This window comes from Cricetulus griseus, chromosome 2 (assembly GCF_003668045.3).
Source record: "Cricetulus griseus strain 17A/GY chromosome 2, alternate assembly CriGri-PICRH-1.0, whole genome shotgun sequence".
Classification (NCBI taxonomy): Eukaryota; Metazoa; Chordata; class Mammalia; order Rodentia; family Cricetidae; genus Cricetulus; species Cricetulus griseus.
Genome location: NC_048595.1, coordinates 405,337,454 through 405,409,542, shown reverse-complemented (window position 1 = coordinate 405,409,542; position 72,089 = coordinate 405,337,454). Strand labels below are relative to the sequence as shown.

Below are 72,089 nucleotides of genomic sequence, written 5' to 3'. Positions count from 1 at the left end.
ACATTGATTATCAAAGCCATATCCAAACTTGAGTTTCTTATACTAAATCTTTACTTGTTTTAAAATACACACTCATAAGTTATTATAATAAACTTGTTTTCATGGAATTTTTCAATACAATCATAAGCAAAGTTTAACAATGTAAAGTCTGTATAAAAGAGGTAGTCTGGTATGTTTGTACACTAGGTAAAGATGTATTTATGTAATTGGTGTAATATAAAACTGAACTGTCAATAGCTAGGCAGGAAGTATAAGTGGGTCTTCCAGATAGAAAGACAGACTCTGAGAAGAAGAAAGATAGGGTCTCCAGCCAGAGACAGAAAGGAAACAGGAAATTCAGGATGAAGAAAGGTGGCAAAACATAGATTAATATAAATGGTTTAATTTGAGCTATAAGAGCTATTTGAGGACAAGCCTAAGCTAAAGGGAATACTTTCATATATAATAAGTCTCTGTGTCATTATTTATGGGCTGCTCATCCCAACAAGAAAAAAACCTACTACCAGGTGCTTTTCCAAGCATAATGCATGACTCATTCTCTGTGTCTTAACATTATAACTTGAACCATAATAAGATGAGAGATGTTATTATAGTAGCAGAAAATTAAAGATGTTTACACATTAACAATTATTGATTTAATATTCAAATACCACACTTTTGTCTCATGCTGGGAAAAAGTCACATAAAATATGAATATTACACAGTAGATAAGGATATTTATATGAGATGAAATAAATGATCAATTATTCTCAAAGATCTTCGAAATGGGATAGTTAAAATTTGAATGAGGAACATGTATCACTTTCAAATGCTCTTTGTAGAGAGAATAATCTAGTCTTATCCCACTTTCATTTGGCTAGACATTTAAAAAGGAATATATGAAATGCTAAATAATAAAATATTCATTTTTCAGACGTGCCCTCTGCATAAGAGCTTAACAAAGAATGAATAATTTGTACTTGAGGCACAATGTAGGACAGAAATCAGAATCCAGCAGAGGTCATCTAGATCTGAAACGAGGGAGGGAGGGATGGATATATTTTGATATTAACTAGATATGAAACTAGGGAGTGGGGAATATTTTGATATTAACTAGAACAATAGAAAATAAGCAAAAGCTCTTGAAATGCTTTAAGGAAATTTTTATAATACACAAGGATGGAAATCTTTAATATGTAATTAATGGTTTAAGAATTTTATATAATATATTTGAATCATATTCATTTCTCTCCCAAACTCACCCATGATCTGTTCCCCACATTCATCCAGATTGATGCTGGCATTTTTCCTTAAACTTATAGAGTTTTATTTGTGTTAATAAAATACTCTTGGCTTGGAGGCATGTTCTCGACTGTGCTTGGCACACTAGGCATCAGGCCCTTTAAGAAAACTGACTCCCCATCTTCCACCATCTACCAAATACCTCGGTCACCTACCCTGCCTCATGATGAGATTTTATGTTTCCTGCATCTGCCGCAATCACTATGAGTTCATAGGTGAAACTTCCCCATGTGTGCTGTAAACATTTTCAGTGTATTCATCCATCATCTCTGACTCTAACAGTCTTTCTGTCCCCTCTTCTGCAATGAATCTTAAGCTTTGGATGGAGTGAGTAATAGATGTCTCATTTATAGCCAGGTGATCAGTGTGGGTCTCACTATTAATGTCTATTAACTGTTAACTTCTATTTGTTGTAAAGTGAAGCTTCTTTGAAAAGTATTGCCTGATATACTAACCTATGAGTCTAGCAATCAATTATTTAAAGTAAATTTAATACTGTTTCCCTTTACAAGAGTAATAGTAGTAATTTTCTCCTCTACAACCAATGATTTGCATGCATAGTTACAAATTATTGGTACATAAGATGTGGCTTTCCATGTTCAGATAGGACCTTAAGTAACACCAGAAAAACTCATAAGATTTGTGACTCCTTTACACCAATAGGTATATCTTTCCAGAAAAAGAATTAATGTCAACATTCAGAGTTCATAGTTAAGTAAGATTGGTGGTTTCTTTTATCTTCTGATCATGTGAATAACACTCAGAGCACTCTGAAAGTTAATTAGTAGGGATGAAGCTATCACATGAGCACTAGCTTGATTTCTCCCTCTTCTGGGATTCTAGTTTACACACAAACAACTAACTTTTGATAAAAATGGCAGAAATACATACTAGAGAAAAGACATCATCCTCAACAAATGGTGCTGGTCAAACTGGATAGCTACATGTATAAGAATGAAACTAGGAAACAAGAAGGACTCTGAGGGAAAATGCATGAACCCTTGAGAATGGGAAGGGGCAGGATCTCCTGAGCTAATTGGGAGCATGAGGGTAGGGGAAAGGGAGCTGCCAGTATGAGAGAAGGGGAAGAGGAGAGGAGAAAATGGAGGAGCAGAAATATTGAGTTGAGGGGAACAATAGAGGAGAGCAGAATGATAGATACCATATTCAAGGGAGCCATTATTGGTCCAAGGAGAGATCTGGCACTATGGAGATTTCCAGAGACCTACAAGGATGACACAACTGACAATGGTGGAGAGGATAACCTAAATTCCCTTCTATAATGAGACTGATGACTAGTTTTTATGCCACCCTACAGCCCTCATCCAGTGGCTGATGGAAGCAGAGGCAGACACCCACAGATATACACTGAACTGAACTCTGGTACTTAGTGTCAGAGAGGGAGGAATGAAAGGGTCGGTACCAGGCAGGTGAAACCCACAGAAACAGCTGGCCTGTACAAAGGGGAGCATATGGACCCTAGACTTCTGTCTGGGAGGCCAGTACAGGACTGACTCAGACCCCTGAACATGGATGTTAATGAGGAGGCCTCTGCATTCTAGGGGGCCCCTGGAAGTGGATTAGTATTTTCCCTGGTGTAAGAAGGGACTTTGAGAGCCCATCCATTGTGAAGGGATGCACTCTCGTTCTGGACACATGGGGAGGGCCTAGGCCCGGCCCAGGATGATATGATGGACTTTGCGAAGCCCCTGTCGAGGGTCCTACCCTGCCTGGGGAGTGGAGGATGGATGGGGTGGGGGGCAGGTGGGGAGTGAGGGGATCAAGAGGGAGAAGGGATTGACATGTGAAGCAAGCTTGTTTCTAATTTGAACTAATAATAAAAATTACAAAAAGAAAGAAACTAGATTTTTACTTCTCATAATCACACAAAACTCATATCTAAATTCAAGGACAGCAATACAAGAACAGGTACACGGGATCTTGTAGAGGATAATGTAGAGAATACACAACAACATGTAACATAGAAAATGTCTTTCTGAAAAGGATGACAGAAGGTCTACCAGCATGAAGACCAACAATTAACAAAGGAGATTTTGTGAAACTAAAAAATCTTTATGACGAAGAAAACCATATTATTAATCAAGTGTTAATTAGCAAAATGGAAAAGAGTTTTTACCCGATAGCTATACAGCTGACAAAGGTTTAGTGTCTAGAATACACAGGAACTGAAAAACTCAATATTAAGAAACTAAAGAGTTAATCAAAGTTGAGATGTGACCATAAACAAAGCTTTTTCAAAAGAAGAAAAAGCGATGGGAAATAATTTTAAAGCATATCTTTAGCCATCAAGGAATTGCAAATTAAAAGTACCTTGAGAGGCAGTTCATCGTATACTAGTTAGAAGAGATAAACAACAACAAAATGACAACAAAGTCTCAGATATATTTTGGGAATGTGAATTAGTTAGGAGTTATCAAAAAGCTCAAAATAGTACTACCTTGTGATCCAGTTGTCCAATTCGAGGCAGGATATTAATCCAAAGAATTCTATATCTTTTTACAGTGATAGTTGCTCATTCATTTTCATTGCTGTGTTGTTTACAATAGCAAGGAAACAGAAATGGCCTAGATGCCCATCGATTGAACAATTGATACTCGAATATAACTCAACTACAAAGAAAAGTGATATTATGAATGTTTCATGAAAATGGGGAAATCAGAAAGTCAAAATTCTGACTGAGACAACCAAGACTTGAAAAGTAAATGCCACATATTATATCTTATACCAACATATAATATCCATGTTATTTTTGACATCTTTTATTTAAATTTAACTACATATAGAGGCCAAGAAAATGGTAGGAATCCATGGGCAGATTTCGGGGCAGAGAACATGGGTTAAGTACAATGGAAAACAGAAATGGGGGTTATCAAAACCAGTATTATTGACTGAAGAGATGGGAGATGAAAGGGTAGGGTAGAGGAGAGAGTATGGGGATGATGACTAACACTAAGGATCTTCAAAAATGTCATGTTGGAACCTAATATTATAGAAACTCCCTTAAATGTAAGCATATACATATTTAAAAAGAATTAAAATTGATTTACCATATAATGGAGAACAGCATCCTTTCTACTTACCACAGGTATCAGAAAAGCTCCAACAATAACAAAACAGTATGTCAAATGGGATAACAATTTTGAGTTTTTGTTGTGGGGGTTTAGTGTACCCACAATCACTACATGTGAGCATTGTCACTGTTGGTTGCCTGTCAAAACTCAATAAGCAATTGTATTGCTGAAGAAACAACATATTTGAGTTAGGGGACATGGAGAACCCAAGCTGTCAACAACCTGGAAGTGTCACCCCTAGTTGCTGGCATTCACACTTCTTCAAGATGATATGCATGCTTCCAGTGTCCACACCGGTCAACAAGGAGACTAAGATGATATATAGTTCGTATCCATAAATGGAACATTTATATCATACTCTGTCCTCCTAAGCTTAAGGCTTCACTGAAGAAGAGAGGAAGGGAAATTGTAATTACTAGAGAAGTAGGTGACTGAAGAAATTGTTTACAAACCACAGCAGTACAGGTTCACATTGGAACTCACAGATCTGAGAGATTCAGAAGATCTGGACAAGCTATAGCTAGATAAAATTGCAGTATGAGGAGGAAGTTGTCATGAAGACCAACCACGTGCTGAGGAGTTAATGACAATTGCTGGTATGAATGCAGCATCTGGGACACTACTTATAAAAATCCTACATTTCTACATATATTGGCAGCATAGACTAAACTTAGTTGACAAAAAAAAACAAAAACAGTCACAAAAATTCATAAAATTGGGAAGGAATATTGCTGGTAGCATTTAGGGAAAATTGGGATGAAGTTAATGTGGAGGGGGATTGTTTGAAGCATACGTGCACATAAATCTCCAAATGTTATTAAAAGAAAGATAGAAAGGAGTTGAAAAAGAGAGACAAATAGAACATGGAGGAAGGAGATACAGAAAATAAAAAGTCTTTGTTTAAAAGGAAGTGGTGTCATTGATCATAGAAACATATGTCAAAGAGAATGTAAAAATCCAAATAAAAGTAATTGGTAACTATTCACCAGGAGTGGTGACTACTTCCATTGTATGACACTTTCAATTACTCTAAGAAATCGCTGGGTACAGTAGAGGCAATATTGTGTGTTTTTTACTGCCAGCAATGGTTCCAATTCTAGTGAGGCTTTGTGGTGATATTTTGTTTGTGCTTGAACAAATAAAGCTTGCCTGAAGATCAGTGTGGAGCTAGCCACTATTTATACATAGAGGCCAGGCAGTGGTGGCACACATATTTAATACAAGCATTTGGGAGGCAGAACCAGAAGGATCTCTGTAAGTTCAAGGCCATACTGGGCTACAAGAGATTGGTTCCATCTGAAAGAGAAACAGAGCTCACACCCTTCATCCCAGAACTTGAGATCACAAGACTTTAATCCCAGCACTAGGGAGGTGGAAACAGGAGTGACATGGCTAGGCAGAGAGGAATATAAGGTAGGAGATCAGAGTTCAGGGAATTCAGTCTGAGGATTCAAAGCAACAGGTTTTCCCCTTTAGTCTGGGGATTCAGTAGAGGTAAGTGGCTGGATCCACTGTTTCTCTGATTTTTCAGCATTAACCCCTATATCTGATTCAGGGTTTTTATTATTAAGACCAATTAGACTTTGCACTACAAAGCTTGTCCCACACATCCCTCTACCATCTCTAGAGGCACCCAGACAATGCTATGCACCAGAACTCACATGTGGTAAATTTCCTATGTGTGCAAATGTTCATTAATCATCATTATATTGAAACATGGAAAGCTGTACTGGCCTCATAATTTTTCCCAGGGAGTAAAGATATTATCTATATTACATGATTACTTACTAGCATATAATAATTTTTTCCTTCTCATAAAAAGAAACAATTAAATTGGTTTTATCAGTCTGATAATATTGAAGAGTAAGCAAAACAGATTTAATTAAAGAAACTCAAATCAAGGCAAATAAGTATTTGGATAAAGGGATGTCTCCAGTCCTGTATGGAATCCCCAAATATCTAACTCAACCATTGCTTTGGGGTTCACTTGGAAGATACAAAATGAGAATTTTGTATTAGAAATAAATATGTGTGTGTGTTTTGCAAACATTTCTCCTTATGTGGTCATTTACATTCCGAAGCCTATTATTCAGGTTCTCTTCAATGTCAGCATAGGTTTTCTTTTCTTTTCTATTTTTTTATTAGTTCAAATTAGGAACAAGCTTGTTTCATATGCCGATCCCTTCTCCCTCCCCCTCTCCTCACCCCCATCCCTCCTCCCCACCCCCAACCTACCCACCACCCCATCCACCCTCCACTCCCCAGGCAGAGAAGTGCCCACAACCAGGCCTCCACAAAGTCCACCACATCATCCTGGGCTGGGCCTGGGCACTTCCACGTGTGTCCAGGGCAAGAGTGCATCCCTTCACCTGGGATGGGCTCTCAACACCAGGGAAAAATACTAATCCACTAACAGGGGCCCCCTGGAGTGCAGAGGCCTCCTCATGGGCATCTATGTTCAGGGGACTGGATCAGTCCTGTACTGATCTCCCCTACAACATCTGGGGTCGATGTGCTCCCCCTTGTACAGGCCAACTGTTTCTGTGGGTTTCTCCAACCTGGTACCGACCCCTTCGATCTTCATTCATCCCTCTCTTCAACTAAGTACCAGAGTTCAGTTCAGTGTGTATCTGTGGATGTCTGCCCCTGCTTCCATCAGCCACTGGATGAGGGCTGTAGGATGGCATAAAAAGTAGTCATCAATCTCATTTTAGGGGAAGGGCGTTTAGGTTATCCTCTCCACCATTGCCTGGATTGTCAGTTCATGTCATCCTTGTAGGTCTCTGAAAATATCCCTAGTGCCAGATCTCTCCTCAGACCTATAATGGCTCCCTCTAATATGGTATCTCTCATGCTGCTCTCTCTCCTCTATTCATCACCCAACTCAATATTTATGCTCCTCCATTTCCTCTCCGGCACTCCTCTTCTCCTGCTCTCAATCTGGCAGCTACGTCTCCCCCACCCTCATGCTCCCAATTAGGTCAGGAGTTAATGCCTCTTCCCACTCCTGGGGTCAATTCCTTTATCCCTTACAGTCCTTCATGTTTCCTAGTTTCTTTGGTGAAGAGGATTATAGGCTGATAATCCATTTCTCTAAGTCTAAAATTCATATATGAGTGAGTACATACCATGTTTGTCTTTTTGTGACTGGGTTACCTCACTCAGGATGGTTTCTTCTAGTTCCATCCATTTGCCTGTGAATTTCAAGATTCCATTGCTTTTTTCTGCTGAGTAGTACTCCATTGTATAAATGTACCACATTTTCTCTATCCATTCTTCAGTTGAGGGGCATCTAGGTTGCTTCCAGGTTCTGGCTATTACAAACAATGCTGCTATGAACATGGTTGAACATATGTCCTTGTTGTATGAACGTGCATTATTTGGGTATATGCCCAAGAGAGGAATGGCTGGATCTTGAGGTAGACTGATTCCCATTTTTCTGAGCAACCGCCATACTGATTTCCAAAGTGGTCTTACAAGTTCACACTCCCACCAGCAATGGAGGAGTGTTCCTTTTTCTCCACATCCTCTCCAGCATAGATTGTCATTGGTATTTTTGATTTTAGCCATTCTGACAGGTGTGAGGTGGTATCTCAGAGTTGTTTTGAGTGGCATTTCTCTGATGGCCAAGGATTTTGAGCAATTTCTTAAGTGTCTTTCAGCCATTTCATATTCCTCTGTTGAGAATTTTCTATTTAGTTCTGCACCCCACTTTTTAATTTCATTGTTTGCAGTTTTGGTGGCTAGCTTCTTGAGATCCTTGTATATTTTGGAAATCAGCCCTCTTTCAGATGTGGGGTCAGTGAAGATCTTTTCCTATTCTGTGGTCTGTCCTTTTGTCTTACTGACTGTGTCCTTTGCCTTTCCCAAGCATCTCAGTTTCAGGAGGTCCCATTTATTAATTGCATGTCTGGGCTACTGGCATAATGTTCAGGAATCATTCTCCTGTGCCAATTTGTTCAAGGGAATCTCCCACTTTCTCTTCTAGAAGATTCAGTGTGGCTGGATTTATTTTGAGATCTTTGATCCATTTGCACTTAAGTTTTGTTCATCGTGATGGGTATGGATCTATCTGAAATCTTCTGCATGTCCAAATCCAGTTGTGCCAGCACCATTTGTTGAAGATGCTATATTTTTTCCATTGTATAGATTTAGCATCTTTGTCAAAAATAAGGTGTTCGTAGATGTGTGGGTTAATATAAGTGTTTTCAATTCAATTCCATTGGTCTATCTGTCTATTTTTATGCCAATACCAAGCTGTTTTCAGAACTATGACTCTATAATAGAGCTTGAAGTCAGGTGTAGGGAGACACTCTAGCCCTGCCCCAGGTAACCCAGAGAGGTGTGCCTGAACAAGCCCATGAGGGTAGGGTGAGGGGAAGTTTGAGGTGATGTAGGATAGGGTTCTTAAGGGACCTCGGACACGTAGACGTTCTCTTCTCCTCTCCTTCTGCTGGCCCTCGTCCCGGCTCCCTCCTCCTTGCTTTGGCTTGTGCTTGGCTGGTGTATCTGAATAAAGAAAACTTTAGCCTGATTGCCTGTTGAGTGGTCACCCAACACATGGCACCCAACGTGGGGCATGAACCAATGACCCTGATATTATGGTGATGCCTCCATAAGTTACTTTATTTTACAGGGTTGTTTTGGCTATCTTGGGTCTTTTGTCTCTCCATGTAACATTGAGAATTGTTCTTCCAAGGTCTGTGAAGAATTGTGTTGGGATTTTGACAGGGATTGCATTGAATCTGTAGATTGATTTTGGCCAAATCTAACATCCCTTCATGATAAAGATCTTGGACAGAACAGGAATAAAAGGAACATATCTAAACATGATAAACGCAATATACACCAAATCAATAGCCAACAGCATACTAAATGGAGAGAAACTCTAAGTGTTTCCTCTAAAATCAACAACAAGACAAGGCTTTCCACTCCCTCCATAGCTCTTCAATATTGTACTTCAAATTCTAGCTAGAGCAATAAGACAAGAAAAGTGGATCAAGGTTTACAAATTGGAAAGGAAATCAAACTTCTCATTAAAATCTAGGAAGTCTTTAATTTTTTTTTAAATTTCTTCCCCAACCCAGGAATGGTGCAATTAGGTGTTATTCAGTTTCCACGAATATGTAGGTTTTCTGAAATTTGTATTTCTGTTGAATTCTAGCTTTAAAGCATGATGATCTGATAAAATACAGGGGGTTATTTCAATTCTTTTGTAACTATGGAGGTTTGCTTTCCTGCTAACTATGTGGTCAATTTTAGACAAGGTTCCATGTGACACTGAGAAGAAGGTATATTCTTTTGTGTTTGGATGGAATGTTCTATAGATATGTTAAACCCAGTTAGGTCATAACTTCTGTCAGATCCTTTGTTTCTTAGTTAAGTTTCTGTCTGGTGGTCCTGTCTAGTGGTGTAAGGGGGGTGTTGAAGTCTCCTACTATAAGTGTGTGTGGTTTTATTTGTGGTTTGAGCTTTAGTAATGTTTCTTTTACAAATGTGGTGCCTTCGTATTTGGGGCATAGATGTTCAGGATTGAGACTTCATCTTGATGGACTTATCCTGTGATGAGTATGAAATGTCCTTCTTCATCTCTTTTGATTGATTTTAGTTTAAAGTCTAATTTGTTAGATATTAGGATTGCTACACCAGCTTGTTTCTGGGCTCATTTGATTGGAAAATCTTTTCCCAACCTTTTACTCTGAGAAAACGCCTGTCTTTGAAGTTGAGGTGTGTTTCTTGTAAACAGCAGAAGGTTGGATTCTGTCATGGTATCCATTCTGTTAGACTATATCTTTTTATGGAAAAGTTAAGACCATTGACATTTAGGTATATTAATGACCATTGGTTGTTGGTTCTTGTTTGTTTTGGATTTATTGTTTGTGGTGTCATTGTGTGTGGATTTTGCCTCCTGATTCTTTTCGTGTTTGGTAAAATTGGATTATCTATTTCCTATGTTTTTGTGAGTGTAGTTTTGTTCATTGGGTTGGAGTTTTCCTTCTAGAACCTTCTATATTGCTGGATTTCTGGATATGTATTGTTTAAATCTGGTTTTGTCATGGAATATCTTGCTTTCTCCATCTATAGTGATTGGAAGTTTTGCTGGTTACAGTAGTCTGGGTTGACATCCATGCTCCCTTAGTGCTTATAGGATATCTATCCAAGACCTTCTGGCTTTCAGAATTTTCATTGAGAAGTCGGGTGTGATTCTGATAAGTCTGTCTTTATATGTTACTTGGCCTTTTTCCTATGCTGCTCTTAATATTTTCTCTTTATTCTGTGGATTTGATGTTTTGATTATTATGTGTCAGTGGGGGAAGAGGGGGGGACTTCTTTTTGTGGTCCAGTATGTTTGGTGTTCTGTAAGCTTCCTGTACATTCATAGGCATGTCCTTCTGTAGGTTGGGGAAGTTTTCTTCTATGATTTTGTTGAATATGTTTTTTGTACCTTTGGGCAGTGTTTCTTCACCTTCTTCTATACCTATTATTCTTAGGTTTGGTCTTTTTTGCAGTGTCCCATATTTCCTGGATATTTTGTGTTAGGGATTTGTTGGACTTGAGGTTTTCTTTGGTCGATGAATGTATATCCTCTAGGGAGTCTTCAATAATTGAGATTCTCTCTTCCATCTCTTGAATTCTATTAGTTATACTCACATCTTTAGTTCCTGATCATTTATTCAGCCTTTCCATTTCCAGCATTGCCTCATCCTGTGTTTTCTTTATTGTGTCTATTTCAGCTTTCATGCCTTGAACTGTTTCAAGTGCTTCCTTCATTTGTTTGGTTGTTTTTTCTTGGGTTTCTTTAGATTCTTTAAGAGATTTACTTCTTGAATTTTTTGGTTTGTCTTTTCCTCTATTTCATGTAATTTTTGCTTGCTTTTTCTTCTATTTCTTTAAGGGATTTTCTTGTTTCCACTTTAAAGGACTCTATCATCTTCCCAAGATAATTTTTGAGGTCCATCTCCTCTTCATCTTTTGTGTCAATCTTTTCAGATCTTGCTGGTGTGGAGTCCCTAGATTCTGGTGGTGTCATATTGGTCTTTCTGTTGTTGGTATGGGACAGGTCTGCTTGGTATGGGAAGGAAAAGTGAGGTGTTTCCAGACTCAGGGAGCTCCTCCCTTGCTGGGTAGGTCTTGGTATGGGACAGGTCAGCAGAGCAGGAAAACAGGTTTCATTTTCTATTGAGCACTACAGTTGTAGGCATTCTTGATATGATGACTTCTCCTCCCCAGTTCTTCCTTTCTATCTACTTTGACTCAAAGTGGAGTACTGTTTTTCAACCTCTGCTCTTTCAGACACATCTTACATGATTTAAGCCATTACAGGTCATGTGGAAACAGCCAAACTGAGGGGCTTGAAAGGAAATGATATTTTGTTTCAAGTTAATATACAAATTATTATAGAAAGATCCTTTTATTGAGTCCTCAAGCACAAATTATAAAACAATACTTAACGCATTAGGCTTAAGTAGAATAAAAGTCAACCTTTATGTATCAATTGCTTCATTAAAAATGAAAACATCATATTTGTACAGAAATTATTGAAAGAGAATATACAATTAAATTGCAAAAGAGAACACTCTAAATAAATTGATTTCAGTGATATGTAGAAGGTTTAGTGCTCTTTACAAAGATCCCAAGGCTCAAAATCATAAATCTGGAATGCAGATGTCAGAGTCCAGATGGCTCATGTAAATGACTGCATAGGGTATGCTGCTTGGTGCCTGAAGTCCAGGTTCTGAGACTTTGCTTTAAGTGTAGCTCCACAGAGTGTTTTCATCATCCAAGTCTTGAACTGCTTTTAAGGAGCAGCTACTATTGTTTTTCTGTTAGAATCAAGGCTTTGAAAATAAATCATAAGCTCCCATTTAAAAAAAAAAACATGTATCATTGTAATAGGCTTATCTCACGTTATTGTACAGATTTTTGGAATTATATATTCTACCATTAGAGTATAAGGATAGAAACAAAGTAGTTTGAGTTATTATAGCAGTTGCTATGCAACAAGTTTTCATCTGAAAAACAAAACATATGTGTTCATATGCACAAAGAATATATATACATACTCAGAATGAAATTGCCATTGTTCACCTTTCTTAGAAGAAACCCAGAGACAAAGAGATCCTTCAACTCTAAAGGTCATACAATGACTAGATGCTGAACAAGAAATGAACATTTATAAAGCCAGCCTTCTTTACCACCATTCTAGAATATATGTGCTGAGAAGAACCTGGACAAAACCTACCAGTATCACAGTACATATCTGAGTTATATTTACAGTAAGTCCTTATCTAGCAAGTGTAACAGATAAATGTATAATTATTCAACTAGTTATTGTGCCTCAATTTTCTCCAAATTGAGAGATCACACACTGAAAGAGGTTCTTTAAGATGCGGTAAGCTTGAAAGAGGCTTTTTAAGTCTTGGGATATATATATATATATATATATATATATATTATATTTCTGAGGTATATATATATATTGAGAAATCCTTGAAGGTCAACAAGGCCCCTCCAATTTCATGGTAATACATTGCTGTTGACAAGAGGAGATTCTCTCCATTGTTGATGTGCCTGCAAATAGTGTAGACAGCCCCAGAGTTGCAGCATTTAAAAGCCACACCCATGCATGCTATGGTGGACATTGAGTTATTCATACATTTGAATGAATCTATTATTTGTACTCCTGAAGTAAACCCAGTAAACTCATTGGTACCACAAGGAATATGGTGGCATCATTATTTTGGTCTATGATACTATCAGAGCAGGCATAAGTAGATTTTTTTTTCACAGACTGCCAATCACTCTTATACTGTACAATAACATAGATTTTAAAATACAAAGTATGGTCTTGCCTATTTGTTTACATTATCTCTCCCCCCTAACTTCAATTGTATTCTGGGAGGTTTGCCCAATGGTTAGTTATGAGATCTTCTCATCTGCTTCCATCTGTTTCTGAAAGAGGGATCTAGTTTCTCTGGGGTTGGGAGGGGACTTCTAGGAATGTGTTCTCTATGGAGAGATCCCTTCCACAAGTCTTAGTTTCAAATTCCTTAGTTTATTTTCTCTAATCTTTATCAACCAGCCTTCAGTAATTTGTCCCCATGATTAGATTATGGTATTTAGTGAATGGACAGATTATGAGAGTACCTAAAAATTTACTCATTCAACAATTAATTGATAAGATAGTAATACATTTTAACACTGTTGTGTTAAATCATTCCTGTTTATGATAATTTACTTTAAAATATTTTTAAAAATTATTGACAATCTACTTGTTGTTTGTTATTATTTTATGTTACATTTTTATTTAGAATTGAAATGCCTTCCCACAAAACATTTCACTTTTAAGATTTGTCTTCCTAGCTGGGCTATTAATTTCTCTGGCTTGGCATTTTCTCTAAGTCACTCCTTACTCTACTTAACAGTAATTGATTATGTATGTTGGCCCAAATCATCTTATGTTTTATTTGTTGTTATTTAAACACATTCATATTTATTTGTGTGTGTTTAGGACAGGCCACACAAACTTGTTGATCAGAGGACTTTCTTCAGGATTCAGTTCTTTCCTTCTAAATTATGGACTCTGGGCACCAGGCTTAGCGGATCACACACATTTTCACTGGAAGTTTCTTTCCTGTACCCTCAATTGTTTTTCATAATGGACTACATTCATTAAAATGGGGAAACACTTTTTCTCTAAGATTAAGCAATCCTATTTTCTGACAATGCTGTTTTTGAAATATAATAGATCAATATCAGACTTCTACTGTAGGATGCAAGCAGGGTGTATGACAACATTGGTACAAGGGATCTTCTAAGTAAAGAGTTCCCCATAATTTAGAGTTTATTCACTTAGTATAATTTTGCAGTCAGACTGCCTAATATCAAAAACACCAATGACAGCTTATGCTAGAGAGGATATGGAGGAAGGGGAACACTCATCTATTTCTAGTGGGAGTGCAAAGTTGTATAGCCATTTTGGAAACCACTATGTGATTTCTCAGAAATTGGGAATCAATCTCTCTCAAGACCCAGCACTATCACTTTGGGGCATATACCCAGGGGATGCACTCTCAAACCACAGGGACATTAGCTCAACTGTATTCATAGCAGCATTAATAGCCAGAACCTGGAAACAACCTATATGTCCTCAACTAAAGAATGGATAATGAAAATGTGGTACACTTACACAATGGAGTACTACTCAGTGGTTTAAAAATGGTATAATAAAATTTGCAGGCAAATGGATGGATCTAGAAAAAATATCCTGAGTGAGGCAACCCAAACACCAAAAGACAAATACAGTATGCATTCACTCATAAGTGGATACTATATGTAACGAAAAGGTAACCAGTCTATAATCCACAACTCCAGAGAATCTACCTAGCAAGGAGAACCCTAAGAGAGACATAAATGGATTCTTTTGGGAAGGGAAACTAGACTAGATCTATTAAAAAAAATTGGGAGCATGGGGGTTGGTGTACACAATGGAAGGTAGAAGGAAGGGAGAGGAGAGAAGGGAAGGGTAGAGGAGAACACAAGGGAATGCAATGGTTGAGATGGGAAAAGGACAGTGAGGGAGAGCAAGGAAAGAGATATCTTGATTGAGAAAGTCATTATGGGACTAGCTAGAAACCTGCCACTATGAAAATTCCCAGGAATCCACATGGATGGCACCAGCTAAGACCCTAAGCATTAGTGAAGAGGTTATCTGAATTGGACTTCCCCTGAATTATCATCATAGAATGAACCTTCATTCAGCAGCTGATGGAAGCAGATGCAGAGATTCACAGCTAAGCACCTGGATGAGCACCCAGAGGCCAGTTGAAGAGAGGAAGGAATGATAATATGAGCAAAGGGATCAAGGCCTTGATGGGGATGCCCAGAGAAACAGCTGACCTGAGCTGGTAGGAGCTCATTGACTTTGGACTGAACCTGCATAGGACCAAACTGGACCCTCTGAATGTGGGTGACATTTGTGTGGCTTGGACAGAGGGACCAGGACCTAGTTCTTCAAAAGGGTTTTTGGAGCCTATAGTGGGAAATTACCAATACGGAGTCAGGTAGAAATATAAGGGTATTTAATAGGGAAAAGCCTTACTTACAGAGCAACCTAGCCAGCCGGCATGGTAGCGGTCTGTACAGCAAGCAGCAAAGTGAAACCGAAAGAGCAAACGCAGTCACACTCTGACCACACCCTCACAAGCGTGGTCAGGCACATCTGTAGCCAGCCCCTAAGTAGGCATGGCTACAGCTTCCCCTACAATTCCCCTTTTAGTCTAAAAGAGGATTAAAACTTAACAGTTTAAAGTTTCCAAAATTAACAATCATAAAGGTAAAATATAAGAAGATACAACAATCTGCTTATGTCACATCCTAACTATGTCTATTTTAACTAAACCCTAAAGTCATCTGAAAGAGGTGTCCAAGCCTGAACACCTCCTTCCAATCCCAACCATAAACAATAGGAAGCTATCCCTAACTATGTATATATACTATCCTAATTGACAACAATGGGGGAAAGGGAGCGTAGCATCCTCCAAGTTACTTCCTGCTGAAATGGGATGATGACATCCTTGTGGGGTCCTGTAGGAAGAAAATGTTAGTATAGTAAAAGTCTTGAATGAATTATATCCAGTCCATGTTAGATGGGATTTTTTGATTGAAGATATCACTTGGGATTTGTTTGATTGAAGATATCACTTGAAATCCTCAACTTGATTGAAGTCAGTACCTGACGCTCTGGCGGGAGTGTCAGTTGAAATGGAGCAAGTTGGATCCAGTGCAGTCGAGGAGGTATGGCCCATTTTCTTTCCAGGGTGTCTAGGGATTGCTGTCAGGCAGGTCTTTATTGGCTGTGTGGGACTCAAACATAAACAGTTAGCAGAGAAATGTTTGCTTGTGTATGTACACATACTAGGAAAGGCAACCATGGAAGAATAATGATTACAAGAGGGTGTACACCTTGAAAGAAAGGTCCAAGAAAAGACAAAGACAGTCCCAAATTCTTCTTTTATTCTGTATTACATCAATTGGCTTCTTGATATAACACAGAAACACTTTAGGGGCTGGCTACAGCTTCCCCTACAGGAGCCCACTCTCTTTGGAGGGATACATTGCTCAGCTTGGTCCTGCCTCGAAATGGTATGCCATACTTCTTGACTCCCTGTGGAAAACCTTTCCCTGTCTAAGGAGTAGATGGGGTGGAGTGGGATGGGGAGAAGGTGGGAAAGCAGGAGGAAGGGAAGGGAGTAGGAACTGGGATTGGTATGTAAAATGAGAAAAGAATGCTTTAAATTGAAAAATATAAAAAAATAAATAAAATGACAACCTCATACCAAACATGCAGCTGGTAACCTGACTGAAGAGATATTTTGAGCAACTTTTAAAATCTTCAGATAAAGAGAAGCAATATTTTGGGTGGGGGAGTTATATTTCCATTTCATCCTCATCTTCTTAAAATAAAAGCCCAGTGTCACTTGAATTACTCAAGTTGTCTATCAAATTCTCCTTTAAAGATAAACACTCAAATCAATAATATTCTTATTTTGACACAGAATCTCAGTGCTTTAGAATGGGGCAGAAAGTAGTTGCTAACAAGGACTAAATGATATAAAAATGTAAAGTAGAAGCAGTTCCCTCTGTCTGAAAGGGTTAATGGGACCCTGATGCCCCAATGCTCATTCTGTGGTGTGTGTTCATAGATGGCAAACTTCTCTATTTAGAGTGTCCTGAAGGAGATAAAATTTGTTTTAGGTCAGACTGCTGCTTTAGATGTTCCTATTACTTGGTTTAAAACCATAGGAAATTGCCCTAGTTTTTAATCAGATAATCACATTTTTTTGTTATTGCTCAAGAATTTTATCCTAATTTAAGTGTACTTTGAGATTATATAAATAAAATCTTGGAAGGTGGTATGCAATGGGGGAAATAGATAAGAAATACTCTCAAATTATTGCTTTAAGTCAGAATTTCACTATATTCCTAATTTAAATCAACATAAAATATTTGAAAAATTCTCTGTGTCAGTGTCACCTAAAATTGCATACTTTTATACACTTTTATGTATGGTTGAAACAATCAGATTCATTATGGTTCACATTACGAGCTGAGGAACCATACCTAAAAGCTACATAAAATATGACATGACATGAGAAAAGGAATGATCTTATGATTTTAATACCTGTTACATTATTTCTAAAAAAGAGTGAAACTTGATTTTATCAATATTTTACATTTATGTGTACAGAAGTTTTAGATATGCATATGTTAGCTTTTATATTCCAATATTAAAGAGATCAAAGAAAGGAATGACTTAATATTTGCTTGAAGGCATGCAATCCACTCATAAACGTTAAAGTTTGTTTCCACTGTCTGAGATGATGACCTCTGAGTTCAATAAAAAAGAGGCATTTAATGGTGCTTTAAAAATTAAAGGAAGTAAAATAATACATGTTAACAGTGAGTAATTTGCATACATATAACTATATAAACCAAATACATCGAGAGGAATTAATTTTAAAAAAATGTAATGCCTGAAGTCTGAAAGAAAAAGAATAATAATTATAATTAAGATTCTTGGAGAATCATCTTTTGGCTGAAGTTAAATTCTCAGCCACTTTCAGGAATAAATAATACTAAGATGGTGGTTTAAAATGCTACTTCTGGGGGAGTTTGGAGATGATCTAAAATAATAATAATAATAATAATAATAATAATAATAATAATAATAATAAATACAGCTATTCAAAAGCATTGAGTATATCTAAGACTTGGTGACAGAAACAGATTATAGTTATCACATTATTCAGACATCAAAATATGTATACATGTATTTTGCATGTACATGAATTTGTGAAATATAGAATATCAGGGATAATATTGATCACATTATCTTGAATCAAATATGTTGATTTTCCCCAAAGATTTCTAGTGTTCCCCGATTTCAAAAATCAAATTTACAGAATTTTAAATGTTGAAATTGGTTCAGTGAGTATCTCTGTTAGTTTGTGTTACAACAGTATCTTAAACTGATACCTTAGACCATAGCTGTGTTTTTCGTAGACTGGAGAATAGAATTAGAAAATTAAGACTGGATTCTTGGTGAGTTTCCCCTTTCTTCCAATGTCTTATAAAAGGAGAATGAGTGCACAAGGATAATGCAACCTGTTTCTTTTGTCTTATGAGTTACCTATCTTAAATTCTGGACCCTGGTGCTTTAACTGCTTTGAAAGGTGACTTTTCCAATTTTTTATACAATTGCTGGCTGATATCCATGGGAGGTTTGCCTGTTATCTGCTGAAAAATAATGGAGCATCAATGAATGGGGATGGGATGAGGAGATGTTGGGAGGAATGGAGGAAGGACAGGAGGGAGATGGAACTAGGATTGGTAACTAAAATAAGAATGTTTTTTATTTAAATAAAAAATTAATTAAAAATTATTCATAATACATTTCAATTATTGAAAATTGACTTGACATTTTATTTGCATCAAAAATCCAGTTTTCCTTCATTGTCTGCTTTGATTATTCCTCACATTCTCTTTACTATCTTCCACACAGCTCTTGTTCTATTCATTGTAAAATATGTCTTAAGCAGCTATCACTTGCCAAGTACTGAACTAGACTATAGAACAATCTATGCATATTTTTCAGGTGTTCACAGTTTTCTAAAACACCCATTTTTTTATTTTTAACTAACATTGGTAAAATATGAGTGATGTGCTTGTTTAATCTAAAGTTATTAAGTCCATTAGAGTGTGTATAAATTGGTGAGACATTGTCTAGTCCATAAATGGAATTTCAGGCATCAAGAAATCCATGACACTGTATAAGGAAGCTGATACAATTTAGGAAAACATGCTTTGAGCTCTTACATCCGAATTTGTTTTCAACAACCAGTTTAATAATCAAAATCTTCTGATCTCTACTCTAGTAACCAGATTTTAGCAGAACATATGAGTGTATAATCTTTGCCTCTTCTTATTCATCTCGTTTTTTATTTCTATTTACTTGCGTAGTTCTATGTTTGGTCACTCTAAGCTCCCCTCAAAAAGTAAGCTGTGCACTCAATTACTAGCCCTTCTGCAGATGAATACATTTATGACTCCTTTCTCTTTCAGTATGCCATTTCTCCTGGTTTATTAAGCTGGGGGCATTTGCAGGAAATTCCATAGAATCATAATGAGATATGAAGATTTCATTGCCTCAGCATTGCACACCCCCATGGGAAAAGATTTAAGTATAGCAGAGTCATACTGGGTCACATGTTTTCCAAAAGTCAATATTAATTATGTAAATCAATTGAACTGTGAGGCTGGAGAGATGGTTCAGTGGTTGAGAGAAATTTATTGTTTTCCAGAGGACCAAATTCAGTTCTAAGCACACACATGGAGACTTATAAGCATCCCTAACACAAGTTTCTGGGAATTTAACAACATTTTCTGGTGTCCATGGGTACTGGGTATGCAATGCAATATTCTGACAAAGATGAGAACAAAACATTTCAACATCTAAAATGAAAACGAATAAATATCCTTAAAATCCCATTCAACTTATAACTTCTTGTGATCTATATTTTATATTCTACCCTAAGAAAAATGCCTCTACTTGTGTATGACTCTCAAAACATATCCATACACCCATGAGGTATCCATTGTGTGAGCTAAGAATTTAGTTGTGTACCTTATCTGTCTTGCAGTCATTTAATTTATTACATTACAGTCAAACTGATTCATTATGAATTACTGAAATTTAGTCAAGAAAATAAAGGAAACTACCATCTACATTTTCAATTATACAGAAACATTCCTGTAGAGCTCCTTGTTCTAATCCATTAGAAATAACCATATTACAAGTTTAATTAAAATTTCCAGAAAAATATACTCTAAAAATTTTAAGTAAAAATTAAACACTTAGGGAACTTTTATTTGACTTTGTCCCTGATTTATACAGATATTTGCTTAAGATTAAAGGCAAACTGATTTCTGAATATTTTTGTTTTCTTCCTCCAACTTTTATTTCTCTTCTGTTTTTCAATATAAATGGACTCTACTAAATCCTCTGTCCTGTGCCTAAATAGGTATTTGAAATAACAGAACATCATAAATGTTAGATTAAATATTCTCACAGTGGTCTTCATTAACAAAATTCAGGTTATTAACAAAAATCAGTGCCAAACACTCCAAGGGAAAGATATGATAAGTTTGTCATGTTGAATAAATAGGAATTATGGTAGCATACATCTGGTAAAAAGTGAGACAGTGAAAATATATTTTATACCTCTGCAAAATATTTTTAGAGCAAGTGTAAATGCATTCCTGAAAAGATTATCATATATCAACCACCTCAATTTGATTTCTAATCTGTTACTATTTTAAAAGCTGTGTATGTCTCTGTCAAAATCTGATGGTAAATATGTCCCAGCAACTGCACATGTCACTACTTCCTTAAAGTAGGGGATAATTGATTTGCAATCTAAAGTCAAATAAAACTGAACACCTTATATCTCAAAATAAAACTCAACATATTTTAAATGTTTCTCTTCCACATTTATTATGAAAGTAGGGAAATGGTGTTCAAGCACTTCACTTAATAATATTCTGAAATTTCTTTCCTATAATCACATGAATGGAAATTGATGACCTACCATTCAAATTATAATATAATTATACAATGCATTTTACAGTTAATTTTTTCCAAGTTATACGCCAAAGCCTTTTTTGAAACTGGAATTAAAATGCTGTTCCTCCAACATTTTCTTCTGCAAATAGAATGAGTACAAATAAGAATATCCATTCAGTCCCTTCTTATATAATCCAGAACGGCAGCTATGTGGTAGATAATTAGAAGCAAATACTTCAACAGTAGTTTAAAATTTCTTCCAGAAACAAATATTTAATGTCAGTCTCCTAGTCTCCAGATAATTTTTATTTGCCCAAGATATATATATATATATATAATATATATATATATATATATATCCAATATTTCTGTCAGTTAAAAAATGTTAATGACAAAAAATACAACTCAAAGTAAGTACAAAATGATAATAGAAGCAAAAATTTACCAGGTGTTGGGGGAGCAAGCCTTTAATCCCAGCACTCAGGAGGCAGAGGCAGGCGGATCTCTGTGAGTTTGAGGTCAGCCTGGTTTCCAGAGTGAATGCCAGGATAGGCTCCAAAGCTACACAGAGAAACCCTGTCTCAAAAAAACAAAAAAAGAATTAAAATTCATAGTGTAGGACATATTTATGAACAATGTTTCAATATATCTAATAATGTCACAAAAATTATTTCCATTTCCATCCAGATGGTTTTTGAGTATCTCCTCATAGTGACATGCCTTTGGTTACAACATATGTATTATCATATGACATTTTAATTCTGGAGAAAAAGAGAAACATTGTTTTACAGAAATCATAGAAACCTCTGAGAATCAATGCCTTTGATTATATGCTAGGTTGACATAGAATTATAGTTAATTCTCCAAACCTGTATGCATGGGTACTCCTCAATATCCTTAGGATTAGAAGTCAATCTGTTTTATAGTGACAGTATAGCAAGGGGTGAAAAAATTTTAAAAACCTATTTTATATTTATTCTAGTGACTATGAATGTTTATGGTAGAAACAAATATAATCTCAGATTGAAAAAGGACCTCTTATTAGTTGCTGTATTACATTGTGTCCTCCAACTGCTACAAAGAGTCCTTCCTTGACGAGGGCTGATGGTTACATTTATCTCTGGTTGTAAGAAGTACAGTCAACCAAACAAAAATGGGAGTATGAAAAGAGTTATTTTCCAGGGAAGAGGACACCAACTGTTTGTCCAGTGACAAATGGTCTGTCTGAAAACATAAATAATGTAATTCATTACTAATTTTTTAATTAAATTAGAAATAATCTTGCTTTATATATAAATTCCAGTTCCCTCTCCCTCCAATCCCCCATATCACCCACCCACCCCCATCCAATCCATCTTCTGTTCCATAGAAAGAGTAAGGCCTTCCATGGAGGATAATCAAGTCTGACACATCATTTGGGGCAGAAACTAGGGCCTCCAGTATGTGTCTAGGCTAAGAGAGTAACCCTCTATGGACAATGGGCACCCAATGTACACTGGGGATAAACACTGTTCCACTACAAAAGGCCCCATAGACACCCAGGTCCTTAACTGACACCAAAATTCAGGGGGCGTGGTTCTGTCCTGAGGTTATTTCTGAACTGTGAGTCTGGAGTCCATGAGCTCCCGTTCTTCAGGTCAGCTATTTCTGTCGGTTTCCCCAGCATGGTCTTTGCCCATTTGCTCATCACTCCTCCCTCTCTGCAACTGGATTCCAGGAATCTGCTTAGCTGTGGTTCTCTGTTTCTGCTTCATTCAGCTACTGGATGAAGTTTTTAGGATGGCATATAAGTAGTCATTAATTTCATTATAGGGAAAGGGCATTTTAGAATAGCGTCTTCACTATTGCTTAGAAACTTAGTTGCGGTCATACTTGTGAATCTCGGAATAATTCCCAGTGCCAGATTTCTCTTTAAAACTATAATGGCTCCATCTATTAAGCAATTTGTTTTCTTACTCTCCTCTATTCTTCCCCCGATTCAATCTTCCTGATCTCTGATGTCTTGCTCCCCCCTCCTCTTTTCCCATTCTCTTTCTCCTAACTTACTCTCTCCTCACCCCATGCTCCCAATTTGCTCAGGATATCTTGTCCCTTTCCCCTTCTGAAGGGGAACATTTATGGATCTCTTAGGGTTCTCATTTCCTAGCTTCTCTGGAGGTGTGGGTTGTAGGCTGGTAATACTTTGCTCTATGTCTAATATCCATATGTGAGTGAGTACATACCATGTTTGTATTTTTGTTACTAGGTTACTTCACTCAGGATGGTTTCTTCTAGTTCCGTCCATTTGCCTGCGGATTTCAAGGTTCCACTGTTTTTTGTTTTCTGCTGAGTAGTCCTCCATTGTGTAAATGTACCACATTTTCTCTATCCATTCTTCAATTGAGGGGCATCTAGGTTGCTTCCAGGTTCTGGCTATTACAAATAATGCTGCTATGAACATAGCTGAACAGATGTTCTTGTTGTATGAATGTGTATCCTCAGGGTACATGCCTAAGTGTGGAAATTCTGGATCTTGTGGTAGACTGATTTATATTTTTCCTGAGGAACCACTGTATTGATTTCCAAAGTGGCTACACAATTTTGCACTACCACGAGTAATGGAGGAGTGTTCCTCTTTCTCCATATCTTCTCCAGCATAAACTGTCATTGGTGTTTTTGATTCTTATGCCATTATGACAGGAGTAAGAAGGTATCTCAGAGTTGTTTTGATTTGCATTTCCCTGATGGCTAAGGATATTGAGTACTTTCTTATGTGTCTTTCAGCCATTTTAGAATACTCCATTGAAAATTCCCTATTTAGTTCTGTACCCCACTTTTTAATTAGATTGTTTGGTGTTTTGGAGACTAGCTTCTTGAGTTCTTTGTATGTTTTTGGAAATCAGTCCTCTGTCAGATGTGGGGTTGGTAAATAATTTTTCCCAGTCTGTGGGTTGTCATTTTGTCCTGCTGACTGTGTCCTTTGCCTTACAAAAGCTTCTTAGTTTCAGGAAGTCCCGTTTATTAATTGTTGATCTCAGTGTCTGTGTTACCAGTGTTATATTCAGGAATTGGTCACCTGTACCAATTTGTTCAAGGGTACATCCCACATTCTCTTCTGAGAGGTTCAGTGTGGCTGGATTTTTGTTGAGGTCTTTTATCCATGTGGAATTAAGTTTCATGCATAGCTATAGATACAGATCTATTTGCAATCTACTACATACCTGCATCCAGTTATGTCAGCATCGTTTGTTGAATGTGCTTTCTTTTTTCCCATTCTATAAGTTTAGCTTTTTTGTTAACACTCAGGTGTTCATGGGTGCATGGTTTAATAACAGGGTTTTCAATTCAATTCCATTGGTCTACTTGTCTATTTGTGCAAATATCAAGCTGTTTGCAGGACTAGAGCTGTGTAATAGAGCTTGAAGTCCGGGGTGGTGATGCCTCCTGAAGTTCCTTTATTGTACATTGTTGTGGCTATTCTGTTTTTTTTTCCATACAAAGTTTCAATTTGTGTGAAAAATTGTGCTACATTTTGATGGTGATTACCATTTTTACTATGTTGATCCTACCTTCCCATAGCATGAGAGTTCTTTTCATTTTCTGTTTTAATTTCTTTCTTTAAAGACTCGAAGTTATTATACAGGTCTTTCACTTGTTTGGTTAGCATTACCCCCAAGATATTTTAGGTTTTGTGACTATTGTAAAAGGTGATGTTTCTGGGATTTCTTTCTCAGCCAGTTTATCATATGTATATATTAAGGCTATTGTTTTTTTTTTAAGTATCCCGCCACTTTGCTGAAGGTGTTTATCAGATGTAGCAGTTCCCTGGAAGAATTTTTCAGGTCACATATGTAAACTATCTTATTATTTGCAAATAATGAAATTTTGACTTCTTCCTTTCCAATCTGTATCACCTGGATCTCCTTTTGTTGTCTTATTGCTCTAGCTAGTACTTAAAGTACAATATTGAAGAGCTATGGAAAGAGTGGACAGCCTTTTCTTGTTGCTGATTTTAGAGGAATCACATTGAGTTTTTCTCCATTTAGTTTGATGTTGGCTGTTGGTTTACTGTATATTGTTTTTATTATGTTCAGGTATGCTTATGTTATCTCTGATCTCTCCATGACCTTTATCATGAAGGGGTTTTGGATTTTGTCAAAGGCTTTTTCAGCATCTACTGAGATGATCATATGGTTTTTCTTTTTTTGTTTGTATGGTGGATTACATTGATGGATTTTCATATGTTGAATAATCCCTGCATCCCTGGGATAATTCTACTTGATCATGTTGGATGAATTTTCTGATGTGTTTTTGGATTTTTTTTGCCAGTATTTTATTGAGTATTTTTGCCTCAATGTTCATTCTTATTTGTGTCTTTGTTTGGTTTTGGTACCAAGGTAATTGTAGCCTCATAGAAAGAGTTTGGCAATGACCTTTGTGCATCTGTTGTGTAGAACAGTTTGAGAAGTGTTGGTATTAGCTCTTCTTTGAATTTCTGGAAGAATTCTGTACTGAAACCATCTGGCCCTGGGCTTTTTTATCTTTTTATTTTTTTATTTTTGGTTGGGAGATTTTGATAGCTGCTTCTATTGCATTAGGTGTTATAGGTCTATTTTAATTGCTTATCCCTTCTTGATTTTATTTTGGTAAGTGATATCTATCCAGAAACTTGTCCATTTCCTTTAGATTTTTGAATTTCATGGAGTACAGGTTTTCAAAGTGTGACCTGATGATTCTCTGGATTTCCTCATTGTCTGTTGTTGTGTCCCCTTTTTCATTTCTTACTTTGTTTATTTGCATGATCTCTCTCTCTCTCTCTCTCTCTCTCTCTCTCTCTCTCTCTCTCTCTCTTTTAGTTAGTTTGGATAAAGGTTTGTCTATTTGAATGATTTTTTTCAAAGAACAAACTCCTTCTTTCATTGATTCTTTGTATTGGTTTCTTTGTTTCTACTTTATTGATTTCTCCCTTCAATTTGATTATTTCCTGTTGTCTACTCTTCCTGGGTGAGTATGCTTCTTTTTGTTCTAGAACATTCAGGTATGCAATTAATTCTCTTGTGTGGCTATTCTCCTGTTTCTTTTCTTTACTTTTTTTTTTTCTTTGGTTTTTTGAGACAGGGTTTCTCTGTGTAGCTTTGGAGCCTATCCTTGCACTCACTCTGGAGACCAGGCTGGCCTCGAACTCATAGAGATCCACCTGCCTCTGCCTCCCGAGTCCTGGGATTAAAGGCTTGCACCACCAATACCCGGCCGCCTTGTTTCTGATTGTATCTCTATCCCCAACTCCAGAAAACACCCTGTGCTCAGACACAGATGATGCCTATTAGGAAAGCAGGTAAAGTGCTGTATATGTTCTCCTCCCTTTCTCTTTCCCCGGAGCCAATCCCTCAGTCTCATCCCCAACTATGTAGCAGAATAGCAATGACATCCTTACCTACTCCCTTCTCCCATCTCCTGTGTATCCCATAGATCTCCCCTTCATCCTCCAGCAAGTACCACCCTACTAATCCAGGGGCCATTACCCCAAAAGTAACAAGTAGGTTGAAGGCACACCCACACCCTTTCTACCGATCCTGCAATCTACTCCCCTCCACCCCAAAGTCTCATTCACAGCTCTATAACAGGAAACCTGCTGTAGTCTGTCTTTTCTTAATTGATACAACTTACTAAAGTTAAATTAAGATCAGATAAACAACTAGCATGGACCTATAATCCCTAAGGAAATAGAAGTCATTAAAAGTCTTCCAAACCAAAACATCCAAGGGTGAGACAGAATTAAATCAGACTTTCAAAGAAAACTAGGAGCCAATATTATTCAAATTCCACAAAATAGAAACAGAAATAGGATTACCAAATTCTTTGTATGAGGCTATAGTTGTCCTGATACTCAAACCACACAAACATTCTACAAAGAAAGAATTACAGCCCAATTTCCCTTATTAACATATATGCAAAATTACTCAACAAAGTACTCACAAATCCAAGAAAACATCAAAAGAATCAGAGATGCAAGGACAGTTCAACAAATGAAAATCAGTCAATGTAACACTCCATATAAACAAACTGAAAGAAAAAAATACACATTATCATATGGCTAGAAGTAGAAAAGGCCTTTGAAAAGTTCAACAGCCCTTCATAATGAATGTACTGGACAGAGAAATTAATCAGGAAAACAATACCCTTCACATTATCCTCAAATAACATACAACATATTAGGAGTAACTAGCCAAGTTAGTGAAAGTCTTGCATGATAAAAATATCATGTCTTTGAAGAAAGGAATTTAAAGAGATAGTGGGAGATGGGAAGATCTCCCATGTTTGTGGATCAGTAAGAAAGAGTAAAACTGGACATCCTAAAAAGATTCAATGCAATCTCCATCAAAATTCCAACAAAATTCTTTTCAGACCTAGAAAAGACAATTCTCAACTTCATATGGGAAAAAATAACTCAAGATACCTAATCATGAACAATAAAATAACTGCTGAGAATATCACTCTCCATGATTTTAATTTATACTACAAAGATATAGTAATAAAAACTGAATGGTAATGGCATAAAACAGACATATTGGTAAATGCAATTGAATTGAAAAACCGACATAAATTAACATTCCTATGGATGCCTGATTTTTTATGAAGAAGCCAGCAATACACACTTGAATAAAGAAACCATCTGCTACAAATGGCACTGTTCAAACTGGATGTCAGCCTGTGGAAGAATGCAAATAGAGCCATATATTGCATCCTACCCAAACTATAGTCTAAATAGAACAATACCTCAACATAAAATCAGGCATACTGAACCTGTTACAACAGAAAGTGTGGGATAATTTTTAACACATTCACAAAGCATACAACTTGCTGAACAGAACACTAATAGAGCAGGAATTAAGATGAACAATTATTAAATGGATGTCAAGAAACCAAAACACTTCTTTAAGACAAAGGACACCATCAATAGGACAAGAGGCATCCTATGAAAATGAGAAATGATTTTTACCAACTCCACATACAATAGAAGTCTCATATTCAAAATACTTAAAGAACTTAAGAAAAAACATATAATAATCCAATTAAAATCAGGGCACAGATCTAAACAGAGAATTCTAAATAGAGGAAACTCAAAAGACTGAGAAACACTTAAAGATGTGTGGCATCTTTATCCATAAGGGAAATGAAGATCAAAACTACTTTGAGATTCCATCTTTCCCTTGTCAGAATGGCTAAGATCAGTAATATGAGGGTTCTCTCATTCTGGTGAGGATGGGGAAAGCCAGAAACATTCCTCCAAATGTTGCTCAGGGCGCAAACTTGTATAGCCTTTACATGGTGGTGTTTCAGAAAATTTGGAATTGACACCAAAAGACACATCTATACCATTCTTGGGCACACACCCAAGAGACTGTTAATCCTACCACAAGTACATTTACTTAGCTGTGTTCATTGTAACTTTATTTATAATTGCCAGAAATTGGGAACTACCTAGATGTTCCTTAACAGAAAAATGGATAAAAAATTATGGTATATTTTCGTGAATATTAAGTAATACATTCCAAATCTATTGCATCACTATGTTTTTTTGTAAGTGGTTTATATTATAGAATGTCATAAGGTCAGTAGAAGGAGTACACACAGAGTTCATGGTGGTTGGAATGAGAATGTATGCAAAAGATCATATTTTTGAGTATTTGTTCCCAATTATTCTTCTGCTTGTGAATATGAGGTAAGCTCTCAACTACTGCCTCAGTGTCATGCCTGCCTAGATGACTAATTTCATGAATGCTCCCAAATTTACCACTTTCTTTTCTATAAGTTGTCTTGGTCATAGTGTTTTGTCATGGTAAAAGAAGAGTAACTAAGACAGTTCAATTAGACTAAAAATTTCAAGTGCTATCCACTCAATTTAGTCATCATGGATATCATCATTCTAAATTACAGTTAAAGACAAATTAAGGGACACATGAAGTTAATTAAATACTTGAAATTTTTTGGAGAAAATTTAAAGGCAGCCAATGTAGCCTCAAAGTAAAAATTTTAATAATTTCCTATTAAATTTGCAAACAGGAAATTGCACTAATAAATGTTAAATTATATGTGAAATAATATACAGTAAGATTTTATTGTCCTATAACACAAACAGGGAGTATTCATGTGACTGTGTCCTTGAACATTGCTCCAGGTGAGTGAAACTTACCATGTGACAGCTTCTTGTGTTCTCTACCTTGTAATTTCCTACAGCTGGAACACCTGCAGTAGCACAGGTGGCAGGAATGGACTTTTGTTCAAGATTTACTAAGTTCTATTCTAAATAGCACCACCCATAGATGGATGTGTATACCTTGTGCCCTGGTGTGTAGTTGTTTCTTTGGAGTTACCCATGACCATCGCAATTGGGAGTCACTACAGTTGTATACATTGAAGTAAAAGTATGCTTCTTCAGACATTAAGGATTTATAAATAGCTAATAACTTATGGAAGGAAGAGAAGCATTCCATTGTTGATGGAGCTGCCCATAAGTTCTCCAAACTCCTGTAAGTAGCCTCTCACCCATGTTCCTTTAATGGCCCATCATGGCCCCACCTAGTTTCCCATGGAACACTTTGTCTGCCATTGAGCTCTCTAACAGGGAAGAAAATAAATAATCTCCAAGAAAACTGCATACAACATCACAATAGTAGTGGGCAGCACAGGAAAATGTTTACTTTTGTTCTTCCATATTGTTGTCAGGGATTTGGCTAGCTTTAATCTCAGGGTGTGAAACAGATTTGAATACTGGTAGCCACAGATATCACGTAGGATTATCCATTTTGATGTTCTCTAGAAACATGCAGAATTTAATAGTACATTAACCTGATCTCTGTTTGTGGACAAGTTTTCTAAAGCTACCACAATCCCAGGGCAATTTTATGAGGATAGGCTGCATTATAAATTATTTCCATACAATTGAATAATACCCCAACATGGATATGGACCAAAATAGAGTTTTAATCAGCATCTAGCATTAAAATATTGGCAACACACTAACATCAGACAATAGGAAATCTTGCCTTAGGCTTGCAATGGTGAAGTATTTGAATCGAAAATAGCCTGAGAATAACATAGATAGCCTGAATAAAAATTCTGGAAAGATATCATGTCCCTTTCCCCTTCTCCAGGGGGCCATGTATATCCCTGGGGAGCAGAAAGGTTATGGGATAGGTAGGATGTTATTTGGAGGAGGCAAGGGAGGAGGGGAGGGAGAGGGACCTGGGATAGACATGTAAAATAATTTTCTTTCTAATAAAAACAAAATAAATTCATTAAAAATAAACTAGAATAATTACCCAGAAAAAAATCCTGGAAAGACAAACATAAATAAAGCCTGAATAAGGGTTTTCAACAAGTTCTTTCTCTTGGCAAGTTGGCACTGCAGCTAATAATCATCATATTCTTTCAGGAAATAATGAACTGGCTTAATGGTAAATATAAGATCCCAGAGATGGAGCAAACAGGAAATCTTAGGTGTAAAACTGAAAATAGCTCTTTCAAAGAAACTTATCTAATATTAGGACAGTCAAGAGAAGTTTGTCAATACACCAACAGCAAGCTCAAAAGAAAAAATGAGGCAATTTAAAATTTTCTGCAGATGCCTGAGAATAAAAGCATATGATATAAAAATGCAATGGAAGTCTGACTAGAAGAAAGGAGCATGCACCAAAGAGAAGTAAAATAAAGAATCATCTATTTGTACACAGTTAGAAAAGAAAAGAATGTTGAAAGTAGCATATAAAATATTTTAATTTGTAAGTGTTTTTGTAACAATAAATTTTAGAAGGTATCTATAATTGATTCCCCCTGGTTAAATAAAATTAGTTTACTCCTAATGGAATAACAGTGAGTATATAAACAAATTCATGTCAGGCCCCATGCCCACATGGAGTTGGATGATGCAAACAAACCCAATAATATTTCTGTAAACTTTTTGCCCCATTTTACTTATTTGGACATTTTGATATTTTGTTCATATATTTTGGTTTGCACTTTTGTGAGTGGCTTTTTAACAATGGGTGTTTGGGGGGTTATTTCTTTATTATTTTTAAGCAGAGAGAGGGAACAAAAGAACATTAATATTAGTGGATAGCAAGATGGGGGAAATATTGGAGGAATTATCAGAGGGGAAAACATGAATTAAATATATTGTATGATATTTTGTATAAATTTAATAAATGAAACAAAAATAAATTTCACACAATATGTTTTGATTTTATTTTCCCCTCCCCAACTCCTCTCACTTTCCTGAGCACCCAATCATAAGTTATTTTTCTCTCACAAATAAAACTAAAAGCAACAAGAAAAAATTAAAAATAAAAAGAAACAAAAAACAAGAAACTAACTTCCCTGGGCAAGAGTTGGCAGATGGTTTGGGGGGGGGTTGGTGGGGAACTTGGGAGGATGGGAGGGTGAGGAAATGGGGGGATGGATATGTAAATATGAGTGGTAATTAAAGAATTCAGGTTAAAAGAAAAAGAAAAAGAAAGGGTACAAAAAGAAAAAATCTGTGTTGTATTGGCTAACTACTGCTGGGAATAGCGACCTACCCTGGATTGATTGATATACCTGGTGACATCCATCGAAGAAAAATGATTTTTCCATTTCCACAATGAATTAATTGCAAATGGGATCCTTGCTTAGGACAGAAAGTGACTTGAGGATGTCAAAGATGTGGAAATTTGGATTTTACAGCTGACACCAGATGCATTTGATTGTTAGAGACTGTTACGAGCAACTATGCACCAACAAATTTGATAACTTAAATGGAATAGACAAATGCCTGAACAGCTTGCCAAGACAGAATCATGAGAAAATAAATACTAATAGGCCAATAACAATCATGATATTGAATTAATAGCCTAAAGACTCCTATCAGGCCATGTTAAAGCGGGATCCCCTCTGGGATTTTTCAAATTTTAACTGATATCTAATACAGGTTTTCCTAGATTATTCCAAAACACAGGAAAGAGAATAGTTTATAGGAGCATTTTATAAGGTTAACACTAATCTGATAAATAATATCAAAGGAAAAAACACAAAATAAAGAAAACAGTATTAGCTAATTTTCTTAATGGATATTGAAGAACAAATTCTTAAAAATGCTAATAAGCCAAGTATGTCATCACATTAATAATATTTGCTATGATCAAATGGCAGGGATGCAAGAATGGTGCAACATATGCTAATAATGAAGTATAATAATGAAGTATAATGAAGTACAAAATTATATATAAACTTCTCGACAGATATGTAGTAGAAATTTGGAAAACTTCATCATTGTATCATGATGACAATTCTAAGACAATTACGTATAGAAGAAATATGACTTATAATAGTAAAATATACTAGTACTATGTATGGGAAATGTCAAAACTGTAATATTTAAAAAAAGCAAGGATGCTCCCTGTAACAATTTATTTCCTTCATCAAAAATTCAATTTCATTAATTTAAGAATTTATAAAATACATATGGAGGCAATCACAAATGATTTTAATAGTCAAAGAAATCCTGAGGAAATTTGTTCTACTTGATTTCAGAGTGTACTATGAAACATAAGTATCAAACATAATGTTACCAAAGCAAATATAATGATCAAGGCAATAGAATAAAAGTTGGAGGTATCATGTTATTTAACCACAAATTGCAATACAGAGATATAGTGACAAACATAGTATGGCACTGACGAAATATAATAAAACAGGTGTAAATAAATAGTATAAACAAATAGAGCAGAATATTCAGACATAAATGTATATAGCCAATTGCTTTTTGACAAAGATGTCACAAATAAAGAGAAAAAGAAAAGAATTCGGGGAAAAACTTACATTGGAGACAAGTTTCCTTAGTAAATGGTACTAGGAAAACTGGGTATTCATCACATAGGGAAGAAAGAAACTGGATCTACTTCTCAGTCTGTAAAGAAATAAATTTCAAATGGAATAAAAAACCAGAATATCTGCAAACAGAAGGAAAACTCTCTGGGTGTAAATGTATGCAATGACTATATAAGAGATTACAGATGTCTGGTAAACAGGGCAGTAGTTTCTGACTGGGACAGGAGGAAATTAAGTATTTTCTGTACAGCAAAGGGAACAAATAACTGAGGGAAGAGACAGCCTAAATAATGGGGGGAAAGTCTGTCAATTGTATATTTGGTAGACAATTAGAGCCTAAAATATGTTACATATTCAAACAATTAAATACCAAAAAACTAAATCAATAAATTGGGCTAATGAAGTGAACACACACTTCTCAAATGATGAAATCTAAGTGACCAGTAAATACAAGGATAATGTTCAACATCATTAGCTATCAAGGAAATCTTAATTAAAAGTTAATTATGCCTTTATCTCAATGTATCAGAATGACTATCATCAAACCAATAAATAAAAGCAAATTTGAAAGGAGTTCAGAGAAAAATGAATACACATTCCTGGACAGCAAGGCTTAAATGTGTCCAGACACTGGATATTTCTCAAAAATTAAATTAGAAATACAATATAAACCATGAAAGCTAATCCTGAATATATGACTAAGTACTAAAGGTCAATATATTTAAGAGATACTTACATATGTGTTTACAAAAGCACTATTCACTACAGCCAAATTATGGGATCTACATAGCTATCTTTCATCAGATGTATGGATGAATTAATTGGTGCTACCTTCAGTCATAAAGAATGATATTGGTTTTTTTAATAGAGTGGATTCAAATAGAGATAATCATATTAACAAACTATGGCAGACTCAGAAAGAAAAATACCACATATGTTTTCTCATATAGAGACATGAATATATTATTAAAATAATTTATATGTCCATGAAACCTGGAAGCCAAAATGAGAATGTCCAGGATAAGGAAGCGGAATAGGAGGGGTGAGTACTGTAACATGGAAGGTTAGAGGATAAATATCTATGTTCAAAACACACAATGAACTATGTGAAAATGCTCATATGAAATATCACCATTTACAAGAAAAATATTAATAAAATGTTTTTAAATCTGATAGACATGGGTGATGCAATTATACTCATCCTAAAAAACATGGGGCTTAGAATATGTATAAGTCTGAGTGTGTTCAAATTGATATAAGCCAGAATGAAAGAACAATCATTACATGATTCTGCTAATGAGTGGAATGATAGAAAGTTAATTTCATATTAGCAAGAATAGAATGGTAGCTACCAGAGGCTGGTAAATGGAGGATACAGGAAGAATGGAGAAATATCAATTAATGGTTATGACATTATACTTATTAGTAGTTAGTAAGAAAATTTGCTGTGTTCTTGACAGTAGGGTGATCATAGAAGTCAATAATTAACTATGCTTTGCAAAAAGCTTTAGAAATAAATCTGAAAACTTTCTACATTAAACACCAACAATTATTTGAGGATGAGAAAATGTTAACCTGCTTTAAATATTACCCAATATATACATGGTGCAATTTATACTTCACTTGTTTTATATATCATCTAAAACAGATCTGATTTACATCAACACAAAGAATGCACTGGAAGCTTCTCATAATGTAATCTTGTTACCAACTACAAAAAACAAAAGTTATTTCCTTTGCTTTGTTAAATTTCTACAGTTCCAAGGGCAAGGCTATGTTCATGGGTGGTGTACTGGCTACTTTTGTGTCAACTTGACACAAGTTAGAGTCATCAGAAATGAGGGAGCCCCAAATGAGAAAATACTTCCATAAGACCCAAAGATCACATAGTCAAGATTGCAGGCATTACTTAACTAGTGATTGGTAGGGTATGAGGTATTATGGCTGGTGCCTCCTTGGGCTAGTGATCCTGGATTCTATAAGAAATCAGACTGAGTAAATTATGTAGAGCAAGCCAGTAAGCAGCAGTCATTCATGGCCTCTGCATCAGCTCCTGTCTCAAAGTACCTGCCCTGATAGAATTCCTTTTCTGACTTCCACTAATGACACACTGTGATATGGAAGCCTAAGCCACATAAATCCTTTCCTTCCCAAGTTTCTCTGGTTATTGTGTTTCATCAGAGTCATAGTAACCCAAACTGAGACAGGTGGTGACAGAAAAGGAAGCTCAGGCTGGAGAAATATGAAAACAGCCAGAACCTGCATTAGCAGGAAAACTTTGAGAAAAACTTGTTAGTGTTATAGATGTAGCTTAAAGCTGTCTGTTCCCTCTTACTTCAAAAGCAAGAATACAACATACATTGTTAGAAGGGAAGTGTTGAATGCTGTTTATCCAATCATGAGATAAGAGCATACAGTATCCCATCACTTTCAGTGATGCCTCTGTTTTACAATAACTATTGCAGATTACTTCCACAACCACCATAACAGAGATTGTGTTATAAATGAAAAGGTATGGTAGACAAGATCCTTATTAATAAGAAAGTAAAATATCTGTTGATGTTTGTGTCCTAGATTAAATTGTACAGTGAAATTATCAAGGACTATAGCTTTTCCTAAGTAGCTGGATACTTCTTAAGGATAAGGTCCATGAAATACTAAATGTCCAACCTTTATATTGAGTACTTAATACATGGTGAACATTGTCCTTTGATAACAGTCAGATCTTACCTAGAGTGCCTGCCCATTTAATTTTGGTTGAAAATTTTCTTTCTATATATTCTTTCTTCTTCCCGTTCCACGAAGTTTGTTTCTTATAGAGATAAAATACATCCTCTGACTAATTATCCAGTAAAAGTAGTTATACATTGGCCAGGAATCTAATTTGTCAAATCAGCTACCATAAATTTATGATTTCTAGGTAGACATCACATTTTATTTTTAATTCTAATTTGCCACTCTAGGGAAAACCTTCCTAAATAAATACCATATATTTTAACCTTATGATTTTAAGTTATTTCTCTTGCTGACTTGCCTTGTTATACTCTGAACTTTCAATGATGCTAATTAACTCTTCCTATTTATTAGATACTAAGCCACACTCTTGAAGTATGTATATGCACAAACACATATTGTATATTGAAAGAAACTTTATAGATAAATTTAGCTCCCTCTATATCAAGAGGTTAGATGTTCTAACATGATCAGAGAGCATGAGATTGGCTCATAAAATTGTTTCACTCTAAATACATTCTATTATGCAAAAGACTATCAAGTTTAAAACATGCTATATTGTCTCTCAAAATTGTTTCATCTTTAATTCTTTTTATGAATAAAATATCTCTGCTGTATTCACTGTCTATAGTTGCCATAACAAAATTGTCTCCTTGGACATGGACATTGCTAGGGGAATACTCTCCTCTCCTCTCTTCCATACTTGGTAACATGTCCACACAAATAACCTTTCTGTGTACCTAGCTCTCTTGCCACATTTACATACTTGAATTCTTCTTGAGAAGAATAATTGTTTTCTATGATTTAGTACTCATTTTAATCCATTATAAAATCATTTTAACTTTATAATATCTACCAAACCCTGTTTCTAAATAAGGTAAGCTTCATGAGTTTGTTATGGATATTACTTTAGAGAGAATTTTATTCAAACTTGTGTGAATATGTTAAAAAAATCCTAAAGGTATGTAGCATAGTAATTAACCTGAGTAAGTAGTAAATTAATCTTTTCATTTATTTGCCTCTTTATTGTTTCATACCATGAGAAGACAAGAAAAACTTTTTAACAAAATACTCATTTGATTTAAAACATAATCTCTTGAAAATAGCACATTGCCCTGGGATTTCTTTTCTTTAAGCACCAGGTTTTATTGAATTCATTCTGGAAGCTCTTTTTTTTCCAACTTTTTTTATTTGAATTAGAAACAGGATTGTTTTACATGACAATCCCAGTTCCCTTCTCCCACCCGTCCTCCCCTACCGCCCCCTCCCCAACTAAAACCCTATCTATCACATATCCTTTCTGCTCCCCCTGGATAGTGAGGCCTTCCATAGGGTGTCATCGTATCCTTTGGGATAGGGCCTAGGCCCATCCCCGTGTGTCTTGGCTCAGGGAGTATTCCTCCACATAGAATGGGCTTCCAAAGTCCACACTATGCTATGCATAAGTACTGAACTTATCTAAGGAGGGCCCATAGATTTCTGAGGTTTCCTCACAGAAACCCATGTTCCTGGGGTCTGGATCAGTCCCATGCTGGTATTCCAGCTATCAGTCTGGGGAGCAAGAGTTCCTGGATGTTCAGGTCAGCTGTTTCTGTGGGTTTCACCAGCCTTGTCTGGACCCCTGTGCTCTTCACTGGTCCTTCTCTGCATCTGGGTTCCAGTTCAGTTCGGTGATTAGTTGTGAGTGTCTGTTTCTACTTCTATCAGCTGCTGGATGAAGTCTATAGGATGACATATAAGTCAGTCATCAATCTCATAATCAGGGGAGGGCACTTAAGGTAGCCTCTCCTTCATTGCTCAGATTGTTAGCTGGTATCATCTTTGTAGATCTCCAGACATTTCCCTAGTGCCTGATTACTCTGCAAACCAGAAATGTCTCCCTCTATTATGGTATCTGCATTCTTGTTATCATCTATTCTTCCCCTGACTCAAACTTTCTGCTGACTCATGTCCTCTGCATCCCTCTTCTTCTCCCCTCCTCATTCTCCTCGCTTCCTCCCCCTCTTCCCTTGCTCCCAATTTGCTCAACAGATCTTGACCCTCTCCCCTTCTCCAGGGGACCATGTATATTTCTCTTAGGGTCCTCCTTGTTTATTAGCTTTTGGTAGTGTGGATTGTAGGCTGGTAATCCTTACTCTTATGTCTAAAATCTGCATATGAGTGAGTACATATCATGTTTGTCTTTCTGTGATTGGGTTACCTCACTCAGAATGGTTTCTTCTAGATACCATTTTCCTGCAAATTTCAAGATTACATTGTTTTTTTTTTTTTCAGCTGAGTAGGACTCCATGGTGTAAATGTACCACATTTTCTCTATCGATTTTTCAGTTGAGGGGCATCTAGGGTGCTTCCAGTTTATGACTATTATAAATAGTGCCATTATGAACATCGTTGAACAGATGCCCTTGTTGTGTGAATGTGATTCTTTTGGGTATATACCTAAAAGTGGAATTGCTGGATCTTGTGATAGACCAATTCCCATTTTCTTGAGTAGTCGCCATACTGATTTCAAAGTGGCTGTACAAGTTGGCACTCCCACCAGCAGTAGAGAAGTGTTCCCCTTTCTCCACATCCTCTCCAACATGAACTGTCATTGGTGTTTTAGATTTTGGCCATTCTGACAGGAGAAAGATGGTATCTCAGAGTTGTTTTGATTTGCATTTCCCTGATGGCTAAGGATGTTGAACAATTTCTTATGTGTCTTTCAGCTATTTTAGATTCCTCTATTGATAATTGTCTATTTAGTTCTGTACCCCACTTTTTAATTGGATTGTTTGGTGTTTTGGAGACTAGCTTCTTGAGTTCTTTGTATATTTTGGTGATCAGCCCTCTGTCAGATGTGGGATTGGTGAATATCTTTTCCCAGTCTGTGGGCTGCCATTCTGTCTTTCTGACTGTCTCCTTTGCCTTACAGAAGCTTCTCAGTTTCAGGAGGTCCCATTTATCAATTGATGAACTCAGTGTCTGTGCTACTGGTGTAATGTTCAGGAATCGGTCTCCTGTACCAATTAATTCAAGGGTATTTCCCACTTTGTCTTCTAAAAGGTTCAGTGTAGCTGGATTTATGTTGGGATCTTTGATCCATTTTGACTTAAGTTTTGTGCAGGGCGATAGGCTTGGGTCTAACTGTAGTCTTCTACATGTCTGCAACCAGTTATGCCAGCACCATTTGTAGAAGTTGAAGCTCTTTCACATGGAATAACAAAATGAATCTGTCAGCTATCTAAGCTGATGCTGCATGTGTAAAGAAGAAATAAGGTGGATTCAGAAGTAGGATGAGAACACCATAGGCTAGCCTCTTTCACTTCAATCATGGTCCTAAAAAAATGGAATTCATTTACAATACTTTATTTTGAACTAGCAAACATATGTGTTAATAATACTTACTCTTTCTAGCATTAATGCTATTCTCTGGAGAATATCATACTTAGTTAATATATATTTGCAGTCAATTTTTATTTCTTTAAAATTATTTATGATAAATTTATGAATCCATCTGTTTAATAATCTATATTTCAGTATACACAAGTGAAGCTATTTTGAAGTGTTTTATACTGAACACAGGGTTTCACACATGCTAGGCAAGCACTGTTGTACTAAGCCAAACCCACACCACAGGTTTGAGATTTTCAGCTATGAATAAATGTATATTAAATAATATAAATAAAATAAATTTTTGTATAAAGCATCAACTATCAGAAATCAGAATGAAGACATTCTGCCTCACAAAATAACAGTGCTAACAATTATCAAGCTTTTAGTTAATTTGCTTTCTAAATGTAAGGTACTTTCTGCCAAAGATTCCAGTTTAACACACTTAATAACCCAAATTTTAGTTCACTCATGCTAAGTTTTCATGAATATCGAGGAGGAATAGGCAGATCTACATGAGTAGATTGTACATTTATTTCCTATACAGTATGGGTAGACAGAAATGATTATGATCAGGTGTATTCAGGGTATCCAATAAATTGTATCTCTAAATTTGCATATATAGGCTAAAAACCAAATCTTGCTTACTTCAAGGAATTTTCAATGTATTATCTTATTTATGTTGATAAGCATCCTTATTAACGGAAATTTGATTACATGGGGATAGATAAACAGAGGTGTAACATGTAAAGACTGGCAGTCAAGGAATGGGATTAGAAAATCCAGACTCGTTAACAGGTTGATCTTGGTACATAGATCATAAGCACCTTCTTCAAAGCTTACACAAAAGTTTTTATTATTTCCACTACCCAATATGTGGTATGAGACTATACTTCCCATTTTTGCCATTGATATCCTGTTAACAATAAACACTACTGCAGTCCCTGAATCTCTACTTTTGAATGTCATCATTCAATAAAAGAAACCAAGGCTCTCTATAAAGAGTTGCTATTATATATACAATAGGAAAACACAAAGGACCTTTGGGTCACCTGAGTTCAAAGTACTTATTCATGTTCTCCAAAAGCAAAAGTGTACAAAAATTTCAGGACAAAGAAACCAAACTGAAAGAGATACTGACATCAAAGTCAAAAGAATGTGGTGAAAGGAAAAATGAAGCTGTATCAAATGTAACCCAAATATAATAAGAATGTAATCCAAAGTTAAAAATAAATATGCATGAGTCCATTCTGATCTATGCAAATGGTTGAATAAATTCATAAATTACACAGAAGAAAAATGCTTCTTATAGAATAATTTTACATAACATCTTTAAGTATTCTCATACTACAAAAAGTGGAACTTAATGCTCTGTGCATCTTGGACAGTTTTAGAAATTAACTTCCAAAGAACAAAACTTGAAAGTGGAAAAATGAGAAGGTTCTTCTGGACAAAATTATCACCTATTACTATCACCAGTGATATCACATATGCACAGTGCACACTGCTGGAAAACCTGTACCAGGAGGTCATTATGGCTTTTCCATGCTCTTCCAAAAAACAATGAACTCAATCTAACTGTTAGAAATGGGAAAGAGTAACCTAGATTAGAGAACTAAAAATCAGTACTACTTTAGATGCCTGTGTTATAGGAAAGGAAGATTGAGAAACTATACCAAAGAGATGTTAAAAGGAAATGATAGATGAATGCAGTGTAGTAACTTGGATTAGATCCTATAGTACAATGGGGATATTCACAGAAGAGCATGAAATTTAAGTTGAATTCCTAGTAAATAATAGTATAGCAATATTCTTTTCATAATTTGCTAAATGTTCTATAGACAGGAGCATTATATTAACAGAAGAAATGTGATAAAGGTTATATGAAAACTATATTAATAATACATTTTCTGAATCTAAACTTTATTCATAGTACAAATTTAAATTTATTATAATATATAGATTATTATGGGCATGATTATTTTATTTTTTTGAGGCAGTGTTTTTATCAGTGTAACAGATCTGGCTGTCCTGGAACTCACTCTGTAGACCAGGCTGCCCTCAAACTCAAAGAGATCTAGATGCCTCTGCCTCCCAAAAGCTGGAATTAAAGGCATGCATGACCACTGCCCATCTAAGGACATGATTTCTTAAGCAAGAAATCTCTGATCACTATTCTAGGTCCAATATTGCATCTTTCAGGTTTATGACTTCTCTTTTTTATGATAAAATAAATGGGCCATTTTTAAAGGATATTGTTATGGTATTTATGTATATCTTCCCTCTAATAGATTAAAGTAAAGGACAAAGTAAAGGACAAAAAACTAAAAGTAGTTAGAGGTATTTTTACATACTCAATCAATGGAATGTACAAATAGTTATATTTTGTCATACTCCTTTTTGGAGAACTTTCTATTTAACGCACTATAGTTAAGACTCGGAATAAGCACAATGCTAAAATTTTGTGCTAACACAAATTCTTTAATGCATGAATGGTTCATTAACTCTCCAGCAAAATTTTAAAACATTCTGAGAACATATGATGTTAGATAAAGATGAGAATTCCCAGAAGATTAACTTCAAGGTTATAATTTCATAAAAATTTTGATGAGTTATGAAGTTGTATGAGATGCTAAGAAAAGGAGACTGGAGAGTATCAAATAATTATGAAGTCCACAAGTGGTTAGCATATAGGGTTGTTCAGGTATAAAATATAGAAAAGCAAACATTAATAATTAATTCCATGTCAGCATCAATGGTAGCTTACTCACAGCTCCTTGAACATGTTCATGTTCTAAATTGTAGATTTTCAAATCCTCATTTTTATGTAAACTTAACAAATGTGATTATTGTAGTCTTATGGATTCATTATAAATGAATATATGTAGAAAGATGACAGTAGATATTAATTAATATTACTTAATAGCAAATTTTTACTCTCCATGACACAGGTACAACAGGAGAGTTATGAAAAGTATAGAGATGAAGATTTTGGATTAAAATAGTAATAATTTATTTTAAAAAGGGATGTATAATCAAAACATTTCTATTAGCTAACATTCACTGATTTTAATATGTAAAGAAAAATACACTAACAGAGCAGGAAAATGAAAATATTAACACATTGCTAAAGCCCATAAATGACCTTCCTCTTCAGATTATATGCTATATAATGATATGTTGTGCTGAATATAAAGGTCACATGAAAAATAAAATGGCTGCAATGAAGGTATAAGTTTATAGAATTTATAAATAGAATAAGATGAGAGTAAAATATATAAAATCTAAAGAAGAGCTAAAATGTATAATTTCCCAAGGAAAATCAGTCAATTTCAGCATGCAATTTGTTAATATACCAGAATAAATCTGCTCATCAAGGTAAATGCAAATACTGAAAAACATAGTGTTTCACAGAAAATTCTACATGTTAGTAGATGTGCTGAGCTTTAGTTATAGCAACAAAACTAAAAAATAAACATCCTAATTAAACATATAGCAACTCAATGCTATATGAATTAGAATGGCTTTACATACATTCCATGAAGTTGCAATGAAATAGCAAGAAGAAAGTATAAAAGTGTTATATAGAAATCAAAACTTTATGGCAATATATCATTTACTATTTACAGAAGTCACTATAGCAAGTTAAATATCAGGCAATAACCCAAAGCCATGCAACAAAATAATTGGAGTTTTTGACAAAACACTTGCTGCATGGATTTCACATTCAATGTGGTTTTTAAAAGCATTGTGATAGCCGGGCATTGTTGGCAAATGCCTTTAATCCCAGCACTCAGGAGGCAGAAGCAGGAGTATCTCTGTGAGTTTGAGGCCAGCCTGGTCTACAGAGCAAATTCGAGGACAGCATAAATCCAGCCACACTGAATTTTCTAGAAGAGAAAGTGGGAATTACCCTTGAACAAATTGGCACAGGAGACCACTTCCTGAACATTACGCCAGTAGCACAGATATTGAGGTCTGCAATTAATAAATGGGACCTCCTGAAACTGAGAAGTTTCTGCAAGGCAAAGGAAACAGTCAGTAGGGCAAAACGACCACCCTCAGAATGGGAAAAGAACTTCACCGATCCCACATTTTACAGAGGACTGATTTCCAAAATATATAAGGAGCTCAAGAAGCTAGCCACCAAAAAACCAAACAATGAAATAAAAAGTGGGTGCAGAACTAAATAGAGAATTCTCAACAGAGGGATATGAAATGGCTGAAAGACACTTAAGAAAGTGCTCAAAATCATTGTCCACCAGAGAAATGCAACTCAAAACAACTCTGATATACCACCTCACACCTGTCAGAATGGCTAAAATCAAAAATACCAATGACAAGCTATGCTGGAGAGGATGTGGAGAAAAAGGAACACTCCTCTATTTCTGATGGGAGTGCAAACTTGTAAGACCACTCTGGAAATCAGTATGGTGGTTGCTCAGGAAAATGGGAATCAGTCTACCTCAAGATCCAGCCATTCCTCTCTTGGGTATATACCCAAATAGTGCATGTTCATACAACAAGGACATATGTTCATCCATGTTCATAGCAGCATTGTTTGTAATAGCCAGAATCTGGAAGCAACCTAGATGCCCCTCAACTGAAGAATGGATTGAGAAAATGTGGTACATTTATACAATGGAGTACTACTCAGCAGAAAAAAGCAATGGAATCTTGAAATTCGCAGGCAAATGGATGGAACTAGAAGAAACCATCCTGAGTGAGGTAACCCAGTCACAAAAAGACAAACATGGTATGTAATCACTCATATATGAATTTTAGACTTAGAGTAATGGATTACCAGCCTATAATCCTCTTCACCAAAGAAACTAGGAAACATGAAGGACTCTAAGAGATAAATGTTCCATAGGAATGGAAGTGGCATGAACTCCTGAACTAATTGGGAGCATGAGGGTAGGGGGAGGGAGCTGCTACAATAAGAGCAAGGGAAGAGGAGTAGAGGAGAGGAAATGGAAGAGCAGAAATCTTGAGTTGGGGAAAGAATAGAGGAGAGAGAGCAGGATGAGAGATACCATATCAGAGGGAGCCACTATAGGTCCTAGAAGAGATCTGAAACCAGGGAGATCTCCAGAGACCTACAAGGATGACACGATCTGACAATCCAGACAATGGTGGAGAGGATAACCTAAAAGCTCTTCCCCTAAAATGAGATTGATGACTTCTCTTTATGCCATCCTAGAGCCCTCATCCAGTGGCTTATGGAAGCAGAGACAGACATCCACAGATATACACTGAACTGAAATCGGGAATTTAGTTGAAGATTGGGTGGAATGAAGAGCAAAGGGATCTGTACCAGGTTGGAGAAACCCACAGGAACAATTGGCCTGAACAAGGGAGAGCACATCGACCCCAGATGCTGTCTGGGAGGCCAGTATAAGACTGATCCAGACCCCTGAACATGGATGTCAATAAGGAGGCCTCTGCACTCCTGGGAGCCTCTGGTAGTGGATTAGTATTTTTCCCTGGTGCAAGAAGGGACTTTGAGAGCCCATCGCATGTGAAGGGTTACACTCTGGTCCTGGACACATGGGGAAGGGCCCAGGCCCAGCACAGGAAGATTTGTTGGACTTTGCAGAGCCCCCGTTGAGGGCCCTACCCTGCCTGGGGAGTGGTGGGTGGATGGAGTGGGGGTAGGCTGGAGTGGGGAGGAGGGATGGGGGTGAGGGGAGGGAGAGGGAGAAGGGACTTACATGTAAAACAAGCTTGTTCCCTAACTAGAACTAATAAATAAATTTAAAAAAATCAATAGTCCTCCTATATGCAAACTATAAAGAGACTGAGAAAAAATGCCCTTCACAATACCACTAATAAAATAAAATATATTGGTATAACTCTAACCAAGAAAGTAAAAGATCTATATAATAAGAATATGAAGTCTTTGAAGAAAGAAATTGAAGAAGATATTAGAAGATGGAACAATGCTCAGGGATCAGTAGGGTTAACATATAAAAAATGACTACCTTATCAATAGCAATTTGCAGACTCAATGCAATTCCCATAAAAATTGCAATACAATTCTTTACTGACCTTGGAAGAATACTCAACTTCATGTGGAAAAAAAACAGGATAGCTCAAAACAATCCTGAACAATTAGACACTTCGGGACTTATCACCAACACAGACACCAAGCTGTACTGAAGAACTATAGTAATAAAAACTTCATTGTATTGGCATAAACACAGACTGGGTGATCAATGGAATTGAATGGAAGACTCACAAGTAAATCCACACACCTATGGACTCTTGATTTTTGACAAAGAAGCTAAAATTATACAATGGAAAAGAGAAAGCATATTCAACAAATGGTGCTGGTCTAACTTGATGCCACCCTGGAGGAAAATGCAACTAGATTCATATCTGCTACCCTAAACAAAACTCAAGTCCAAGTGGATAAAAGACATGACATCAACATAAAACAAGATACACTGGACCTGATGGAAAAGAAAGGGGACCTTGAATGTATTCGCAGAAGAGACAATTTCCTGAACAGAACACCAATAGCAGAGGCACTAATGTTGACAATAAATGGGACCTCATAAAACTGAAAAGTATTTGTAAAGAAAAAGACACTATTAAAAGGACAAAATGGCAGCCTACAAAAAGGGGAAAGATCTTCACTAACTTCATTTCTGACAAGGGGCTGATTGGCAAAACATACAAAGAACTCAAGAAACTAGATATTAAACAACCAAATAATCCAATTTTAAAATGGGTTACAGATCAAAACAGAGAATTCTCAACAGAGGAAACCCAAATGTTGCAGAGACCCTTAAAGAAATGTTCAACATCCTGAGCCATCAGGGAAATGCAAATAAAAATGACTCTGACATCATATACTCATCAGAAAGACTAAGATAATAAACACAAGTGACAGGGTATGGGGCAAGGGGAACATTCCTCCAACGCTGATGGGAGTAAAAGATTGTTCCACCACTTTGGAAATCAATATAGAATTTTCTCAGACAATTGAAAATAGATCTACCTCAATATGCCACTACACCACTCTTGGTTATATACCCAAAGAATGTTCCAAGATACTACAAGGACACTTACTCAGCTATGTTTAATAGCAGCTTTATTCATAATAGCCAGAAATTAGAAACAACCTAGATGCTATCTCCAACATTAAGAAAATGTGGTAAATTTATAAAATGGAGTATTATTCTGCTGTTAAAAATCAATGATATAATAAAATTTGGTGGCAAATGGATGGAACTAGAAAAGATCATCCTGAGTGAGGTAACCCAGATACAGAAAAACTAACATGATATGTACTCACTTACAAATTGATATTAGCCATAAAGTAAAGGATAACCATGCTATAATCCAAAGACCCAGAGAAGCTAAGTAACATTAATATCACTGTGAAGGGGAAAAAGAAGAAACCCGGGAAGGGGCCTGTATAGGCAGCATAGGCAAGGAACAGGAAAGTTCAAGAAGGGGGATGATGGAAGGAGAGATTACTGAGAGACAATTGAAATCTGGGGGCCTCTCTGGGGTGATCTGGAAACCTAGTACAATGGAAACTTCTATCCATGTATGGGAGTGACCCTCACTAACACGCCTAGCAATGAGGGATAAAGATCCCAAACTAGCCATTTCATGTAACCAGGTAAGACTTCTAGTGGAGGGACTGGTACACCTGTACACCTAATATTTATCCTCCCTATAAGATTTACTGGTGTAAAACTGGCTCTGAAATTGTCAGAATGACCAACCAATGACTGGCCCTGCTTGAAATCCATGCCATTACAGGGTGCCCACACCTGAAGGCCAGGATCCAGAGGTAGGATAGTCTAGAGACCTAGATTAGAACCAAACTAGAAGCAATAAAATTATTCATAATGATATTCTGCTACACTCATAAATTGGAGCCTAGCCCAATTGTCATCAGAGAGGCTTCACCCAGCAACTGAGGGAAACAGATGCAGAGACCCACAGCCAAACATTAGGCAGAACTGGGGGAATCCTGCAGAAGAGGGGAGGGCAAAATTGTAGGAGCCAGTAGGTCACCAAAAACAAAAAAACAAAAACCACAGAATCACCCAATCTCGGTTCATAGAGATTGAACTGACAAGCAGGCAACATAAGCCCTCTGCACATGGGCCACAGCTGTGTAGCTCGTTGAACTCATGGGATCAGGGCCTGTCTTTTGAGAGGGATGTCCTTCTGTATATATGTTTCTCTTATTTTTTCATGAATAAAATGCTGTTTGGCCAATAGAGGCAAGAACATAGGCAGGGCTAGGAGATGAGAATTCTGGGAAAGGTAGGGAGGGAGGGCACCACAGAGGACTCCATTTAGAGACTAGAATACAGGACTCACCAGGCATTCTCTGCTAAGATAAGGCCATGTAGAAATACATAGATTAGTAGTTAAGGATTAATAATTATGAGAGAACTAGCCAATAAGAAGTCCTAGCCATCAGCCAATAATTTTATAATTCATATATCATCCTGTGTGATTATTTGGGGCTGAAGGGCTGTGGGACCTGGCTGGACAAGAAAACTCCAGCAACAGTTTCTGACTGTTATTTGCTTTTAAGACCCTTTCTTCCTACCAGATTGCCACATTCAGTAATAAGAGAGGAGCTGTCTAGTCCCACTGCAACTTGATATACCATGGCTAGTTACCTATGGGAGGCAATTCCCTATCTGAAGAGTAACAGAGGAGGATGAGTGGGTGATAGAGAGGGGAAGATAGGAGACATGAGAAAATGTGGTTATATGTACAAACAAAAAATAAACAAAAAAGAAAACACATATATAAATAAGAAATTTGTTAATAAAATCATTTTGCCTGTTTTAATAAGAAGAAATTTATTTGCATCTTATCAGTTTCATATTCATCCATGCCAATTAACATTGTTTGTAGATTTAAAACACAAGTAAGGTATGCTCTAGAAAAAAATATAAGTGAGAAATGTATGACCATTTGAATTGCATTGTTCCCATATAAATATTATCATGTTGCACTTAATCCTTGCAAGTTTTATGTCTCACCTAGCCTAACTGGATTTGTTTATCTTCACCCATGTTATGGAATCCTCAATGAAATGTGGGGTTTGATCCATTTTCTTATAACACTGATATAAATTTTGTATAATTCTAGTTACATTGCTGCAAATAATATGACTATATTGCTATATTCTAGCAAATAATACAACTGCACACATGTCTACTTAGGGAAAAGTATAATAAAATGTAAGAAAATTAAGGTAGCTTGTGTCCAAGTTTTGACCATAACTCTAAACCTTTATAACTTTCAAAATTCAGACATGATGGAGGTTCTACACTAGGAGCTTTTCCTTTATCACAAAGACTATAAAACATCCTGAGACTCTTGGAGACAGCCAAGAGTGATAATGTTTGATTCCAAAGACACCCATAAAAATGAATGACCGAGGTTGTTTCCAGTTTCTGCTAACAAATAATGCTGCATTGTGCTATGGTTGTGCATACTTTGGTTATATGCCCAAGAGTGGAATTGCTGGGGCTTGAGGTAGATTGATTCTGAATTTTCTTGGAAACCATCATACTGACTTCCAAAGTGGCTGTACAAATTCCTCTATAATCAGATTAGTGACTACCCTAGTAATCATAAAACTTACATCCAGTAACTGATGGAAGCAGAAGCAGTGACCCACAGGCAAGTATTGGGCTGAGCTCCTGGAATTCAATCAAAAGGAGGGAGGAGGGATCATATGAACAAGGAAGGTTAAGACTACGATGGGGAAAAACCACAGAGATAGCTGACCCAAGATAGTGGGTGTTAATGGATTATGGACTGACAGCAGGGAAACCTGCATGGGACTAAACTAGTCCCTCTGAATGTGAGTGACAGTTATATAGCTTAATCTTTTTGAGGGGAGTTGAAGTGGAATACCTTGGTCAGCCTTGATATGCAGGGGGTGGCAGAATGGTCCTGCTTCAACTTGGTATGCAGACTTTGTTGACTCCCAATGGAAGGCTTTACTGCCTATGAGGAGTAGAAGGGGGATGGGAAGGGGAGAGGTAGCGGGCAGGAGAAGGAGAGGGAACTCAAGTTGGTATGTCAAATGAAAAATAATTTATTACCAGGTGTGATGTATATTACAGGAACTAGAACAGCCTGAGTTACATATAAATAAATAGTTGCCTCAAAAAATAAAAAGAACAAAATAAACAGATTGATTTTTCAAAATTACTGAGCCATAATCCAACATGACTATAAATTGTAACATATTGACTGAAAGATTATTTGCCAGCTTCATTAACTTACAAAAATTTTATTTGAAGAGCATACAAAATTCTCTTCATCTCAAAAGAAAGATAAAACTCTGAATATAAATGAGACAAAACCATGGTGGACCTTCTGGAAAAAGATATTCAGGTAGTATGTCTGTGAAAATATGTTAAAGTCATTAGCCATCACTGAAACATGTGGTGATATATTATTTATGACTTAATAAAGCCACTGGAGGTCAAAATGCAAAGCTAGGCATAGCCATAGAGCCAGACAGTGGTGATACATTACTTTAATCCCAGCATCCATACTAGCCAGCCATAGAGGCCAGGCAGTGGTGGCACACACCATTAATCCCAGGACTCAGAAGACAGCAAATGGATCTCTGTGAATCCAAGACCACCCTGGGTTACACAAGAGTGAATCAGTCCAAAAGATTAACAGAGCTCTCACCTTTAATCCTAGCACTAGAGATGTATATAAGGAAGAAGAAAAGGGTCTCGTGTGGCAATTAGTCTCCAGTCACGATGAGGAGAGCATAGCAGTCTGGGATCCTGAGACTTGATGGAGGGCAGTGCAGTCTGCAGATGCAATCTGAGGTTTAGGGGATCACCCCTGTGGTCTGAGCATTGCTAGAGGTGAGAACTCTTGAGCACTGGCTGCTTTGCTTTTCTGATCATCAGCTTGAACTCCAATGTCTGTCTTTGGGATTTTATTATTCATGCAACAGAAACAGGTATTAGTAACAGTAAGCAGTGACCATACTCCAATCAAAATGATTAATGCAAAAACTGAAACCCACACACTCTGTGAGGACTAAGAGAACCTGGAGGACTTGCACCTGAAGGTAGGGTTTTAACCCAATAAAGCAACTACATAAACAGTTTGGAATTTCCAAATTAATATAAGCATTCACCTAACATATGGACCATAAAATGGCACTATTATGTCTTCTTCTCAAGAAACAAAAGAATGTATTTTTAGTGAAAACTGTCCCATTGGTGTGCCTTAAGTAGTCACAAAGGCACCAAACAAGAAATGATGCAGACACCTTTCAAGAGGTGAGTGATTAAACAACAAATGGAACATCTTCCTCAGCAATAATACGAATGTATTATTGATGATCAAAACAAAGTGGATATATTTCTAAGAATAATATGGAGTGGAAAAAAAGCCATTATTCAATGTTCAAGAACTGTGAGATCCCATTCATTAAATGTCCTTAAAGTGATGACAAAAGGGTCTGCTCCAGGGTAACAGGGAGATGCATATGGATTTTAAAGGGCAGTGGGAAGTGATGAACCCTCAAATAGCCCTGCTTATGAAATTGGGCTGAGGGTTTTAATGTGTTTTAATTCGGACTGGAGTTGTATTCATAGGATTGCTCAGTATCATTTCTTACAACCATGCATGCAACTACAGTTTTGACAACACTTTTAAAATACATAAATAAAATAAAAATGTTAATCAAACAATATCAGCATGTTTTACAGCACCAAAACTTAACTTCTCTTGATAGACTTAATTTTAAAATGTTAGAATTAGTATTTTCATTCATACACAAGTCAGCCAACTGTTTTCCCAAGAGAAATGAGCACGTTATTTGTACTTTATTTAAATTTGACCAGGAAAAATGACCCAGTTACTTTAAAATATTTCTATTTCAGTATATATTGCATTTTTTAATTTTAAGTTGCCCACTTCTTAGAAAAAATGTCTTTAGAAAATTATTTTGTATACTTGAAGATGCTAGAACTACACCTCAGATTTTGTTTGTTTCTTGTTTTTTTCTTCAGAATTGCACTGAAATTTTATGGAACAATTAGATAAATTACAAGTTGTCAATCTAATATTACAAGCATTAGTAAATGAATTCATTAGGGGCCAAGAAAAAGGTAATTATCTCACTAACACCATCCCTTCTTCTCTCCTCTGACCTTGTTTGGTTGTCTAATATACTAGTTAGTTTCTATAATGCCTCTGTTCACCTAATCAGGTTGTTAGATTTAAATTATCAACAGGTCAGAGTGATTTGGAGGAAAAATCCTGTAAGGAAAAACTCCAGAGTAGGGCTATAAATGCCATAATGATTGCACTGTGTTTGAAAGACAATAACTATCTCAAAACAACCATGACCTAATTGGTGCCCTATATTAGAATAATTTAAAGTTCTGTGACAGCCAGGAAATGAGGGAGACTGAGGTTTGTGTGTATGCATTAACTATTTTTCTAAGTAGGAAATCTATATTTGCTATTTCTATTTTTAATACATTCTAATAGTCCTACTTCTGTTAAGATGTAATGAATAATTCTGAATGAATGAGATATTCTTTTAATATATTTCAGGGAAATATTCATCTTATGATTGATCTGGTACCTGACTTCACCAGGAATTGGATGATTTTCTGTCCCATTTTGTTTGTCTCACTATCTCTCAAAGACACAGAGACAAAGTAAGAGATAGAACTGATTACTAAACTTTTCCACTCTTAAAACTGAAAACATATTTTTACCATCAAGAGTAGGATATATGAGCAAAAATGAAATGTTTGGTGGTAGAACAAATGCTTATTTAGTTTTTTTTTAAAAAAAATGTGCATTGTAAGGGTCATAGGAAGCAAAACTTTGGCAGAATTCCTAAGAAGCCATCGGTGTGAGGAGAATCTAAAGTGTGTAGTCACAAAAGGCAATTCTAGAAGACCTGCCTACTCCAACTTATGTCAACATGGATAGATTTCAAAAGTATAATTCTGAGAAAACAAACACAAAATGGTAAAAAAAAAAAGTCATAGTTCAAGATTATTGATTTATGTAATTTGGCATTATAACTTTTAAAATATTTTAATTAAAATGTGATTATCTCTTTCTGCTTTCCTTTATTCAACTCTACCTGTGTCATCCTCCTCACTCCATTTCAAGTTATAGCCTATTTTTCTTCAGGAGTCATCAATTGCCAATAACTTATTTAACTTCAAGAGTAGAGCTTTTGGAGCCCCTCCATCATCTGTGGTGAAATTTTGACAGACTTGATCTCGGAAGGGGATCACAAGATACTTTAGATTTTTGTGTTCTACCACCATGGTTTCTACAAAAGTCATGGTGTGTAAGCTCCCCTCCCATTTATCTGATCTTACATCTTTAAGACCTTCATTCCTGAAGTTTCTTGAGCCTTGAGTGATGTGAGGTTAATACAAGCAAACCATTCATACATAGTTGAGCACTTGGAACTGGGTAAGTTTTAAAATTAACTAAAACCCAGAAGACAAGCAACATTCTGAAAGGCCCATTCTTAGGCTCCCCAAAAAACACAGATCCAGAGAACAATGGGGCAGCCAGCATTTCTGAATTAGAGGAAACAATGTGATGAGCTCTGCAACTGATGCCATTATCCCAAACAAGAAACACTTTCATAGTCTTTCTGACATATTCCTGTCAATAGCTAATATTGTCATAATATGAATAGTGTATTAAAGATATGTTATTCTTTGAGTTGTTCAAGTCAATCAAAATATGACTCATGAAAAATATCTTATTGTTGGAGCCATAAATTTTTTAAAAAAGCAACTTCAGATCACAGACATTTTACTGTCCCTAATCTTACTATATGAACATGCCTTGCTTCTAAATACATTTCTCCATGGAAAGGAATCAGGATATATGGAGAGGTGACTGATTTTAGCCATTCTGTGATAGATTTAAGACATGTTTTGCATGTTACATATAGTAGTTCCAATACACAAGAGAGGTTCCATGTGTGATTTCAATATGGGCTTATACCTTTTAGGAAAAACTGAATTTCATTTATGTATTTCATTGAGTATTTCTGTAGGATATTGTTGTTTGTAAATACTACCTGTGGTAGTTTGAATGCAGTTGGACAACATAAGCTTATAGGAAGTGGTACTATAAGTAGGTATGGCCTTGTCATAGGTGTGACTTTGTTGGAGGAAGTATGTCACTGTGGATGCAGGCTTTGAGATCTATACACTCAGGCCACCCCCCGGGTCCCAGTTCCCTTCCAGTTACCTGCATATCAAGATGAAAAACTCTCAGCTTCCTCTATAGCACCATGTCTGTCTGTGTGCCACCACGTGCCACCATGAAGATAATGGACTGAACCTCTGAACTATAAGCCACCAAATTAAATGTTTTCCTTTTATAAGAGTTGGCATCATCATGGTGTCCCTTCACAGCAATGGAAGTCCTAACTAAGACATACTACCAATTATTTTTTTTAATTAGAAACAAGCTTCTTTTACATGTCAATCCCAGTTTCCTCTCCCTCCCCTCCTTCCTTGTCCCCATCCACCCACCATCCCAATCCTTTTTGCTCCCCAGGGAGGGTGAGCCTTCCATAAGGGATCTTAAAACTTTTTCATATCATTTGGAGCACTTCGTAGACACTACCCTGTGTGTCTATGTGGAGAAGGCTCCAAAAAATCTATTCTTATACTACAGATAAATACTGATCCACTACCAGAAGCCCCATAGATTGCTTAGACCTCCAAACTGGCATACTGGAACAGTCCTATGCTGGTTTCCAAGCTATCAGACTGGGGTCCATGAGCAACCTCTTGTTCAGGTCAGCTGTCCCTGTGGTTTTCTCCAGTCTGGTTCTGACCCTTTTGCTTATCATCCTTCTCTCTGTGACTGGATTCCAGAGTTCAGCTCATTGTTTAGCTGTGCATGTCTGCCTCTGCTTCCTTCAGCTACTGGATGGAGGCCCTAGGATGGCATATAAGGTAGTCATAAATATCATCGGAGAAGTGCATTTAAGGTAGCCTCTAAACCACAGCTTAGATTGTTAATTGGCATCAAACTAGTACATCTCTGGAAATTGCCTTAGTGCCAGAATTCTCTTTCAACCTGTAATGGCTACCCCTATTGCTGTATCTCTCTTGTTGCTCTCTTCAATTCTTCCCCCAACTAAATCTTCCTGCTCTCTCACTTCCTCCTCTCCCCTCCTATTCTCCCTCTCTATTTCTTCTCTTTCTTCTTGCTCCCTCTTCCCTCCCCTGTGCTCCCAATTATCTCAGGAGATATTGTCCCTTTCCTATTCTCTGGGGGACCATGCATGTCCCTCTTGGGGTCCTCCTTGTTTCCTAGCTTCTCTGACAGTGTGGATTATAGGCTGCTATTCATTTCCTCTTTATCTAAAATCCTTATATGAGTGACTACATATCATTTTTATCTTTTTGTGACTGGGTTACCTCAATCATGATGGTTTCTTCTAGTTCCATCCTTTTACCTGGGAATTTCAAGATTCAATTGCTGTTGTTTTCTTTCCCCTCTGAGTAGTACTCCATTGTGTAAACATACCACATTTTCTCCATCCATTTTTCAGTTGTGGGACATCAAGGTTGCTTTCAGGTTCTGGCTTTTACAAACAATGCTGCTATGAATATGGTTTTGCAGACGTCCTTGTTGTATGAATGTGCATCTTTTGGGTATGTGCCTAAGAGTGGAATTCCTGGATCTTGTGATAGACTTATTCCCATTTTCCTGAGGAACTGCCATACTGATTTCCAAAGTGGCTGCATGAGTTGGCACTCCCACCAGCAGTGGAGGAGTGTTCCCCTTTCTCCACATCCTCTCCAGCATAACCTATCATTGGTGTTTTTGATTTTAGACATTCTGACATGAGTAAGATGGTATCTCAGAGTTGCTTTGATTTGCATTTCCCTGGTAGCTAAGGATGTTGAGCACTTTTTTGTGTGTCTGTCACCCATTTTAGATTCTTCTGTTGAGAATTCTCTATTTAGTTCTGTACCCCACTTTTTAATTGGATTAGTTGGAGTTTTGGCAACTAGTTTTTTGAGTTCTTTGTATATTTTTGGAAATCAGCCCTCTGTCAGATGTGGTATTGGTGAATATGGGCTGATAAAGAAATCAGAGTAACATCACCCTTTAAAATTGCCACAAGCAACATACAATACCTTGAGGTAACGCTAACCAAACAAGTGAAAGAACTGAATCACAAGAACATTGAGTCTTTAAAGAAAAAAATTAGATACCAGAAAATGAAAAGATCTCCCATGCTCTTGGGTAGGTAGGATAAACATAGTAAAAATGGCAATCTGGACAAAAGCAATCTACAAATTCAATGCATTACCCATCAATATCCCAGTACAATTCTTCACAGACCTTGAAAGAACAATTCTCAACTTTATATGGAAAAACAAAAGACCCAGGATAGCCAAAAGAAGCCTGTACAATAAAGGAAAGCCTAGAGGCATCACCATCCCTGACTTGAAGCTCTATTATAGAGCGATAGTCCTGAAAACAGCTTGGCACAAAAATAAACAAGTAGACCAATGGAATTGAATTGAAAACCCCGATATTAACTCACACACCTATGAACATCTGACTTTTGGCAAAGAAGCTAAAACTATACAAAACTACACAATGGTAAAAAGAAAGCATCTTCAACAAATGGTGCTGGCATAACTGGATGCTGGCATGTTGAAGACTGCAGATAGATCCATATCTATCACCATGCACAAAACTTAAGCCCTAATGGATCAAAGACCTCAACAATAATCCAGCAACACTGAACCTCTTAGAAGAGAAAGTAGGTGGTACCCTCGAATGAATTGATACAGGAGACCACTTCCTGAACATAACACCAGTAGCACAGACACTGAGATTGACAATTAATAAATGGGACCTCCTGAAACTGAGAAGCTTTTGTAAGGCAAAGGACACAGTCAACAAAAAAAAAAAAAACAGCAGCCCACTAGCAATTATGGTTCTTTAAACAATAGTTTTTCCCTTCTTACTTTTTTCCTTCCTTTTTAAAATTTCCTCTTTTTCTCTTAAATTTTATTTTGTTTAATTTTGTGGTGGGATGGTAGATGATTGTATTGGGAGGGATGATGTGAAAGGCACAGATAAAATAAATAAAAATAAGTATTTCAGATAAGTGATTTAATAAACAGAAATAAATAATTTAAATAATTTTAAGTACATAATTTAGTAACCAAGTAAAAGAATTATTTCCTATTCAAATTAGAGTGTGATTATTGTTAGAAGTTTATTTAAATTGTGTTATTTTTAAAAACTATGAAATGAGAGTGAGGGTAAATAGGATAGGAGGGAGGGTAAAGAGGTTGTAAGAGCAGGGGAAAGAGGATGGGAGGGCAGATTAAAGGAGGAAATTTGGGGAAGTATAAACAACAGCAAAGGCCTTTGCAAAAGTCACATTGAAACACATTATTCTAGAAGTTTCCTCAACTATATAAAATGAATTTAAATAAAACTACCATTTAATTGGGGGGAGGGGAGAGATGCCCCAACTAGACACCATAATCTAGGAAGTAATATCCCCACTCTACCACCTTCAAATCTTAGAGGCTCTCTTCAATGTTATTGGATGCCCTTCCCAGCCTATTGGTAAGGCTGTATTAGCAAATATATCTCATAGTTATGTCATTTAACACAGAGAAATCCAGATGATGCTCACCTGAAAGCTACATCCCTACTTATCAGTGTTCATAGTTCTGCAATGTATTAGTTTTACTATGAGAGAAAAAAAGTATTCATCATTTGCACCCAGCTGTTTACTCCACAACCTATTGCCCTGCTTGAAAGGCATATTGGTGCAATAGTGGCACATGTGCTATGACAGCAACCAGCCACTTTGTGATTGTATGTGAGGCCCACTTCAAGGTCTATGTAAAACCCAAACTTATTAACACTGTTATCATCCCTCTGTCAGATGTCTTGTAGTAGATCAGTACTTATCCCTAGCAAAGAATGAAATTTGGGAGTCCTTTCCACATGCAGGGATACTCCCAGAGCCTAGACACAAGGGGGTGAGCCTAGGCTCTATCCCAAAGGATATGACAGACCCCCTGTGGAAGGCCTCACCCTTCCTGGGGAGCAGAAAGTGTATGGGATAGGTAGGGTGTTAGTTGGGGGAGTCAAGGGAGGAGGAGGGGCAGAGGGAATTGGGATTGGCATGTAAAATAATCTGGTTTCTAATTGAAATAAAAAATGGAAACAAAGGAAAAAAAGAAAGATAACTTCTAATGCTTTTTAAAGGAACTTAAGATGTAGATGATAAAATAAGTATGATAAAGCTACTCAGAGATATAGAACTCTTTGATCAAATTAAAATTAGGTGATCTGCACAAGATCTAGCCAATCAATACTCCAGCATGAATGGAATAGACCAAATCTACCATAACTGATGAGTTTCTGGCCAGTTATGGCTGTTGAGAGAGGGAAAGCCAGTTTTCTTCAGTGGTGTGGTACCTGGCAGGTTGCCCATCCTCCAGGGACTGGCCCATGTACATAGGGGTACCACTAATTGTGCTCTATGTATTATAAAAGAGGAAGGAAGATAAAGGGCCTTGAAGTTGGGAGAAGACTGTCAGGAGGAAACTGGAAGTAGTTGGAGACACAAGGGAAAGGGGATACTTCCTACCTTCATTGTAGTTGTATCTGAACTTACCAAATGATGTAACTCTAATATAGTACCAGTCTATGCATCTCAAGTCCCTCAGCCCCACATCACAGAAATCCACTTCCAGCTAGACCTTGACTCTGAAATGTCCCAAAACATTACTACTAGCCTGGGACCAGGTATTCAAATGCATGGGGCCATGGGGGATATTCTCTAGCCAAATTGGAACAGGTAGCAGAGAAAGGCCAACTAATATGAATAAAGACAGCTGTATGGAAATAAACATTAAAATTGAGAAAAAAAGTACAAGGACATGATTAGGTAGACACTGGGCCCTAATAGAAATCTTGATAACATTGTAATAAATGAGCAAAGCAGTAAAATGATTACTAAAGAAACATTGCTATATCCAGGAGAGCTTCACTCAACACTCATATAAGATACACTTTCTGCATTAAATAATAATTAATATAGAGACTCACAGCTAGACAAAGTTGATAGACTGAAACATCTTAGAGTGCTCAACTCCAAGTGGGATAGTTATATAAAACCCCTCGGTCAAGGCTCAGGGATCTATACAGGAGAGGAAGAAGAAAAGTTGTAAGAGCCAGAAGTAGTACATGATTCCAAGAAAATAAAATCTTTCAAACAAGCAGGGCTAATTCACATATGAACTCAGAAAAACTGTGATATCATGTACAAATCCTATCTCAAGCCGGAATAGGTATCAGAACAAACAAAATCCTGGGACAGAGAAGAGGAACTGGGCACAAAGCCCTACCTCTAGATATGAAGCTATTTGCAATTATTACCTGCTGGAAAATCAAAAACCAGTTTTCTTCAATGGAGGGGCACTGGGTTTATCAACCACACTCCAAAATAGCCCTCATGTTCAGAAGTACTTAACAAATACAAAACAGACACAATGGTTTTTGGTGTGTGTGTGTGTGTGTGTGTGTGTGTGTGTGTGTGTGTGTGTGTGTTTTGTTATGTTTTAAGTTTTCTTGGGTTTGTTTTGCTTTTTAAGAGAGAGAAAACATGAAAGTTGGTGTGTAGTGAGATGAGGAGTATCGAAAGGATTTGTGGAGGGGAGAGTCCAAAAAATATTATTAAAATAAATGTATAAAAATTTAAAATTTTAAATATTACCTAAATATTAAAATAAAATAAAATAGAATTGGGCTCTGAAGAGATGGTTTGGTGGTTAGAGCACTAGCTGGTCTTCCAGAGGACATACATGTAGGATCACAGGTTTCTATATCTCCAGCCTAGTGATCCAAAGATCCCTTCTGTCCTCCACAGACACCAGGCATAATTTGATGCATAGTCATATACAAAAGCAAAACACCAATACACATAAAATTAAATTTTTCAAAAGATATATATTAGTAAAAATAAACTAATGGGGTTACATCAAAAGAACACAAGCTCAGTTAAAAGTCTCCTTTATGTTATGTTTATGATGATATACATATTGAAAATGAACATAAAACAACTCCAAGTGTAAGTGAGTCAAACATTTATGAACAAAGGCTCTCACACCCAGTAAAAACAAATTAGGAAAATGCCTTTTAAAAGTATCTGCTTTTAATTAAGAAGCTCTCATTTTGTGAAATCCAAACTTATTTTTTGAGTCAATGGTAATTCACCCTCAGATGAAGGCATCGCATGGCAAACATGGGCAGGCTGCTGGGTCACACTGAGCAGAAAGAATTGAAACTGAGACAGAAAGACTTCCTGCCACAGGGCTTGCTTTGAGTCTAACAGCAACATTTACACCCACACCCTGTTGTCAGTCTTCTCCTAACCTGGGCACTGCTTCACTTTCCTATGTCAGTGCAGATCTGTCTCATCTTGATATGGGTAGCAGCAGTCACAAGAAGTAAGGGAAGGTTAGAATCCCCAAACTGAAATGCCTTGCTGATTTTTATTCTTATCCATCACATCAATGTTGAGCTGTGTCTTTACTCCATGAATCTTCTCTAAAAGTAAGAACACTGTTAAATAGTTATAAGGTGTCAGTAAACAGAAACACCTGTTGCTCATTGCAGCCTGTGTCCTACTGGCCAGTCAATAAATCAAGTAAAGTGATTAAAGTGATCCACACATGTTGGAAAATGCACAAATGAGTTGTGCCCTGAAATGAGAATTTAACAGACTTAAGTAAGCTTTTACTATACATTCCTTATGAATAACAAGAAAAGACAGAACACGTATGTGTATATGGATATGTATACCCTATATTATATAATACATGTATATTATATCACACACACACACACACACACATACATATATGGAAAGAAGGTCTTCAAGTCCCTGTTCTTGGGTAGTTAATATAACACAGTTATGAAATATATCATTATATGAGGCACTAAAATTTAAAGGTAATTCAGAATTGAATAGTGGAAATATTTGATTTGGTGTGTGCTATCTATATCATTAGGAGATACTTATACAGGTACTTTAAAAGGAATTATCATAATAAATTTGACTTATTTTTAAGTCCTGAAAAAAATTGTTGACAAGTAAATAGAAAATTAATAATAAGTGTGTAATCTACAAGGAGAGAAACATAATCATTATTAACATTCAAGAGTTCTACAGGGCTTCTTAAAACAATGAAGACAGGAACATTCAAACTACCTACATGACATACCTTATGATTAGTAAATTCTTGCTTTATAAACATTATTTTTGTGGGTAGCAAGTATATCTATTTCTCCATCATATGTAAATGCAACACAAATACAATTTTAAATTATTTTATGCATGTGTACAAAATAAGTCTCAAAACACAAGAATAAGTTCAAGCTAACAAAGTGGTCAAGTTCCATCATGTCACCATTTACTGTACACCGAGCATGCATTGTTCATCTTTATCATAGGCTGACACTTGAGGAGTAGTGTTGTTTATCCAGTTAAGTTCAGTAGGGCACAACAGGAGCTTTCCACTTCCACTGATCTGCACACAACAGGAAACATATGCTCCCACTGAGACACAGTGTCATTAGCTATGGATGTGGTACTTTTCATAACACTATGCTGACAAAAATGCTTCTCATTATAAATTATTAAGTTAGTGACTTATCAGTCAGTAAGAGTGTTATCACTTGCTAATTGTGCAATTTTCATAAAACATAAACACAAAATACAGCACCAGTTTATACATCTGTTACTCTATGTGCATATATAATATGTGAGGGCAACCTGGAAAAAAATGGGTTTCAGACAAGAAAAGGGGATCAAATGGATACAAATTGGAAAGGAAGAAGTCAAATTTTCACTATTTGTAGATGACCTGACAGTCTATATTAGTGATCTGAAAAACACTACCAGGGAACACCTACAGTTGATAAACACCTTCAGCAAGATAGCAGGACACAAAATTAACTAAAAAAATCAGTAGCCCTACTATATACAGATGATAAATCCAATGAGAAAGAAATCAGGGAAACATCACCTTTCACAATATCCACAAACAACATAAAATATCTTGGGGTAACACTAACCAAAAAGTGAAAGACCTGTACAATAAAAACTTTCAGACTTTAAAGAAAGAAATTAAAGAAGATACCAGAAAATGGAAAGATCTCCTATGCTCTTGGATAGGTAGAATTAACATAGTAAAAATGGCAATCCTGCCAAAAGCAATCTACAGATTCAATGCAATCCCCATCAAAATCCCAACACAGTTTTTCACAGATATTGAAAGAACAATATTCACCTTTATATGGAAAAACAAAAAGCCAGGATAGCCAAAATAATTCTTTACAATAAAGGATCTTCTGGAGGCATCACCATCCCTGAATTCAAGTTCTACTATAGAGCCATAGTTCCGAAAACAGCTTGGTATTGGCACAAAAATAGACAGATAGACCAATGGAATCAAGGGAAAACACTGATATTAACCCACGCACCTACAAACACCTTATTTTTTATAAAAGTGCTAAATCTATACAATGGAAAAAGGATAGCATCTTCAAAAAATGGTGCTGGCACAATTGCATTCGGTAATGCAGAAGATTACAGATAGATCCATACCTGTCACCATGCACAAAACTTAAGCGCAAATGAATCAAAGATCTCAACATAAATCCAGCCACACTGAATCTTCTAGAAGAGAAAGTGGGAATTACCCTTGAACAAATTGGCACAGGAGACTGCCTCCTGAACATTACACCAGTAGACCAGACATGGAGGTCTGCAATTAATAAATGGGACCTCCTAAAACTGAGAAGCTTCTGTTAGGCAAAGGACACAGTCAGTAAGACAAAACGCCAGCCCACATAATGGGAAAAGATCTTCACCAATACCACATCTGACAGAGTATTCATTGTATATCCAAAATATACAATGAACTCAAGAAGCTAGCCACCAAAACACCAAACAATGAAATTAAAAAGTGGGGTGCAGAACTAAATAGAGAATTCTCAACAGAGGAATCTGAAATGGCTGAAAGACACTTAAGAAAGTGCTCAAAATCCTTGGCCATCAGAGAAATGCAACTCAAAACAACTCTGAGATACCACCTCACACCTGTCAGAATGGCTAAAATCAAAAATACCAATGGCAGTCTATGCTAGGGAGGATGTGGAGAAATAGGAACACTCCTCCACTGCTGGTGGGAGTGAGAACCTGTAAGACCACTCTGGAAATCAGTATGGCGATTTCTCAGGAAAATGGGAATCAGTCTACCTCAAGATCCAGCCATTCCTCTCTTGGGTATATACCCAAATAGTGCATGTTCATACAACAAGGACATATGTTCAACCATGTTCATAGCAGCATTGTTTGTAATAGCCAGAACCTGGAAGCAACCTAGATGCCCCTCAACTGAAGAATGGATTGAGAAAATGTGGTACATTTATACAATGGAGTACTACTCAGCAGAAAAAAGCAATGGAATCTTGAAATTCACAGGCAAATGGATGGAACTAGAAGAAACCATCCTGAGTGAGGTAACCCAGTTACAAAAAGACAAACATGGTATGTAATCACTCATATATGAATTTTACACATAGAGCAAAGGATTACCAGCCTATAATTCTCTTCAACAAAGAAACTAGGAAACATGAAGGACTCTAATGGATAAATAGACACCAGGATTGGGAAGTGACATTAACTCCTGAGCTAATTGGGAGCATCAGGGTAGGGGAGAGGAAGCTGCCACAATAAGAGCAGGAGAAGAGGAGTAAAGGAGAGGAAATGGAGGAGCAGAAATCTTGAGTTGGGGGAACAACAGAGGAGAGAACAGGATGAGAGATAATATATTAGAGGGAGCCACTATAGGTCTGAGAAGAGATCTGGAACTAGGGAGATCTCCAAGAACCTACAAGGATGACAGGATCTGACAATCCAGGCAATGGTAAAGAGAATAACCTAAAAGCCTTTCCCCTAAAATAAGATTGATGACTACTCTTTATGCCATTCTAGAGCCCTCATCCAGTGGCTAATGGAAGTAGAGACAGACATCCACAGATATACACTGAGCTGAAATCTGGAATTTAGTTGTAGAGAGGGAGGAATGAAGATCGAAGGGGTCTGTACCAGGTTGGAGAAACCCACAGAAACAGTTGGCCTGAACAAGGGAGAGCACATCGACCCCAGATGCTGTCTGGGAGGCCAGTACAAGACTGATCCAGACCCCTGAACATGGATGTCAATAAGGAGGCCTCTGCACTCCAGGGAGCCTCTGGTAGTGGATTAGTATTTTTCCCTGGTGCAAGAAGGGACTTTGAGAGCCCATCGCATGTGAAGGGTTACACTCTGGTCCTGGACACATGGGGAAGGGCCCAGGCCCAACACAGGAAGATTTGGTGGACTTTGCAGAGCTCCCATTGAGGGCTCTACCCTGCCTGAGGAGTGGTGGGTGGATGGGGTGGAGGATGGGTTGGGGGTGGGGGAGGAGGGATGAGAGTGAGGGGAGGGAGAGGGAGAAGGGACTTACACAAGCTTGTTCCCTAACTTGAATAATAAAAAAGATTTTAAAAAAATGGGTTTCAACTGCCAAACTGTTGCTACATATTTAAAAATTACTAAAGTATTTTTTAATTGCAACAATCCTTAGAAGTGTATTTATTAAAATTTTGACAGTTAATATGTCAGGACTAATATTTAGCCTTCTATTCGTAAAACAAAAATTCTCCATTACAAAAAAACAACACACAATTTCGTTCATTCTAACACTGGAATATGGAATATGGAATATCTAAATGGAATATGAGCAATAACAAAATAAATAATGAAAATTTGCTATTTTGTTAGTAAAATATGCAGTTTCTTATGTTATATAATCAAAAATAGTATGTTTACTCTAGAAAACACAAAAAGAAATACACAGAGTAGTATTTCCAAACACAGTTCATTCTTCATTCAGCCAATCCCTTTTGTTTGTTTTACTTAATCAGTTTTGTTTTCACAATGATATTTACATGAAGTCAAGTTGCTGTGGAAATAATGAGGAGGCCATACATGACATGAATGAATTTATTGATTTAATAAACAAAAATTGATTTTGAATGGAAGATACATAATTAGCTCTATCATCAGTTTATCTTTTATTTTTTTAAGATTTACTTATTTATTATGTGTACAGTATTCTGTCTGCATGTATCCCTGCAGGCCAGAGAAATGTTTTGTCTTTTTTATTTAAAATTGCTTTTTTTTATTTTACATACCAATCCCAGCTCTCCTCCCCTTTTCCTGCTCCCCCAAACTACCCCCCAAACACCAAATAATCCAATTGAAAATGTGGTACACATCTAAACAGAGAATTCTCAAGAGAAGAATCTCAAATTTTAGACATTTAAGGAATTGCTCAACATCCTTAGCCATCAGGGAAATGTAAATCAAAATGACACTGAGATACCATCTTATGCCTGTCAAAATGGCTAAGATCAAAAATCATTGATGAGGGCTTATGTTGGAGAGGATGTGGAGCAAGGGGAATATTCCTCGAATGCTGGTGGGAGGGCAACCTTGAACAGCCACTTTGGAAATGAGTATGGCAGTTTTTTAGAAAATTGGAATCAACCTATCTCAAGACCTAGCAACACCATGATTGGGCATCTACCAAAAGATGCTCAATCATACTACAAGGATAGTTGTTCAACTCTGTTTATAGCAGCATAATTCATAATAGCCAGAAACTGGAAATAACCTAGATGCCCCTCAACCAAAGAATGACTAAAGAAAATATGGTATATTTATATGATTGAGTCTTACTCAACAGTAAAAAACAATGGCATCATGAAATTTGTATGTAAATTGATGCAACTAGAAAGAAAAAAAAAACTTCCTGAGTGAGGTAACCCAGATACAGTACTTAGAAAATTGAATGGCATACAATAGACACAAAAATAGCTCAATAAACTAATAATCTATACTTACAAAATGTTAATCTCTTTAAGATTGTTAAATAAACTAAAATCTTAGGTGAACATGATAAAAGACTTGCTAAATGCTGACTATTTTACTAAACTGTATTTTGAGAGGGTAAAACAGGTGAAAGCTATGAATTACAAACTTAATTCCAAAAGCCTTCCATGAAAAATAACCTTTAGGGATGTAAGGCTACCCATTGAGATAGATCAATTTGTAAATGTCACAACCTGAACTGAATTCTGGTTTTCTTATTTGAAATTCCATGTTCTTCTTACTGGACATTTCATGTATTAATTAAAGCCATTACCATAATATATATATATATATATATATATATATATATATATCCAAATATATTTATTCTTTCCACTCTGCATAGAGTGGAGATGATCTTCTCTAAGTATCTATATGGTCATAGAATTATGATCAAAGATGTAATAGTAAATAAAGGCTTTCACACCATAAATTCCCTTATGTCTCAGGGAAAACATATTCTAGTCCTGTTGCTCTAAGTGATGAACAGAGAATATGGCAAAGGCCACTCAAATGCAAAGTTCATCCAAACTCTCAGGTACAGGCATTTTAAATGGAGATAACCTGCTCCAGAATACATCAGACCAGGAGATACTGCCTGAGGGTTTTTGCATTACAAATTTTCTAAAGCTGAAGTACACGATAGGGTGACTGTGAATCAGACAGTCTACAAAATTGCCCTTAACAAAATGTCATATTTTAAAAACTTCTACATATTCAAGCCATTGCACTCTGCCCCTTTAATTACAAGACAGATCAAGAATAAAAAAATAAATGGCAAATTGGTGTTAAAATTCACTCACAGATTCACTCATGATTAGATTTTTGTCTATGTCCTAAAACATCTGCTAAGCTTTCCAATGTCACAGGTTTTACTAAGTAGATAACACTATTTACTGTCAGAACATAACAGGTGAAGCAAATGAAGTTACAGTTTCATTAACTAGCTTTACAGAAAGGGAAGCAAAGCATTTGGACACCATGGGTGTTTCTCCAGGGTCAAAAAAGTGGCATCTGTGTCACTTCACTCTTAGTCTTTTTCTAGCAGAACATGCAATTTTGTGTGCAAGGAACAGACATCTCCAGGCTGCTCCTCAATGCATTTTAATTGTTTAGATTTGCCTGCACATGTCAAACGAAATCTCTAGTGGTGAATAAGTAGCAACAGGAGTCAACTAGGACAAATCTAAAGCATGGTCTTGTGACATCTTAGAGCCTGCAACAGTATTATTTGTTTTGATATAAACTGAGCCTTCAAATATTATTAAAATTACTTGCTGTTTGATACTGATGTCCACATAAAATTGTATATCCTAATCCTAGTCTATTCATTCTAAAGTGTGTGTGTGTGTGTGTGTGTGTGTGTGTGTGTGTGTGTCTGTTCAGGGAACCGGTATTAAATGAAGTGAATGTTCCGGAGAAATTTCAATGTTTAATATTGTATATCAGAGAGAAGAGAATATCTATCAATTCTTGATACAGCCTTTAGTATCTAGGCTTGATTCCTCTAGTTTGCCTATAAAAAATGTATATTGCATCTTTGACTATCTTAAAGTAGACATGTTCACATTTTTCTATTCTTAAACAAATTTTATAGCCACATAACCATAAATCGGGGCTGATGGGAATTTATACATTCATATTATTTATATCTTCAAAGAAATGGAGGTAGTATTATACATCTAAAAAGTATAGCTAACTGCTTGTGATTTTAATTTTGTTCTGAAAAGTGTAATATTACTGCATTGATCATTCTTGATATTTGATTTTTCTGTCCATTTATATACTCAATGAACCTATTCATTTTCATTTCACACAGAGACTATATTTCACACAGAGCCCAAATTATTTTACATCAAAGATAATTGGCAGCTTATATGCAATGGTCATATTCTTAATAATAATTTTTGATTACTCAGCATGCTTTCTTACAATAAATCATCTAAGTATAGGTTCAGAATTTGAAAGAAAAGTAGTTTTGTAAATATAATAAATTATTCATAATCAACTTATGATTTGGCTTTAGATTTTGGGTCTCATTTACCATTTTGTTAAAACTCCTTTAAGGTATGGAAACAAGCAATATACAGCAAAATAAAACAACCAACAAAAATAGTTTAAAATATAAAGTAATAAACTTTCAAATTAAAAGACACAAGCATAGTTGATAAAGAATAAGTAGTTCTTTATCTGTTAAGCAATGAGGCTCAAAGAAAATGTCATCCAATCCATACTGATTCCTGGATGAATGCCATATAGTCAACATATTGCTGCCTTCCACGTTAAGAACTCTTGTTACCCTAACATACTAATTAGCAATTATTATTTAATTGTAGTTCATAAAAGTATTTAAAATGAGAATTTTATATGCCTGAATGTCATTGACCATTTACAACATAATTATTATGCTTTTTATAACTAGACAGAACAGAGGTAAGATGATGTTTAAAATGCTTTAAGATTTTCAACGATTCAGGAAGCTGTCACCTGTACCAATTCATTCAAGGGTACTTCACACTTTGCTAGATTTATGTTGAGGTCTTTCATCCATTTGGACTTAAGTTTTGTGCTTGGCAATAGACATGGACTATCTGCAGACTTCTACATGCCAGCATCCAGTTATGCCAGCACCATTTGTTGAAGATGCTCTCCTTATTCCACCATATATCTTTAGCTTCTTTGACAAAAAACAGGTGTTCGTGTGTACTTGGGTCAATATCAGAGTTTACAGTTTGATTCCATTGGTCTACCTGCCCTTTTTTGTGCCAATACCAAGCTATTTTCAGGACTATAGCTCTATAATAGAGGTTGAAGTCAGGGATGGTAAAGCCTCCGGAAATTCCCCTATTGTACAGGGTTGTTTTTGCTATCCTGGGTCTTTTGATTCTCCATATAAAGTTGAGTATTGTTTTTCAAGGTCTGTGAAGAATTGTGCTGGGATTTTGATGGGGATTGCATTGAATCTGTGGATAGCTTTGGGCAAGATTGCCATTTTTACTATGTTGATCCTACCTATCCAAGAGCATGGGAGATCTTTCCATTTTCTGGTATCTTCTTTAATTTCTTTCTATAAGACCCAAAAATTCTTGCTGTACAGGTCTTTTCACTTGTGTGGTTACTGTTACCCCAAGATATTTTATGTTGTTTGTGGATATTGTAAAGGGTGATGTTTCTCTGATTACTTTCTCAGCACTCTTATCATGTGTATATAATAGGGCTGATTTTTTTTTAGTTAATCTTGTATCCTGCCACTTTGCTGAATGTGTTTATCAGCTCTAGGAGTTCTCTGGTAGAGTTTTTCAGGTTACTTATTTAAACTATCATATCATCAGCAAACAGTGTAAGTTTGACTTCTTCCTTTCCAATTTGTATCCCCTTGATCTACTTTTCTTGTCTTATTGCTCTAACTAGCACTTCAAGTACAATATTAATGAGATATGGAGAGAGTGGATATCCTTGTCCTGTTCCTGATTTTAGAGGAATGGTGTTGAGTTTCTCTTCTTTTATTTTGATGTGGGCTGTTGGTTTACTGTATATTGTTATTAATATGTTCAGGTATGTTCCTGTTATCCCTGATCTCTCTAGGACCTTTATCATGAAGGCGTGCTGGATTTTGACAAAGGCTTTTTAAGCATCTAGTGAGATGATCATGTGTTTTTTTCTTTTTCAGTTGGTTTATATGGTGGATTAAATTAAAAAGATTTCCCTATGTTGAAATAACCCTGCATCCTGGGGATGAGGCCTACTTGGGCAGGGTGGATGATTTTTCTCATATGTTCTTGGATTTAGTTTGCCAGTATTTTATTGACTATTTTTACATCAATGTTCATGAGGGATATTGGTCTGTAGTTCTCTTTCTTACTTGTGTCTTATACTGGAATCAACAATTAATAAATGGGACCTCCTGAAACTGAGAAGCTTCTATAAGGCAAAATTCACAGTCAGCAAGGTAAAACTGAAGCTCACAGAATGGGAAAATATATTCACCAACCCCATATCCAACACAAGGCTGATCTCCAAAATTTACAAAGAATTCAAGAAAAGAGTTTTCCAAAAGACCAAATAAACCAGTTAAAAAGTGGGGTACAGAAATAAACAGAGAAGTCTCAACAGAGGAATCTAAAATGGCTGAAAGACACATCAGAAAGTGTTCAACATCCTTAGCCATCAGAGAAATGCAAATCAAAACAACTCTGAGATACCAACTTACTCCTGTCAGAATGGCTAAAATTAAAAACACCAAAGACAGTTTATGCTGGAGAGAATGTGGAGAAAAGGGAATACTCCTTCACTGCTATTGGGAGTGCAAACTTGTACAGCCACTTTGGAAATCAATAAATTGGCTCCCCTGGAAAATACTAGTCAGTCTACCACAAGATGCATTATTTGCACACTTGGGCATGTAAACCAAGGATGCACATTCATACAACAAGGACATCTGTTCAACTATGTTTATAGCAGCATTATTTGTTATAGTCAGACCCCAAAAAGCAACCTAGATGCCCTTCAACTGAAAAATGGATACAGAAAATGTGGTACATTTACACAATGGAGTAATTCTCAGTGGAAAAAAGAATGGAATCTTGAAATTCGCAGGCAAATGGATTGAACTAGAAGAATCCATCCTGAGTGAGGTAACACAGTCACAAAAAGACAAACATGGTATGCACTTACTCATAAATGGATTTTACACATAGAGCAAAAGATTAGCAGCCTATAATCCACACCACTAGAAAAGTTAGGCAACAAGGAGGATTCTAAGAGAGATATACATGGTTCCCTAGAGAAGGAGAAAGGAACAAGATCTCCTGAGCAAGGTGGGAGCATGGGGGGAAGGGAGAGGGAGCTAGGAGAATGAGAATTGGAGAAGAGGAGGAGTGAGGAGGACATAAAGGATCAGGAAGTTTGTGTAGGGGGAAGAACACAGGAGAGTAAAATAAGAGATACCATCAGAGAGGGATCCAGTATAGGTTTAAAGAGAAATCAGGCATTAGGGAAATGTCTAGAGATCTATAAAGATGACACTAACTAACCTAAGCAACAGTGGAGAGGCTACCTTAAATGCCCTCCCCTGATAATGAGATTAATGGCTAACTTATATGCCATCCTAGAGCCTACATCCAGCAACTGATGTAAAAAGTAGAAGCAGATACCCACAGCCAAACACTGAACTGAACTAGAATCCAGTTGCTGAGAAGGAGGAGTGATGAGCAAAGTGGAAAAGACTAGGCTGGTAAAACCCACAGAAGTAGCTGACCTGAACAAGTGAGAGCTCTTGGTCCCCAGATTGATAGCTGGGAAACCAGCATGGAAATGATACAGACCCCATGAATGTGGGGGTCAGCGACGAGGCCTCAGAAATCTGTGGTGCCTCTTTTAGTAGATGAGTACTTAACCCTAGCATAGGAATGGACTTTGGGAGCCCATTTCACACAGAGGGATACCCCCTCAGCCTAGACACATGGGGGAGGTCCTAGGCCTTATCCCAAAAGATATGAGAGACTCTGAAGACCTCCCATGGATGATGTCACTCTCCCTGGGGAACAGAAATGGTATGGGTTAGGTTAGTGGGGTGTAGGGGAGGAGGAGACGGAGATGGAACTGGGTATGTCATGTAAAACAATCTTGTTTCTAATTTAAATTAAAAAATGGAAAAATTATTTTCAACAATTTCAAGAAAAACACTATTTTAAACATTTTTATATTATATCATAAACTTCCTATGAAAATAATGGAATTTTCAAAGTCTCATTAAAATAATAGGAAATGTTTAAAAGGTATTTTATCATATTAATAAAACTTCCAATTTATTATAGATCAAATATAATTAAATGGCAGATACAATTTTCACTGTTCCAGACTGTTAGCTCCTGTATATGATGTATGTGTATGTTAATATAGATAGGAAACTGACAATAAGTTTTCCACCATTTGCTTAGGCTTCATTCAGAATGAATGATTAGAAGATTTTAGTTTTTAACATCTTTTTTAATTTTACTCTTTAAATTTTCTTTTATTGAAAATAGATTTTTTCTTTTATAATATATCCTGATTTTGGTTTCCCCTTCTGCTACTATCCCCAGTTTCTCCATTCCTCCCCTCCCATCCAGATCCATATTCTATCTATCTATCTATCTATCTATCTATCTATCTATCTATCTCTCATTCAAAAATGAATAGACTTCTAAGGTATAATAATAATAGTAATAATAATATATAACATAATATAATGATAAAACATAAACTAATACATCAGAATGGCACAAAACAAACAGGAGGAAAAAAGTCCAAGAAAATGTACAAGAAACAATTATAGATTCAGAGACTCAGTTCATTACATTAAGGATTCCCCTAATAACAATAAACTGGAAGCTATAAGATATACTGAAAGGACCTGTAGGGTAAGAAGAGAGAAAAAAATATAACAAATAAAAAGAAGTGAAAATAAAACACAATATAAATTTTTAAGGGAGCCCTGGCATGACAGTTTGAGACAAGGAACCTCCAATGATGTCATTAAGTTCATTTTCTGTTGACCATCTAAAGCTGGAGATGCATCTTATTCTTAGAGTAGGGTTTCTTTCAGTTGACCTGGGTTCAATTCCAACACACACAACAGCTTGTAACCAATTGTATCTCAAGTATGAGCTAATTCAATACGGTTTCTTGATCTCTGTAGGCACTAGACACACATGGTACACATGCATATTCACAGACAAAGGATCTATAAACATAATATAAAAATAATAAAAATACATACATACATATTTTTAATCATTATTGTTTACTGTTTCATTTATTTCATTTGAAATTATTATATCCTACATAAAAAATTTAGAGTTAATATATCATCCTTTTTAATCTATTATTTAATCATTCAGGAACTCTAAATTTCAACTTTAATGTTTTATCTTAATATCTACTATTCAAAATAAGAATGTCATTTGTAGATTCTGTTTATTAATACATACATAATATACAATGCATGGCATGAGAGGTTTATTTACTTTGACCATAAATAGTATTTATGTGTCCAGCTTTTTCTCTTTTCATGGGTTTGTACATGTAT

The 72,089-nt window shown here is 36.3% G+C and overlaps 1 long non-coding RNA gene across 2 annotated transcripts; it reads right to left on the bottom strand.

Moving 5' to 3' along the window:
* Positions 1 to 27,002: 27,002 nt before the first annotated feature.
* On the bottom strand, positions 27,003 to 53,362 carry LOC107977318. Of its 2 annotated transcripts, none has more exons than XR_003481485.2 (3): positions 49,648 to 53,362; positions 48,856 to 48,948; positions 27,003 to 32,920 (listed from the first exon to the last, which is right to left on the bottom strand). It is a non-coding gene; the product is annotated as an uncharacterized LOC107977318 (long non-coding RNA). The 2 variants fall into 2 exon arrangements; XR_003481486.2 differs by lacking the exon at positions 27,003 to 32,920 and adding an exon at positions 38,636 to 38,808.
* Positions 53,363 to 72,089: the final 18,727 nt, after the last annotated feature.